The 60,948-nt window shown below is 57.0% G+C and overlaps 1 protein-coding gene across 7 annotated transcripts; it reads left to right on the top strand.

Annotated features, from left to right (window-relative positions):
• Window positions 1-2,505: 2,505 nt before the first annotated feature.
• Window positions 2,506-30,342, top strand: LOC142830822 (uncharacterized). Of its 7 annotated transcripts, XM_089780692.1 has the most exons (5): window positions 18,924-19,579; window positions 21,956-22,030; window positions 23,001-23,330; window positions 24,397-24,503; window positions 26,023-30,342. In XM_089780692.1, the coding sequence occupies exons 1-5, from the start codon at window positions 19,507-19,509 to the stop codon at window positions 26,062-26,064; spliced, it is 627 nt and encodes a 208-aa protein (XP_089636818.1). In that variant the 5' UTR covers window positions 18,924-19,506; the 3' UTR covers window positions 26,065-30,342. The 7 variants fall into 7 exon arrangements, 1 of the variants encoding a protein (XP_089636818.1); XR_016350332.1 differs by lacking the exon at window positions 18,924-19,579 and adding an exon at window positions 2,506-3,743 and having other exon boundaries at window positions 24,397-30,342; XR_016350331.1 differs by having other exon boundaries at window positions 18,924-19,406; window positions 24,397-30,342.
• Window positions 30,343-60,948: the final 30,606 nt, after the last annotated feature.

Raw genomic sequence — 60,948 nt, 5'->3', positions numbered from 1 at the left:
ACCCTATTACTCATTTCACTGATGCCTGGGAATCAATAAATGTGATTCTACCCCTCCCCCCGCCGCCGTTCCTCCCCATGAAACAACATTAAAACGCCCATTGATCTTAATGGGGCGATTAAAATGCAGACAATTCACTTCTCTTCACCCCTTGCGGTGGGGAGCCAGTGCCTTTCCCTGAGGGTCTCTTCTGTGATTCTCAACCCCACGCACATGACGACCTAGGAGATCAGTTCTACTTTCCAGGAGGAAGAATCAGGCCTGCAGGTTATCCACACAGCTCTGAGTCTGGAGCAAGCATGGTCCTTACACAGCCCAGCCCCGTGTAATTAAAGCTGCTTGACTAGCCGATTAATTATCCTGCCTTGTTTTTCTGGCTTCCCTAGGGTTGCAGGTTAAAGTTTTGCCAACAGAAAAATAGAGCCATGTGTCTCGCAGTCTCCTTCAACGTGCTGGTGCACCGGCTGCAGCGGGGGTTCTGTGCTGCACGCAAGCCGCTCCCCGGTTTTATGTTTTGCTTTTTTGGGGTCTTCGCCGCAAGTCTTCGGCAGCTCAAGCATGGGACAGAATTGTTCTCAGAGCAGCCGAGTTACTTTTCTAGCTGTTTGCTCCCGGAATAGGATCTCTTGGGTTCAGTGCAAGTGGAATCGAAATAGTCTGGTGGTTTTAATTGCTAGTAATGAAACCCCATGTGGAAAGCGCAGTGCCCGTTCAGGTTGGTCTCTTTCCAGAAACCGTGCAGGGAGCCGCTCCCCCAGGGAGTGCTTTGGGCAGGACGAGGGCCAGGTACCCCGGATGAACACATTGCACGTTAACAGCCCACCTCTGCCCTCAGGCACGGGGGTGTCGATCCAGAGAACGTCATTCGAGACTGGCTTGGCGTGAGCGTAAACGAAAGCAGGAGTCCCCCCCGTTGACTTTGGATTTACACCAATGCAACTGAAAGCAAGATCGGTCCATTCAGGCCTCTCACCTGAGGCTCTCAAGGGGCTTTGCAGAGCTGTGGTCCCTCCCATCCTGCCACGTCACACTGCCGCGTCCGTGGGACCGAGGAGTAGGGGAGATCCAGCGGCCCATGGTACCTTACTGGCAAGGCTGGGACTAGAACTCGGGTTCCCTGACTCAGGGCCTAGTCCTGTGAGGGGCGGAGCCCCCGTTTACACAGCTTCTATTGACGTCAGTCAGAAGTGAGACCGTTCAGGGCTGTCTGTCCCCGGTTCTGAGGCCCACCCGCTCTCTGGAGGGGGCTGGGTACGGGGAGACCGGAGCAGACAAGACGGAGGGTGTCTGGAAAGGAGCAGACCGAGGCGGGACATAGCAGCAGCTGTTAGTATCTAAAAGGGTGTTACAAGGTGTCACATTATTGAATGTTAAAGGTCATTGCTGCACCCATAGGGGGTGTTTGCCCCAAAAGTTGGTACAGGGGGCCATGGGCAGTGTCGAATGCGAGATTCTGTACGTGCTATTGTACGGTATCTGTGTGTGGAGTTATAAACATGGGCTCTGTGCGGATGCTGGCAGGCTCTCTGTCTGAGGCAGAGCAATGGGGAAGGAATGCTCAGCCAGTGGCTGTGCTAATTAGCAAGGAGACAATGAATCTCTAGGTGCCAGTACACACCTCAGGAATGAGAGTGATACCTGCAGACCAGCCAGGGCCGAGGGCTGCCAGCACGGGACACAGAGATAGGACCTGCAGTAACCTGCTCTGGCCAGGAAGATGCCAGAGGAGGGATATAAGTGCCATGTGCCACCCTCCATCTTGTCTTCAGCTCAGCTCTTGATCCCAGAAGTAGCCTCGCAGGGAACCACGAGCTGGAAAGAACTGGACCCATCCTGACATAGGACGTGCACCAGAGACTTTTAAGCCAGCAGTTGTAACATCTCTTCTACGAGCCTGTATCAAGACTTTGTGATTCGATGCATGTAATGTACGATACTTTAACAACCTCACTCTCCTGCTTTTCTTTCTTTTAGTAATAAAGCTTGAGGCTCTGTCTTGCTCTAGGGCAGGCTGTACACACGGCAACGTCCTCACAGACTTCTCGGTGAGAATTTCAGCTCTTTTCTTCTTCTTCAAACCTTCCAATGCGAAAGCTTCACGAGGGCCGAGAGGGGATGTTTTCAGGAAAATGTTCACTGGGGGGGGGGGGGGGGGTAAAATTTAAAATGTCATTGAAATTTTCCAACATTAGGGCTAGGCCTAGTTGCTTTGCTGGGTCCTCGGTGAACCCCTCCCCCACTCCCTTACTGGGGTGTACTTGTCCTTGAGGTCACTTGGTTGGGAAGGAGTCTTTGGTAGGATCATCAGCACAGCTGGAGGTTCCAGCTTGTAACGCGGTGCCATGTAAGTGGCATCTCCTCACTCGAGACTCACTCCCTATGTGCATCCAGTGTCAGCGCCGTTCACTCTGTGGGGTTTTTACTATACTTGTGTGACAGCGCGTTGGGGTTTTTCCGTCTCCTGCACCCCCGTAATGGCATGGATAGACTCCACCAGCCAGTAGAACAGAGGGAGTTTATTGCTCCTCCAGGATACAGCACAGCACAGATGTAATCTGGTTCCAGGGCAGGCCTAGGATGCCTCAGCCCCCCTTGAGATGGGGGAGCCTGGGCCCCTAAATCCCAGCCCGTTGCCTAGGCTGCTTCCTCCATGATACCAGCCAGAAACCTAACTCACTCACTTCCAGCCCTGCCCCCAGCCAGGGCTCCACTCCCCTTCTTCCCATTGTTCCACTCCCTGGGAGATCACTGGTCAGACAGGTTCTTAGCCCCCTTGCATAATGACTCATCCCCTGCCCTGCTGGGCCGTGCTGCAGCCAGCAGCCACTGGGGGTCACCCACAGCCCACTGCCCAGCATAGCAACCAGCAAGGTACCCCCACTAGGTCACAACTTGCTTTCAGGCAGCTGAGACCAGATCTACACTAGGGGGCATAGTTAGCCTAAGATATGCAACCCTAGCTATGAACGTAGCGTGGCTGGAGTTGATGTACCTTAGGCTGAATTTCTGCCACACACCCCTGCAGCGGGTCGATGGGAGAAACTCTCCTGTCAATTTCCCTTACTCCTCGTGCCCTGGTGGGATGCTGGAGTCAATGGAAGTACCATCAGCAGTTGATTTAGTGGGTCCTTACTAGACCCGCTCAATCAAACCCCGGGAGATCAATTTCCACAGTGCTGATCTCCTGGTAAATGGAGCAAAGCCCTAAGACCACATGAGCCCTTCCTATTCCTCTTTGTACCTCCTCCACAGAGCTCACCCGAAAGACTCCAGCAAGGACGCTGGGGCTGTGGGAGTGTGACCCAGGGCCTGGCCAGGCCCTAGAGCAAGAAAGGCCCCGTTTGTGTCGGACACACTGAGCCCCAGGGAACAAAAAATGGATTCATTTGGCATGGCCAGAATCAGTGCGAAGCAAGCACGGAGCTGCCTAGGGCACTGCATGGAGACGCAGCAGCACAACCGGGTCTGTTGGCCTTCAGGGGACGTCTCCCTGGTGAGCGTGTTGTTGTGAAACTTCCCAGGGTGTTGATGGACAGTTCGACGGCTGGAATGTCCTGCCCCCCGGAGAGTGCGCTGCCGCTGCCTGGGAGGGTGCAATGATTCCTGGAGCGCGGGAAGGCCCGGCCTTATCTGAAAAGAAAGATCAACAGGCAGGAAATCGCTCGGCTTCAGGTTTCCACGCGCTCAATTCACTGGAACGACGTGTCAGATCCGGGAGGGTCACAGGAGCCCTCGGAGACGCAGTAAGTACCGTGAAGCTGAGGTACCAGGTTACAGGGAGAAGCCGCATGAGGAGTTTCATTCTTTTGGGGGAAAGAGATGATTTCTAAAAAGAGAGGAATGTTGCAGCCCCAGAAATGTTGGCCAGCCTTAGTAATCACTACAGCCCGAGGGGACGCTTGGGGATGAGAGATACTAAAGACACATAGAACGCAGCTAAGCAGTGTTTCCCAGAAGTTATGCACTTATGGGGCCGCCCACAGCTCGGTTTGTGTTTCTCCTCAGGGTGCACAGTGGCAGATGCCTCAGTGCACAGAACAAAATGTATTCCACACATGGATGGAAAAGATCAGAGGGCGTATGCAATTAAGGGGATGTGCTGTCTGTGACGTAGTGCGGGTACCTTGCTGGTTGCTAGGCTGGGGCTGTGGGAGACCCCCACTGGCTGCTGTCTGTACCACGGCCCAGCCGAGTAGCTGATGGGTCAGGGAGGTAACCTGTTCGACCGGTTACCTCCCAGGGAAAGAAACAAGGGGAGGTGGAATGCCCCCCTGGCTGGGGGGCAGGGCTGGAAGAGAGTTAGTTTCTGTCTGGTGGTATGGAGGAGACAGCCTAGGGAAAGGGGCTGGGATTTAGGGGCCCAGGCTCCCCCATCTCAAGGGGGGCTGAGGCATCCTAGGTCTGCCCTGGAACCAGATGACATCTGTGCTGTGCTGTATCCTGTAGAGGCAATAAACTCCCTCTGTTCTACTGGCTGGTGGAGTCTGTTCGTGCCATTACGGGGGTGCAGGAGACGGGGAACCCCAACGCGCCATCACACTGCCCCCTCCCAGAGGGTTGCACGTCCCAGCGACCTCCCGGGAAGGTGGCCCGAGGAGCGTGAGCCGAGACACGCGGGTTGGTGGGCTTGATCGTGGCATGCAGAGCCCCCTTTCATGCTGCATGCGGGGTATAGCTCTGAGCTTGCTCGGCCTCGCTCCAAGGGAAGCCAGCCTCAGCAATTCAGCTCTCACCTGCTCTCGAACAGGGGAAGGTGCGACTGTGGTTGGGTTTGACAGAATCAGGACCGCAGGACCGTCTGCGTAAACAGCCCCCTCCTGCTTAGCACAGCAATCGCCCTTGGGCGTGCTGGCTCTTTCCCTTAGGCCCCCGGCTAGTCCGCAAGATGCTCCCCATTGCTGTGTTTAAGAACATTGCCCAGAGCGTTGACATGTAGTCCCCTCGAGGGGACCCCACCCCAAATACCCGTGTCTGCTACCACCCCTGACCGCTGCTCGTGTCCGGTACATGCATACCTACCTGTGCTCTTGGAAACAACTGAGCAGTCCAGAGGCATCAGAGACTGACCACAATAGAGAGACTCATGCGCTTCCCTGGGCGAAACCCAAGAGCCACTCACCCGAGGAAGTGGGTTTGCCCACGAAAGCTCATGATACTATATAGAAATATTGTTGTTAGTCTCCAAGGTGCCACAGGACTTTTTAAAATTTGTTTTAAAGTTCCAAACTCACACAGCTACCCCTCTGAGAGGTTTAAACACGCGCGCTTATCCACAGGAATGTTTGTCTAAGCATGTCAAGATTTGTGTAAGTTTCCTTTCATTTTTCTCAGTTCGTGTAGATCTCTGTAATATTCTGCGGTTGCCACATGAGATTCCTTGCCTGTGATCATAGAATCATAGACTAATAGGACTGGAAGGGACCTCAAGAGGTCATCGAGTCCAGCCCCCCGCCCTCAAGGCAGGACCAAGCTCCGTCTACACCATCCCTGACAGATGTCTATCTAACCTGTTCTTAAATATCTCCAGAGAGGGAGATTCCACCACCTCCCTTGGCAATTTATTCCAATATTTGACCACCCTGACAGTTAGGAATTTTTTCCTAATGTCCAATCTAAACCTCCCCTGCTGCACTTTCTCCACATCTTTCTTGAAATGTGGCGCCCAGAACTGGACACAGTACTCCAGCTGAGGCCTAACTAGTGCAGAGTAGAGCGGCAGGATGACTTCACGAGTTTTGCTTACAACACACCTGTTGATACAACCTAGAATCATATTTGCTTTTTTTGCAACAGCATCACACTGTTGACTCATATTCAACTTGTGGTCCACTATGACCCCTAGATCCCTTTCCGCCATGCTCCTTCCTAGACAGTCGCTTCCCATCTTGTATGTATGGAACTGATTGTTCCTTCCTAAGTGGAGCACTTTGAATTTCTCTTTATTAAACCTCATCCTGTTTACCTCCGACCATTTCTCTAACTTGCTAAGGTCATTTTGAATTATGTCCCTATCCTCCAAAGAAGTCGCAACCCCACCCAGTTTGGTATCATCTGCAAACTTAGTAAGCGTACTCTCTATCCCAATATCTACATCATTGATGAAGATATTGAACAGTACGGGTCCCAAAACAGATCCTTGAGGAACTCCACTTGTTATCCCTTTCCAGCAGGATTTAGAACCGTTAACAACAACTCTCTGACTACGGTTATCCAGCCAATTATGCACCCACCTTATCGTGGCCCTATCTAAGTTATATTTGCCTAGTTTATCAATAAGAATATCATGCGAGACCGTATCAAATGCCTTACTAAAGTCTAGGTATATGACATCCACCGCTTCTCCCTTATCCACAAGGCTCGTTATCCTATCAAAGATAAGATGTTGTGTAAAGTCTTGCTCGGGTATCAGCTGACATGATGGCAACACCGGACAAGTATTGATGTATCCCATCTCTGACACACAATGCTGGTCATGTGATCCCAGCGGCGTTTCTTTCCGAGTGTTACTAGTCCTGCACGCTTCTTTCACGCCTTCCTCTGAAAACCCTCGGTGCCTCGCCAATGCACAGGACTCCTTGGATGGGGGAAGTGTAATATTCAGAGCAGAATTCAGCAGGCAATGGCCTTTCATCTTGGCTGGGGGGTGCGGGGCGTTCTGCCAAGGATCATTGGCGGGGTCTTTCTAAATCTCAGGTTGTCCCTGCAGGCCCCCGCTGCACCCGAGGCTGCCTGCCCGGCCGCTGCTTGCATTTGGCTGTTGCTTTGGGAAAAGAGAGCAGTGGTTGGGTGTGGAAAGCATAATCAAGGGCCGAGCAAACTGCCCAGCGCTGACTCCATTACCCGGCTTGCCTTGGGTGGCCCCTGGCCCAAAGCAGCCACTGGTGAGGGGTGGGGAAGATGTCAGACGGCTGCAGCCGGGCCCAGGGATGGCGCCTAGCAGCTAACGTGTGTGGAGGCTTTTCCTAGTTCCGTGAATTGTCCAGGGGCGGCTGTCACGTTGTTGGATTGTGAGGGGAGCAGCCGGCTCACTGCTGCGCCCATGGGGGGGTGTTCGCCCCAGGAGTGGTACAAGGGGGCCATGGGAGGGGTCAAACAAAAGCTACTTTCTTCTGATTCTGTATCTGCTCTTCAGAGATCTGTGTAATGTCTGTGTGTGGAGTTAGGAATCAGTATGGAGACTGGAAGTCTCTCTGAATGTGGCTGAGCATTGGGCAGAGCCAGGCCTATGGACATGCACATTAGCGAGGCCCTGTGGGACAATGGCTCTCAGTGGGCCAAGGACACACCTCGGGAATGGTGACCGACGCTTAAGAGCTACCAGCAGGGGACACAGGGATAGGCCGCTGGCCAGGTGACCTGCTGGTTTTTTGGAACCGGACAGAACTTGTTCGGGGTAGGTGGGATTGGGTTCTAAGACCCCCCACCTGTGTATGAGGCCCGGGTCCATCTGGGGCACGGATATTGCTGGGGTGTCGAGGGGTTTTGCTCGTGTGGCTTCAGGCAGGCAGCTGAAGCGCCCTGTGGGATTGGTGTGGGGCCTGTTTGGAGAGGTCACCAGTCTGGGGGCTGTAAGGAGCCCCCGATTTGAGCAATTCGCCCTGAGCGGACGCCCTCAGCTGTGCCCAGACCTGGCCCGGTCCGTCACAGCAGCTCCAGCCTTGCTCTTTGCTATCCACGAGCCCTCGCCTGGCAGGAACAGTCTGTCAGCGTCTGCGCTCTACTCTAGCGCAAGGAGCCCTGGCTCTGGAAAGGGCCGATCGGGCGCTGCCAGAGGGACAGCGTACCCAGCAATAGGCGTGGGCCTTGTGTGTGAGCGTTGGTTGCCTGCGCCGGGTGGGCGGTTTGCCCGGTAACGCGGGTTGCGTGGTGTTGCTTCTGCTCTCTGATCAGAGGGGCGATCCCAGCCGCCGCTTTCTGGGATGGAGAGAGGCGCCCAGCCTGCTTCACGAGCCCCTTCTCCTTTAGCTGCGGTTTCCACCTGTCCCCTCGCTACGGGCAGAGCGCGAGCACCCCCGGGCATGGGTGCCACCGGCCCAAAGGGGAGTGTCATGAGAATGTGGGCGAGTTCCACCCAGCATAAGGGAAATCCCGGCCGTGGGGTCTCGGCTGCTCCACGGGTAGCCCCACGGCGGGGCGAGGAAATGGCCACGGGTGGAGCTGACCTCCAGACTCAGGCCCCTGGCAGAGGAATCCCATTGCACTGCACAGCCACCGAGCTCCATGGGGCTGGGCCGGGCAGGCAAGGCCCCAAACTAGCGCCAGGTCCCAGGGCTGGCCAGGAGCCCTTTCTTCCAGTGACAAATGCTCCCATGAGAGTGAATGTTTTTGTCAAAACCATGTGCACAAAACCATTGTGTGGGGACGGGAAAAGTCACAAACCCTGAAAAATTTCCCCTCGAAACCAAACGTGTCCAGTGTCGCGCAGAAAAGGTCTCCGTTGTCAATCAAAGCCTTCAGCATTGGCTACAAACTTTTTTTTTCATGACAAGTGTCTGCGCTCTCGGCCCCAGTTCTGAGGGGTGGGGCGAGGCCCTTTCAGCCGACAATATTGTTCCTGCTGTGGCAGATACACAAGGCCGTGGACAGCACCTTCCTGGGCTTCCTGCTCTCCACTCCGAATCCCCCCGGCTGGACTTTGCTGCTGTGCTGATCCGTGTCAGGGCCACCGGAGCGAAATGCTCCCAATATACTGCAGGGAGCAGTCTTGGCCTGGCAGCAGGGCGCAGGCAACGGCCTAATGAGTCATTTCCCTCCCTAATTGCCCTGACTCTCTGATGCAAGGAATTAGACACTATGTGTTTTGGTTGGAACAGGACGCTGTTATTAAGCAAAGTGTGTGATAATTGTGCCGGGGGAACATGAGCGTCTATCGCCCGGCACTCTAATCCATCATCGTGCGCTGCTAAATGACTGAAATTGCACCGCATTTAAGACGAAAATTACCCATAATCAAGGGCTTGTTGAACTGACGCTCAGGAGAAATGTCTGGTACCTGTCTGCTGCGTCCCCTCCCTCGCAACCCCAGCCCGCAGCCCCGCCAGGGAACGAGCGCCCACATCCCCTGGCCAGGCAAAGGCAGCCCCGCTGGCTGGAGCCGGGATACGGGCCCTGGCCTGGCTCTCCTGCACGCAGGCGGGGCGTTGTCCTTGCAAGCCGCTGGGAAGGCAAATGCTGCCTGAGTGCACAGCACAAGGCGGTGCTGGCCCAAGCCCGGGGTGTCACATTTCTCCAGCGGCATTGGTGGCCCTGCCACGTTCGAACTGCGCCACAGCTGGTCCCTGGTCCACGCGGAGAGCCGCGGGCGGGAATAGCTTTATTCGGGCCCACGTACACTGGGGAGAGGGAGACGAGCGTTGGCGCTTCCACAGAGTCGCTCGACAGCTCCTAACCCACCTTGTCTGTAATACCCCGGGGCCCACATGGCTACACAACGCTGCATCCAGCAGTAGCAGAGGGCCATTGGCTGCGGACTGGGCTAAGGGACAGGGCCAAGGCAGCACCACTACAAAGCCTGCAGACCTCCCACTACAGCGTAGGTGAGAACTGAGTTAGAGCAAGGATTTCAGAAGCCCCTTTGCCAGAGTGATCCTCCCTGCTCCCCTGTATGGATGAAGGGCAGCACCAGGACCAGAAAGGAGAGCCATAACCATTAGACCAGACTGCCTGTCAGCTTGCATCCTTATTAACGATTCCATTGTTAATTTGCTAACTTACACAGGACTCAGCTCAGCTCCAAATATGTTTATAAATGTCCCTCATCTACGTGATCCTGTCCTGGGGAGGACAGGGCTAGTAGGTCGCCAGGGCTGTTGAGGACAAAGGCGGGGCGAGCACCCTGAGCAATGCGCGGCGCTTTGAGGGGGTGGTGCTGGAGCGGTCCTTTTCCCACCCCACATAAATAGGCAGGCTAGTCTGAAAGGGTGACGAATGGCACCCATTCATGCCGCGTGCTAGCGCGACTTCCTGGCTGAAGGGGGCCGCTTTATCGCGCGCTTCCTTTGCTTATGCGGGAAACGGATGGTTTCCGAGCAACACGTACAAACCAGCTGGGATGTTGCGGGTAACCGGATTTGTATGGAACCTGTGGGCCGCCCATAAGAATCTCCCCTCTTGGTGCAGCGGCCCTCTCCTAGAACACGTCTACGCTGGCCGACGGGGAGCGCTGGCAGTGCCAGGGCCGTGCGCTGAGCGCAGCAGGGAAACGCTGTGGGGTGTCCACGCAGCCAGCCACCAGCGCAGCAGCACGGCCCCACACGCGGCACCTGCCGTGGCTCTCCGAGCGGTGCGTTCCGGCCAGCTCTCCCACCGAGCGCCGCCTCTGCCGCGGAGGTGTGTGGGAAGGGTTGGGTGTGGGGCAGCCTGGGTCCTGTCCCAACGCCCTGTAGTGAGTCACTTCGCATCCCAGCATCCCCTGTGCTTCCATCCGTATTTGGTGCCGTCTTTCCATGGCTTCTGTGCTGCACGCTCTGCCTCCTCGGGCCATGGGGTGCTTCTCCGGGGTTCTTCCTCGGTGCCTGGGGGGTCACCGGGACGTTTCACAGACAAACGCAGGCTGATTCGGAAAGGTGCACAGCCGGGGGGGTCAGGTCAGACATTAGGAAAAAGTTCTTATCTCTCAGGGTGGTTAAACGCTGGAATAAGTTGCCTAGGGAGGTTGTGGAATCTTCATCTCTGGAGATATAGAAGAGCAGGTTGGACAGACATTGTCGGGGATGGTCTAGATGGTGCTGGGTCCTGCTGTGAGGGCGGGGGGCTGGACTCGACGACCTCTCCAGGTCCCTCCCTGTTCGAGGGTCCTGTGATAACGTCTGCATCCTTCAGAGCACTGGTCTGCCCAGGAAACTGCAAGTGGGGACTTTCCACTGGAGCAGAAGATCACGAGGGGGAAGTGGAGATGCCCGTTGTGATCCTTGGAGACCCTGCCTGCCCGGCTCATGCCGCCGTGTGCTGGGAGCCTTGTTGGCAGCAAGGAGCGGTTCCCTAACAGCCTGAGCAGGCGCCGAGTGGCTGGGGCGTGTGCTCTGAGCCGTTTGAAAGCCGGCTGGCGATGTGTCGACAGGAAGCGGGACCTGGCCAACGATACCATCTCTCTGGTTATCGCTGCGCTGTATCCTCTGTATTTGTGATGGGGAGGGTGAAAGCTTCACTCAGGGCTGCACCACTGAGGCCTGGCGCCTGGAGGTGGAGTCTGAAAGGCCCAAGACCCAGCGTGGGGCTGCAAGGATCAGGGATGCCTGGAGGCGGCAGGTGGATGCTGAAAGTCAGTCCCGTTGCTGTGGGGCGGAGAGCAGGGGCTGCGTTGCTAGGGGGTCTCTCCGGTTGGTCTGTGCGATGCACTTAGTGCACGAGGGACGGTTGCGGTGGGGGGAGGGTTGCTTGCGTGCTGGTTTTCATGCCGTGGAGTAAAGATTTCTCTGGAACACACGAACTTCATTCGTTACCACCACACAGAGCACAGCTGACGTGTGGCCCTCCGCGCTCGGGGGAGGGGCGGCCGGGGGGAGACAGGCCTGTGAGCCTCCCAGATTTGTGTGTCCAGGTTTCAGATGCAGCCCTCTGAGGCACTGTGCCAAAGTGCAAAGCTGCAGCCAGTTGGGGGGATGTGGCTCTGAGTGGGCACTTGGCCCTGTGGCCCCATTGCCAAGGCTGCCTACGAGACCACCCGCACAGGCTGGATTTTCTGCAGCCCGTCTGCACCGGGGGGATCTGAAAGGGTTAATCTGCCAGAGGGCAGCTCCTCCACCTGGCATGTGCTGGACACTAGAGTGGGGACAGCGTTTTCCACCGAGACCCGGAGCCGGGCTAGAAATCGGGAGGGCAAGTCCTGCCTGGCCAATCTGATTAGCTTCTGTGATGAGGTCCCTGGCTCTGTGGACATGGGGAAGTCGGTGGATGGGATAGACCTTGACTTTAGCAAGGCCTTTGATACGGTCTCCCACAGGATTCTTGCCAGCAAGTGAAGGGCGTCTGGACTGGAGAAATGGACTGTAAGGTGGATAAAGCTGGCTAGACTGTTGAGCATACGTCACAGGGAGGTCTAGGTGGGATATTAGGACAAACTGTTTCCCTAGGAGGGTGGAGAGATTCTGGGCTGGGTTCCCAGGGGAGGGGGTGGAGTCTCCATCCCTAGAGGTGTTTCAGTCCCGGCTTGCCAAAGCCCTGGCTGGGATGGTTGAGTCGGGGCTGGTCCTGCTTTGGGCAGGGGCTGGACTCGGTGCCTCCTGAGGGCTCTGCCCGCCCTGGGGTTCGGTGGTACAAACCGCTTGCCTGTGCTAGCCCGGGTGAGGCTGCAAGAGAACACGTCCCCCTGTTCCCCGAGCCAATGCCTCAAAGCATCAGGCCCTCTGGCCGGGATGGCCTATCCAGGCGATGCCCCAGAATCTTTGCAGGATGGCCAGAGCTGCCGGGTCTGCAGGGCCGCCTGGGCTAGTGAAGTGCTGAAAGCTCCTGCCCCTTCAGAGCTCCTCCATGCCACGGAAGCCTGGCCCCCAGGAGCCCCCCGCTGACGGGCGGTTAGAGAAGCGCCTTGTGCCCACGGCTCCCGGGGAAGTCAGTCCTGACTGCTGAGCGAGAATGAGCATCCCCACCCTAGAACCAGTCGGCTCAGACAGGTCTCGTCTTTCTCCCGTGTGCAGTGGCCTCCTGTGGCGGCCCCGGGCCCCGGCCTTGTGGGGCTGCCCGGGGGACTGGGAGGGAGGAGGGTTGCCACAGAACTTCTCACCCACGTTCACACGCCCCCTCGTATCCCAGCGCCCGGCACGTTCTCTCCTCCCGAGAAACCCGGCCCACTACACCACCAGGGCCCGGTCTCTTTCCTCCTTGGCCCATGCGTTGGCAAACCAGTCCTTTGCCCCTCCCCACAGTCCACAAAGGCACGAGAGCCCCCGGCTGGCCTGGCTCAGAGCCCCCAGAGAGGTGGCGAAGCTGACAAGTCTCCTAAGCACGATGCTTCTTTCCAAAAGCGCCCTCGCTCCGTCGGATCGGCTGGGCTGGGCTGGGCACTGGAGGAGAGACGTGTGGTCAGGCTGGTCCCTTCGGCCTTCGGCTCCACGCCTCTAGGCCGGGGTTACTGTAAGATGACTGAGGCCGTACAAGGGAGAGGGAATTGCTGGGCGGCTGCGTCTGACCCGAAGGACCTCTGGCTGAGAAACGGTCGGGCTCTCCTGCCCCGGAGGCGCCTGTGCAGCGTGCCCACGGGAGAGGGAGGCGGCAGGAGGGAGCTGAGCTTGCAGGTGCATTTCATTCCAGTTCTTTAGCCGCTGCAGGCACCGGAAGAAGCTGCTCGCGTATCACAGGGCTTCTCACCAGCTCAAGTGACCGTTTCTGCTGCACTGTGCACCGGTGCCGCTGCAGGGACCCCGTGTCAGGCACACCGGCCACGGCTTGCTGGGCCTGTTTTCCTGTGGGAAATCGGGACCACGCTCCTCTGCTCGACTTGATTCCCCGGGATGCCCTAGGCCAGGGGACACACTGCAGGCCCGGCTGCCCCTTCCCAAGGCAGGAGAGGAGCTTTCCTTGGAAGGTGGGTGGCTAATGGGCCAGCTCAGGCACTGCAGAATGTGGCCCTCTGGGTCAGCTGCGCGGTGTTAGCCAGACTTACGCCCCGTGCTGCCAGCTTAGCTGGAGCGAGGCTGGAGAGACGGCCCCGCCGGTGGCCAGGGTGGGTCAGAGATGGGAGTGCTCCTGGTCTGAGGGCCGCGCTGGCCGGCTCCTTGCAGCCTCGGCGTTTCCCTGACGGGGTGAGAGCAGAACCAGCTGTCTGAGTTATCACGACGTTTGGCCGGGGGTGCCAGCCACGCCAGGGGAGCCTGCATCCACGGCACGTGGCAGTGACACTGCCACTGTCTGTTCCCTGCGGGAGGCTCTTGAGCCGCCATTCATGCTCCCGCAATAAAACCTTCCCACTCTGCAACAGCCCCCCAACATACGGCCCCACTGCCCGCAGGCCAGAGTCTTGTGAGTCCATGGCAATCCACTCTGGGTCGCCTTCCCTTCGTGCCCCCCAGTCCTCTGTTCACAGCCGGGCCTGGCCCCTGCTCAACCCGGGGAGCCAGACGTTTAGGGTACGTCTCCCCAGCAATGCTATTCCGAAATCACTTCCTCCGCGTCTACACAGCAGGCAGCTATTTCGAAATCGTGTTTCAATCCGGTCAAGCTGGAGGCCTGCTCTCTCCGGCGCCTGCACCCCCCATTGCAGGGGGAAGGGCCGTCAGCGCGAGAGTGCTCCGTTTCCAAATACGTGCTGTGCGGCCGCGCCCGCTTTCGAAATAAGCTACCCAACCGCTGCAGCTCCATGCGGGTAGCTGACCTTGAGGTAAGCCCCGCAGCGTAGACGCACCGTAGCCGCGTTTGCCCGATGCCGAGGGTCGCTAGGGAGTTGTGGCGGCCGAGATTTTCATGTCCCCTGACGGTCCGGAGCGTGAGCGACGCGTCTCCCGCTCTTTGTCACTTTAAAGACTCGGTGAAAAATAACGTCTGTGGCTTATGGCGCTCCCGCCAGATCCTGCGAGTCCGCGTTCTCCCTCGGGAGCTGACAGCGCCGAGAGCCCCCGAGCTCTGTAAGTGGAGAAGGAGCTCCAGTAATTCCTGTCTAGACGAGCTTCGGAGTCCAGGGGCCAGAGATGAAAGGGCACTTTATTAAGACAGGACGTAAATCCGCTCTGCCAACAAGTGCACACGCCTCGATTATTTCCACCTCTCTTCCTCCCGCCGCCCCTCCAGCCACATGAAAGCGCTGCCAGGACTCGGGCGACAGATCTAACCGTGCGCGACCGGGCTCTGGGCGCTTTTGTTTCCAGCGGGTCACAAGAAAGGCTCCGCGGGTCTGCACACGGCCTGACGAGCTAGATGCCTCCCGAGAGGAGCTTGTTAGTCAGAGCTGCGGGCCGGGAAGGTCCAGCTGCGATATTTGTAAAGCTGCCGCCTCTCTCCTCCCCTCCCCTCCCCTCCCCACACCGCTCCTGGTTCTGGGTTCTCTCTGGCGGGGGGTGGCGGTTGCAAAGGGTTCGAAACGACCCGCTGCACTGTGGTGTGGAGATTTCTGGGCCTTGCAAGGAGGCCAAGCGGCCGAGCAGGGGAGCGGGAAAGGAGCCGGCCCAGGCTGAGGTGGGGATGCACACCTCTGCAATTGGAAGCCACCTCTCTCTTAAGGCTTCTCAGATGCTACCGCCCCGAGTTCTGTGAAATCGGGTTGTGTTCTGGAGCCGCCTTCCCGCAGAGCCGCCTGTTTGCACCCGTGCCCCAGCGTGCGTGTGCCATCGCTGTACCAGGCTCAGCTACGGGGGAGCCCTGGGGGCTATGCAGGGTCTGAGGTTGGCTTTGTAAATAAACTAGCTGGGCCCTGGCTCGCTTGGGTGCTCGCTGTCCACCCCCCTCAGGGCGCATGGTTTGGTGTGGGGGTTCTCGCCGCCCCTGTGCCCCAGGGGGTGCGGTGAGCGGGGGCGCTGCCGTGAGCGTCGCAAACGAAACGTGCACGAGACGGGGCAGAAGGGGCGGCGGAAAAGCCTCGTTCATGTGGGAGGCCGACCGGGTGTCTACGTATCGCCGGGGACCGGCGGCAGCAGCGTCTCCTCGCTCGCTGGCGCCCCAGGGGGCCTCAGGCTAGTCCATGTCGTGTGCTCGCCGCTGTGTTACTTTGCAGCTTGTCCTCAGAGAGCACCCGAGACTCTTACCTTCTCCCGCGTGCTCCGGACAGGCGGGCACCTTCCGCCGCTCAGCTCTCCTCAGCAAGCCCTGGCTCTCACACGGGCCTGACTGAAATCGCCGCACTGCACGCCCAGGCCGAGGGCTTTCCTGAACAGGGGCCTTCCAGCTCTCTAAGGGCGCGTACGTGGCCCGCCAATGGGCAGCCGATCAGACGGCTCTGTGGGACGGAAGAATCCCCCCGGATCGCCACCCAACCAAGGCTGCGTCTAGATTGGCCAGTTTTTCCAGAAAATCAGCCGCTTTTCTGGAAAAACTTGCCAGCTGTCTACACTGGCCGCTTGAATTTCCGCAAAAGCACTGCCGGTCTCGTGTAAGAAATCAGGGCTTCCTGCGGAAATACTATGCTGCTCCCGTTCGGGCAAAAGTCTCTTTTGCACAAAACTTTTGCGCAAAAGGGCCAGTGCAGACAGCTCAGATTTGTTTTGCGCACAAAAGCCTCGATCGCGAAAATGGCGATTGGGGCTTTTGTGCGCAAAAGCGCGTCTAGATTGGCCACGGATGCTTTTCTGCAAAAAGTGCTTTTGCGGAAAAGTGTCCGTGCCAATCTAGACGCTCTTTTCCGGAAATGCTTTTAACGGAAAACTTTTCTGTTAAAAGCATTTCCGGAAAATCCTGCCAGTCTAGACACAGCCCTAGTGTTGTAAGTAGCCTCAGACTGCTCCGTTGCGGCTTCTCTCGGCTCTCAGCAGATCACAAGGCTGCTGACCTGGCTATGAAATGGGGAGGAATAGGTGGTTTGGGATGATTCCCAGGGGGTGTCTCATGAGATCACCAGGCCGTAGCAGCACTATGAGTAGGCAAATGTTACTTAAAGGAAGTTAAAGGTCATCGCTGGTGAGCTGGGCAGGTACCTCAGCAAACCGCGGTGCTCGCATGGCTGCAGTGTAAATGCGACTCACCGCAGCCTGTTGAAACGGCAAGGGATCGCTTTCCATTACGGGGTGCTTTCCTGGTCACGCTAGCAAAGCAGGGGGCTCTGTGGAGACTCCTGGGCTGTGGGCCTAGCAGCCGCCAGTCTGCAGCCTGCTAGCCTAGAGGAAGACCGGCTGCACGGGGCCTCTCTGCGCTAGGGCGCTGTCTGCTGGCTCTGGTCTGGGTGCTTGTGTGTTCAAGCCGCCCTGCCTTCGGCCTTCCCGCCAGCCCCAGGCCGCCTCGCCGCCCTTTGGGTTCGTTTCCCGCTCCCGTGTTCCCAAATGAGATGCTTAAACCCAGACCATGTATCCGAGGGGTCGCCGTGTTAGTCTGAATCTGCAGAAGCGGCAAGGAGTCCTGTGGCACCTTACAGACTAACCGACTTGTAGGAGCATAAGCAGTCGTGGGCAAAGACCCACTTGGTCAGCTACACTTCAGTCAGTCTATAAGGTGCCACAGGACTCCTCGCCGCTTTTCCAGAAAATGTAAAATTCTTCTTTGGGGAGTGTCCTGTGGGTGACCGCTGCAGAGCCGGGGGCGCCTTTGGCTGGTGGTTTGCACTAGCTGGTGCACGTGCTGCTGACAGCCAGGCCTGCCGGCTGCCGGGCTGTTTTCCCAGGCCCTTTAAATTGCCGACGGAGCGCTGTGCGGCCCGCTCTGCGGCTCTGAGGGCTGGGCGGACGCGCCACACATCAGGCAGCATGGAGGGCTGGCTGCCCCGTCCCCGTCCGTCCCACCTTCCAGGAGTCAGGTCCCCCCACCTTGCCCAGGAGCCCACGGGGCCCCCTGCTAACCTCCAACGAGCTGCCCTCGGTTCCTCGTCAAGCCTGGTGCGACCGTGTTGTGCACGCCTGGGCTGAGCTCGCTGCGTGGTTTGCTGGGTGCCGAGGGCCTGGGAGGGAGTCACTGGCTACGGAAAAGAGGCTTTTATTTCCTCCCTGGAAGACCCTGCGCAGGTCGCTGGTGGGCACTGGAGCGCGCAGCCCCAGAACTCTGCTCCCCAGGGCAGGAGCCACGGTTCTCCAAGGCGCGTTGCCCTCGGCGTGTGCTGCCGCCTGCCCTCTGAGACGCCGCAGAGGCGAAGGACCCGCGAGCGGTTCGCCAGCCTGCTACGGCCTCGGCCGTTCACGCGCAGGCTGGCTGGCTGCTGCTAGTGAAAACAGAAGGTGGGTGGGGCGTGTGCGCGCCTGGTGTGGCGCGCTGGGGGGGGGGCACGCTAGGAGCGACCTTCGCTTCCGAATGCCTCCGGGATTGTGCCCGTTCAGCGCGAGCACGGCAGGCGTGTGGTGTGAGCGGCGCGTCCCAGCCGAACCCGCAGCTCACTTGCGGAATGTTACGTGCTCGCCAGAGCGTTTGCACAGCGTGCCCAAGCCAAAAGCTGCTCCAGGAAATTACCTAGGAAATACGGTCAAGTAAACACTCCACAGCTGATCTGGATGGGAGCAGAGAAAGCAGCTCCGTCCCCTGAGCACCAGGCCGGTCTCTCAGCAGCGCTTACAAGCCCTGGCTTGCCAAGGGGCGTGCGGCCGGCCCGTTCCTCCGTTTGCTGCAGCAGTGCACGACAGTGCGGGAATCATCTGCTCTTTCATCAGTGGCTGGCCAAGACGCCGGCATCACCCGCACCCCCAAATAATCTCAGGGCTTTCCGGTTTTTGGAGACTTTCACCAGCCAGCGGGGCCGCTTGTAATTCCTTCATGTAGCCCCATCTTTCAAGTCCCCCTTGCCTTGTTCCCCCGAGCCAGCAGCCCAGGCTGGTGTGCGCCCGAGCCCCGGCAGTCTGACTGGGACTGAGCCCCGCTAGAAGTGGGCCCCTCCTGTCCTGGCCAGCTGTGCCACGACCTCTGGCTCCCCAATACTTCTCAAACATGGACATACACCTCTAATGCCGAAGGGGGGCTAACTCGGATCTCGCAAATCCCGTTTACACGGCATTTACCAAGGGGCTTACACTTGTAGACGCTGCGCTCGATTACACTCTGGAAGTGGGAGGAAGTCTCGTTGCTTCACTTATTTACGGTTGGGAGGGACAAACCCCTGCAGATGTTCTGAAGGGAGGGCTCCTACCCCCTCTGGGTCACGGGCGACGTGCCCAAGCAGACGAATGTGCAGCCGGGGGGGGGGGGGGGTAAATATTTTTGCACAAAACCATGAAAGATCTTTTTAATGGCATTTCTATCAACACTTTTTCAACGTTCTGATGAGAAACCGAAAATGGAAATGTTTGCTCATGTTTTCAATGGAAAACAAGCCCAGAAATAACCCCCAAAATGGTGGGTTTTGAATGGACATTTTTCATTGGGGAAAAAAAAAAGTTGAGAGAAAATTGTCAATCCGCTGGAGTCTGTTCCATCTGGGATTTCCAGCAGGAGGGCGGAGGCTGGCATGGAACAGCCCAGCCCCTCGCATTGCAAAGATGCTGCCACCAGCTGGTTAACACAGGAGCACATAAGAGCTGGAGCTGAGGAGATTTCATCACAGGTCACAGATCTGTTGTAAAGGTCAGATCCTGTGCCTCTGCGGGGAACGTCTCCTCTCTCTGTTTAACCTGGCTGCTGTTTCCTCCTTCTGCCATTTATTAATCTAACGGGTTAACCATTGAATCTGACTGCAATCTGATCTCCTTGCAAATCCCTCTTCTCCAGCTGGACTCTGACAGTGACCTGACAGCAAATCTGCTTTTCCTGTCTACCCTGGGAAAGGCAGAGCTGACTGCTGGGGCACGCGCCATGAAATTTACACCCGAAGCTTCCCTGTCCGGGGTGGCAGAGCGTGTTCTGGGAGTTTTAGGGTTAGTTCCAGCTGACAACAGCCATCCTCTGCATTGCATGGGCACTTGGGGGATTGCTTCTGCTTCTAGCTACAGAGATGAGACCTAGTCAGAGGGAATAATGTATTCGACAAGCATTGTCCGGTGTCTGTCTGGGACCTCAGGCTGTTCTTTGCACCCAGCACTGAAGGATCGTAAGTGGTTATTTGGCAGCAGATTTTAATTTTAGCAAACGTATTTGCTATTCCAAATGGGTGCTGTCCGACCGGTCACTGGAGCCACATGCGTAGTTTCTCCTTCCTGAGCGGAAGGCTGGGATTTTCCGAGAAAGTGGAGGCCGGAAGAAAGGGACCAAACACCTTTGTTTCCAGCTCTCCTGCGGGTGCATTTTGAAGTCACTAGAAGAACAAAACATGCCTGATTTGTATTGGCAAATGAATCCAAAGGGCGACTTGCCGTTGGTCCCCCAGTGACTCTGGCTCAGCGGGCGGTGGAACGCAGACCTCCTGCCTCCCAGTTCTGTTAGCTGGGAGCTGCTGGGGATGTTTGCAGCGGACTAGTTTCCCAAAATACCAAGCACAGTAAATGCAGGCAGCTAGATAGAGCACAACCCGCCACTGGTTGTGGGAGGGCGAACTCCTGAGGTTCGGTTTGGACAGGCACCCAGTTTGGTCTTTTCCAGAGACCTATTTGAATTGGCTTCACCTCTGGGTTCTGGACTTTGGGGCTGGACGTTTTTCGAAGACGGACTCTGTTGCGTCCATTGAGGAAAACGTTCTGTGTTGGGGGCAGGGGAGCAAACAAAGCCCATTGGAAAACAGCAAGAGACATTAAAGAGCTACCAGCTACTTCCCGAGTGGGGGGCCTGGATGGAAAGCTGGGTCTAAATCCCCAGTGGGGATAATCTGGTCCTAATCTGGAACCAAATCCAAACTCCCCTGCAGTAATGGCCGGGCGAGTGACCTATCTCGGAATACCCGGAAGCGTGGGATCCAAGTCGGAATCCCACTACTGTGATTCAGGGCCAATGTTCCTTTCCCACCCACGTGCAGAATAAATGTTATTGTGTGCACCACGGCATGTGTGGATGTGCACCACCCATGGAAACCCAGGCTGCAAGCTGTGTGAGGCTGCGGGCCCTCTGCTACTCAGCTGGGTGGCATTTGAATCTCTTCTGGGTGGGCGCCCAAATGCCCAGCTTACAGGAAACAGCTCAGGATCCATTTCTTCCCCACGAGGATCGTTAATGGCCAGCCAGGCCTGCTGACAGGGGCAGCAAAGGGGCAAGTGCCTCAGCGCCGGAGCCCCGGGCCCTTTGCATGAGCGCCAGAGCACTGTGCCGGTCGCTCCGGGGGGTGCAGAGGGGTACCTGCTCTGGCTCCACCCCTTCCAGCCGAGGCCCCTCCCCTTCCCGGGGTGCAGAGCCCGCCCTGGGGTGGCTGTCAGCCCCACTGTGCCCAGAGCGTCCCACGTGCGCCTGACTGCTCCGAACAGCCGTGCCCAGCGGCTCCCAAGCAGCGTGCACGGGCCATCCCACCCAGGGGGGCGTGCAAAGTCGCTGCCGCTCAGCCGCCGGGGGAGGAAACTTTGGTTGCTTTTGCCAGTTGAAGCGTAACCGGCCCTGGGGCCGGGAGTGTTTAATCTCCGCTGCTCCCCACCCAGCAGTTCCTGAGTAATAACTTCCCCATTCACCGGAGTCCCAGCCAGGCGGGTGCAGCCCCAGGCCTCTGTCAATATTGACTTCCCGGAAGGCTGCAGGGAGCGGGGGTGGGAGCCGTGCTGGCGAGTTACAAGTTAGCCTCTGCGCTCGAGGGTCTTTGAAGCTGTTAAATACACAGGGCGGCTGAAGTCTGGCCTTGGCGGGGGGATGCAGCTGAGCAGTCCTGGGGTTTGTCCTTTGGACGGTGGGGCCGTAACATCCGGTGCGACCCAGCCTTGTGCGAGCGGCCCGGGCAGGCCCAGTGCACGCGGGAGGCCTTCGGAACTCCCCTTTGGAAGGCTCTCGTGACCTGTGGGCCGGGGGGGGGACGACGTCTGCCTCTCGTGCGGCTTCGCACAAACCCGGCTCCTTCCCTCTCCTCCCAGCTCCACGGCGCGCACCCGCCTCGCGGCAACCCCACCCCCACCTTGCGGGCTGCATCCCGGTACCCAGAGCGGCGACGTCGCCTCTGCACGGGGGCTGTCTAGCACCGGGCCCCGGGCTGGGCTGGACTCGTCGCGCAGGGCTCCCCCATTTCTGTCCTTGTCGGAAATTCTCTGTGAGCGAGGGGCTCCCCGGGGTGTCTCTGAATGCGGCAGGGCCGTGTTCTGCATGGAATGCATGTTGTGTTCGCTCTGTGACAGCCCCCCGGTGCAGAAATCCACTGCAAGGTGTGTGTGTGTGTGTGGCTGCTGTCCCTAAAACGGAGCTCGAGTGAGACCGGAGTTGTGGGCAAGGGGGATTTCGCCCTGAGAGGCCCGTCGTCTCGCCACTAAAGTCAGTGACAAGAACGCCAGCAGCGTGAGAGCTTTGCCGCATGTCACGGTCCTAAGCCCACTCTTGAGTGACCCTGAGTATTTTATGATTTCAGGATCAAGCCATGTGAAACTGGAGGAGCTGCCGGATTGGCGGAGTTTGGATCTGAGGCCTGGCGTTGATTTAAAAGGTAGCAGGACTTTTACGATGAACCTCGGCTGAGTTTTGAGTTACTAACAAAACCTGACTCTGGGAAGGCTTTCCTTGCTTTTAGGTTGCAAAAGATTTGTTCTAGCAAAGGCTGTGAGGGGGGAGGGGGAGATTTCCCACTGTGGAAAACTGATCTTTCTGCAGGAAAAAAAACCCGTCGAATTCTCTAGCAGGGGGAGCGCTGTGTGTTAAATCCCCTGACTGCTTGAAACACTCTGCAGAAAGGGCCACACGCTTTATTTCTTGCTGTGTGCTTTCAGAGTAACTCCAGAAGGTTCCATCCTGTTGCATTCGATTGAACTTTCCCCCTGCACCTGACAGCAGTAAAACAAAGGGAAATGGTCTAAAAATAAAGAAGAAAAAATCAAAGGAAAAAGAAAACCAGTGCCATGAGGGGAACTAGGCAACGTCCCCTTGAAAGACACAGCAGATGGGGCAGGATAGACAAAGTTGCTGAATACGAACGATTGTTGTGTGGCCTTTTCCAGCCGGGCCATCTTTGATTGTACTGAGCTTTCATGGACACTCTGTAGAGGGAGGAGAAGCAGAAAATTCCTTGTTCACGTTTCGGTTGGAACCTAGACTCAGCTCAGCAAGTCTCATTTTTCTTGCAAAGCCTTTTCCTAAATCTCACTGCTCCGGCCCTGGGAGACACAGAGCCAGGTACTGGGACAGCTGCTAGAACTTCGCTGTGGTTTCCACAGCTAGAAAACCAGGGTTTTTTCCCCTGTACATGTTCACTCTCAGAACAAGTGTTTCATTTAAAATGTGTCTCTGAAGTCTCCAGTAGGATCCAGTAAATCCCAGGGAAAAATCTGTTTGGGAGGGAGGGTGACTCTGCAGTCAGGCCGTGCAGAGAACAGAACAAGTTTACTAGCAAACGCTGGGAGATTTTCCTTCCTACATTTTACTGTAAGAACGTTGAACCTGAAATTGCTGATTCTTCCCAGCGGCAGCCTGTGTCCTGCCACCCAACCTGGACAGGGCCTGTGATCGCTGCAGCCCTCCGCGGACTTCAGTGAGCCTTGGGCTTCGTCCACACGGATCAGCCTGCCGGGCCGAGATCTTAGTGGGGTCTGCTTGTCCGCACACGCACACGTGCTGCTGTCCGGGGCGGGCTCCGGGGGTGTGCCTGCCCGGCTGCGCCCGGGGCCCTACAGGCGTTTCAGAGGAGTGGGCCGTGTGCCTTTCTCAGCGGGACGGTCAAATCAAAAGTTGCAGTGGAACCATCAAACTCCTGGGGGCTGGGTTCAGCCCACTGGCCAGCGTAAAAGTGCTAGGTAAGTCCTCCAGCAGAGCTGAAGGGGGCCTAGGGCTGCCAGGGGTCCGGTGTTCACCCAGACAGTCCGGTATTTTCGGCTGCTGCCCGGTAAAAAAATTCAGAGAATATTGGACACCTAAGATGTCCTAAAATGTCCGGTATTTTCTGAATTTTTCCCGGCCAGGAGGCAAAAATGCCGGGCACCTGGAAACCCTCCAAACACTCAGCGCCCGGCCTCTCCCCCCCTCCCAGCCCCCCAACCCCAGCCCCCCATGCTTACCTAGTTCCCCAAGGCTGCCGGTACAAAGTGGCTGCCGGCCAAAAGACCTAGGGGAAGCAATGACTCCCCTGGGGCTTAGTGGTCAGCTGCTCCTATCCCTGCACTCACTCTTAAAGGGGACATGCTGTTTTAATGCTGGTGGTTTTTTTTTTATTATTATTATTTTTTTTGGCTCAACAGCTTTGGTCTCCCTCTCTTTTTTTTCCCCTTCAACACAATTTTTTCCCAGGTTTTTTTTTGGGGGGGGTGAGGGGGCGGGGGGCTTTCAACCATCTGGCAACCTTAAGGGGGCCTAAGTGATGCATTTGCCTTGTGCAGGCCTCTGCCTGGAGCTGGATTGCTCCGCAGTGGGGGCACCAAGCATGTTCTGGCGGAGGGCGAGTTCCAGCTGTGCCCCAGGCCTGTCAGCAGGGGTATAAATTCAGGGCCCTGTGCTCCTGCCATGCCCAGGGTGTCTGGGGGAGGCCTGCATGCTGGTGAAAGGGGGATACAGGGGCCTTTGTGTGAGTCAATAGTTGTCACGGTTTGGAGGTTCGGTGCTCCCTGCCGCCTACGTCCCTCAGTGCGAGTGCGCGCTCCACTGTTCCTGCCCGTCCGCCCTCTTCCCACCACCCTCCTCTCTGTTCTCTGCAGTCCCGCCCCTTCCCTAGGCATCATCCAGCACACGCAGCGCACTCCTTATGAATCGGGGCCTCTCTATATCCTGGGGTAGCACGGTGCCCTCGTGTGAGAGATCCCTGGGCAGCGTGGGTTGGGAGAGGTTTGGGTTGGAAGAGTCTCACTTTGTTTCATTTTTTTACGTAAGAACATAAGAACGGCCAGACGGGGTCAGACCAAAGGTCCATCCAGCCCAGTATCCTGTCTGCCCACAGTGGCCAAAGCCAGGTGCCCCAGAGGGAGGGAACCGAACAGGTAATGATCATGCGATCTCTCTCCTGCCATCCATCTCCACCTTCTGGCAAACAGAGTCTAGGGACATCATTCCTTACCCAGCCTGGCTAATAGCCATTAATGGACTTAACCGCTATGAATTTATCTCGTACTCTTTTAAACCCTGTTATAGTCCTAGCCTGCACAGCCTCCTCAGGCAAGGAGTTCCACAGGTTGACTGTGCGCTGTGTGCACTTTTCTCCAAGGAATTGTAAAGAAAGGGGTTTCTGTCTTCCTCAGCTCATCTGGGATTTGCTCAAAGGGTCCGTGACCCTGGAGCTCAGTTTCACATCTGTAGCCCCCCAGGGAGTTTGGGGAGTTTGTCACAGACATTTCACAGAGCAAAGGTGCTAGGATGGGGAACCCGGGAGAGGCTTGCAATGCACGGGGCTGGGAGGCAGGAGAGCTGCATGCTGTCCCTGGCTCTGCCGCGCACTCTGCGCGGTGTTGGTCAAATTGCTGGAGTTCTCTGTGCTGTTGTTTCCCCACCTGTACCATGGGGGTGATGCGCTGCAGGGGTCTTTCACAGGGACGCTGTGAGACTCCAGCCCTCCACCTCTGCAATGTGTGTGGGGACCCGGGGCTAGACGGGACTGGAGTGAAGCGTTTTATTGTTGTTCCTCTGGAAGGAGAATCCAGAGTGAGAACCACATGGAGCCGCCAAGAGAACAGGGGCGTCCGCCTTGATTTTTAAAGCAGCGGCTGCCATGAAGGTCTCACGTGCTGCAGCCCGGCTTCACTGCCAGTTGTTCTCTCAGGCAATTGCAGGGCGTTGCTTTAGGGCTGCACGGATTACCCATAGAGAGGGGCAGGCCCCACCAGCACTGACCCTGCGTCGGCTCAGCCAGGGTTTCCATGGGGTGCAGCTTCCAGCAGCCATCCTGGGAAGCAGCAGAAAGGAAATGACAAGGGGGTGAGTCACTGAGCCGGCTGGCTGGGGGTCAGGGAGCTTGCAGCGAACCGCGGCTGCGCCCTGGTCGGCCGGCGGGAGCTGGACGTGGCTGAGGCGCGCCCCGGGCAGCTCGGGGGGGAGCAGGAGAAAAGATCAGGAGCTGGGCTTTACGCTCCGGGGGCAGCTAGTGCTTGTGACAGAGGCAAGCGGAGGTTCTGACCACAGCCTGGGTCTCCCCCCGGAGCACTGGCCTGCAGGGGGCAAGAGAGGAGCTGCAGGCCGGGCAGGGGACCAAAGGGATGTGGTCAGAACAGGCTGTTGCCATGGCACCCTGGCCCAGCTGGCGACCGGAAAGCCCCGAGGGAGATTGTCAGTCCGAGGCGGGGACAGAGGGTTTTCTGGAAGCGTCTGTGTTGCTGCCATCCCCTGCCAGCCCACGGGGCAGGATTCTGGTCACGTAAACCAGGCGTCAATCTTCTGAGCGTGAGCAGGTCGCACAAGCTCTGGGGGCCGAGTCGCCCTCGGCCGTGCAGGGCCCCTGACGAGCCCTTGTGAAGCTGCTGTGGGCCTGACCTCTTGCCATTAAAGTCAATGGGAAAACTCCCACAGGCGCTAAGAGACCGAAGGGCTGAGGGCCAGAGGGCTGCCTAGGAAGACCGACGGGCGGATCGAGTGACTGACTCTCTGGAAATGCGAGAGACGAGGTGGGGGACGATGATCCGGTTCGTTGGACGTTACAAGCTTGGAGCAGCACAGAGCAACGCTTCAGGCCGGAGGAAGATCTCGGGAACAGCCCGTGGCCCTGGAGGTGGCATGCGCTCCGTGGATTTGCACAGTCGAGTTATTTAACACCAGGATCCCTTGGAAAATGGCTTTTTATGTGAAGGGGAAAAAGCTGTTTGCATGGGTTGGTTTTCAAAACCCGAAACATTTCACCATCGGAAAAATGAAGAAAAACCCCCTCTGGTGGTGGTGTTCCCATGCTACAAAATGTCAAATTTAAAGAAAAATTTCCTTTCCCGTTTTCATTTCTAGAAAAGGCCATTTTTTATCACGTTCCAGGAACTTTTTCGCCTTGCTCTATTTTAGTGCATGTTCTTCAGCGTCAATGAGTGTAAACAGCACCCGCCCCTCCCCTCCCATTTCAGTGCTGTGCCTGTGCATGGGCATGGGCATACCGGGAGGGCTTGTCTACACGCCCCATTACTCTAGAAGACGGCGGAGTGTATGTAGACAGCCGAATCGCCCTTCCTGCTTTAACCCGTGTGTGGAGGCTCTTGCTCTGGGTGAAGAATACCTTCTTCCTAATCAGCGTAGTCTCCGGTTGGATTAGATTCATTCGGAATAAAGCCCTCTTGCTCCGGAGGAAGCGCATCCACAGGGAGCAGTGGGTGTTAAAGGAGAGCGTGCCATGGGATGAGTCACTGAATGGCAGTTCCTTGGAGCCCTGCCTATTTCTAGACCTGCTCGCCCTGGCCCTGCTTGAGGTACGGGAGTGTCCTGAACTCCCCATGCTTTGCTTTGCTCTGTGCTTCTTGCTGCAGCTAGGGGCAGACGCTGCACAGCCAGACCCTGTCGGAGAGCTTGTCCAAGAGACACTTCCTCCTAGTCGTTTGTGAGCGCAAGAGGTTCATGTAAACATGTGTGAGAAGAAGAATGGCCTAGTGGTTATCCTCATGCCTGGGAGTCAGGAAACCTTACTGCCACAGACAAGCTGTGTCACTATGGCAAGTGACTTAATGCCTCAGTTTACCTACACGTGAATGGGTATAACCGTGCTTGTTTAGTTACATAAGAGCGGCCAGACGGGGTCAGAACAAAGGTCCCTCCGGCCCAGTGTCCTGTCTGCCCACAGCGGCCACTTCCAGGTGCCCCGGAGGGAGGGAAAACAACAGGGAATCGTCACGTGATCCCTCTCCTGTCACACATGCCAGTGGGAACGTACACCCTGCGCCACCCGTGCCACGTGCCCCAGTTGATGCCTAGCAGCGAGGGCCCCGGCCTGGCTCTGACCGCAGCTGGACTTGTTCTCCCCGCTCTGGGGGAAAGGGGCTGAGGCAGGGGTGTTCCTTTCCTGCGGGTGATCCCCTTGCTGGTCTGTTGCCCGCTCGGCCATGCAGCGCCAAGGAGGGCGGGCCGGAGCTCTCTGCCCAGGGCACATGGAGGGATGACTGAGCGGCACAAGCTGGGATTGTTCCTCAGGTGAGGTCAGTGTAAACAGCTGCGCTTCTCAAACGTTTTCTGCTGCCCGTGTGTGCTGGCCGGGGGCCGTGCAGCATCACCTCACCCCTGTGGCATGTGGGTGCGTCAAGCGTGAGCCAAGCAGGAAAGGACGCCAGCTGGGCGCCTTCAAGAGTGCATCCTGCAGGCAGTCTGGAAGCGCATGTCCCCTGGCTGTCAAAGCCCACAGGGGCTGGGCATGAGCCTTTCATAAATCTTACCCTTGCCTGGCGATCCGGCTGCCTCGCAGCCAGCGGGAGCGCCTTGCGGAGAAGCACTGGGGGGCTCAGATTCTCCAGGCACTGGGTACCCCAGGGCTCCGTGCCTGGCTGCTCACTGCCTGTTCCGCCGTGTTCTCCAGGCGTCATTTAGCTCCGTGGAACGTTGCGTCCCTGAAAGGCAAGCGGGTGGATTGCGCGGGGGCAGCGGGGATTTCTGACGGGGACCGTGGGGCCAAGGACCACTTGGTCGTGAGAACCAACGGCTGACCTTTGAAACGGTGACAGTGGCAGTCTTCTCTTTAAAGCAGGACCCCGGTGTGACGTAGTGGGGGTACCTTGCTGGTTGCTAGGCTGGGGCTGTGGGTGACCCCACTGGCTGCTGTCTGTACCACGGCCCAGCAGGTCAGGGGATGAGTCACTAGGCCAGGGTCTCCCAACCTGTCCGACCAGCTACCCCCCAGGGAGAGGAACAGACGAAGGTGGAATGTCGCCCCTGGCTGGGGGCAGGGCTGGAAGAGAGTTAGTTTCAGTCTGGGATCATGGAGGAAGCAGCCTAGGCAACGGGCTGGAATTTAGGGGCCCAGGCTCCCCCATCTCAAGGGGGGCTGAGGCATCCTGGGCCTGCCCTGGAACCAGATTCCATCTGTGCTGTGTTGTACCCTGGAGAAGCAATAAACTCCCTCTGCTCTACTGGCTGGTGGAGTCTGTCCGTGCCATTACGGGGGTGCAGGAGGCGAGAAAAGCCCAACGCGCCGTCACACCCGGACTTACCAAACGCACCCCTGCCTCCGCCAGACAAGTCCCTGCCTTAGAACAAATCACTAATGCAGAAACGCTGGGCTTGATGCAGAAATGCCTAGGGGAGGGGTCCGCTGGTCCATGCAGTGCAAAGGCTGTAAGAGAATCGGAATGGTCCCTGCCCGCCCTTCCCAGCCATGATACGTCTCACTGCATTTTTGACCGGTGATGGTGCAGAATGAACCCAGACTGCGGTGTCCTCCCCTGAATAGTTACATCCACCTGCCTGCGCAGGAGCATAGGAACCTCAGGCTGGCTCAGGCCCACGGCCCGTCTGTCACGTTACTGGATTTTGAGGGGAGCAGCCAGATCACTGCTGCACCCATAGGTGGAAGTGTTGGCCCCAAAAATGGTATAGAAGGGGGCCATGTGGGGTGTTGAATAGAAGCTCACTGTCTGTTGATCCTGTGTACGCTATTTATGTGATTGTATAATGTCTGTGTGTGTAGTTCGGAGTCTGTAATGTGTGTGGAAACTGAATATTTCTCTGCATGCGGTTGAGCATTGGGCAGGGCCCGGCCTATGGACATGCTAACCAGCGAGGCCCTGTGGGACAATGGCTCTCAATGGGCCAAGGACACACCTAAAGAATGAGGGTGACTCATACCTGAGGGCTACCAGCAGGGAACACAGAGGAATGAGCCATGGGCCAGGTGACCTGCTGTAGCCAAGAAGAGGCCAGGAAGGAGGGATAAATAGGCCATGTGGTGGACTCCATCTTGTTCCCAGCTCAGCACTTCATCCCAGAGGCAGCATTGCAGGGATCGAAGAGCCCGAAAGACCTGTGAACCCATCCTGATCCTAAGATGTGCAACAAGAACTTTTAAACCAGCAGCTGTAACATCTCTGCTAGAGCCTGCATCGAGAACTGGGAGATTCGATGCATGTAATGTACTATCCTTTAGCAACCTTACTCTCATGCTTTTCTTTATTGTGGTAATAAACCTTTAGATGTTAGATGCTAAAGGATTGGCCCAGCGTGATTTGTGGGTAAGATCCAGAGGGTAAATTGACCAGGGATCTGTGGCTGGTTTCTTGGAACCAGGCAGAACTTGTTCGGGGTAGGTGGGATTGGGTGCTAGGACCCCCCACCGGTGTATGAGGCCCGGGGCCATCTGGGGCACGGATATTGCTGGGGTGTCAGAGGGGTTTTGCTCGGGAGGCTTCAGGCAGGCAGCTGAAGCGCCCTGTGGGACTGGTTTGTGGCCTGTTTGGAGAGGTCACCAGTCTGGGGGCTGTAAGGAGCCCTGGATTTGAGCAATTCGCCCTGAGCGGACGCCCTCAGCTGTGCCCAGAAATGGCCCGGTCCGTCACACTGTCTCGCCAGGATCCTCTCTCTGAGGCCCTTGTACCAGCTACATCCAAGGAAGGGCGAGAGCCGGCGACAGATGTGTACTCTGCTGCCTATGAAAGTCCATCCTAGCCCCTAACCAGTGGAAGGTGATGTCAGCCCGGGAGAGTGAGGTTCTCCGCACCCTCCATGACACTTGTGATCCGACGTGAACTCTTCAAGCTCTTGCTTGCTTCCAGATGACTGGCCAGTCCATCTTGGCCAGCCTGGCGCAGTCAGAACGTGCTGTTCTCCAAGTGTTTCTTCGATTGCTCCTGCCTGTCAGACGAGGCCCCAGAAGGCCGCGGTTTGGCTTTGAAAAATCAAACCCAGAGGGGAGTCTGTAGTGAGGTGCCGTGGAGCCAGAAAGCTTGGCGGGGGGGGGGCGCGGGGTTGGGTCGTGGCTCATCTCTATACAGGGCAGCACGGCGAGCGTGCGGGATACTTTGCAACCCCAGCAAAGAGCGATTTGCATCGCGGCTCCGTTTTATCTGAACCACCGGAGTTCAGAGGGTTTGAGTAAAAGGTTCTCGTTTCCGCCCATCTCTGGTCGGCTGTTTGGAGTCGAGCAGTAACCCGAGAGCGGTCGGAGTTTGTGTGATTTAAATGACAAGTCCATATAGAGAAAGAGGCAAGACTCTGAGATAATGCAAATATCCTAAATCTGTGTCTCTACCATATCCTGAGCTACGGTTGCCAGGTGTCCGGCATTCACCCGGACAGTCCGGTATTTTCAGCTCCTGTCCAGTAAAAAAATTCAGAGAATATTGGACACCTGAGATGTCGGGTATTCTCTGAATTTTTCCCTGGCCAAGAAGCAAAAATGCCGGGCACCTGGCAACCCTACGAACACTCAGCACCCGGCCTTCTCCTCCCCAGCTCCCCTTTGGCCCCCAACACCCCGACCCCAGCCCCCCATGCTTACCTGGTTCCCCAAGGCTGCCGGCACAAAATGGCTGCTGGCCAAAAGACCTAGGGGAAGCAATGCTTTCATAGTGCTCAAGCGCTGCCCTGTTCCTATCCCTGCACTCACTCTTAAAGGGGACATGCTGTTTTAATGCTGTTTAAATTTTTTTTTCTTTCTTGTATTTTTTGCTCAACAACTTTGATCTCCCTCCCCCCCTTTTTTCCCCCTTCAACAGAATTTTTTCCCGTTTTTTTGGGGGGGGGGTCAGTATTTTTGCTTCAACCATCTGGCAACCCTATCCGAAGCCCATGTGAGCTGGGAATTTATAGCAAAGGAGCTTTTAGAATTCCCAGGCTTGTTTTTACTGTTAACAAATGACCAAGAGCCTTTTGAGCAGGCAGGATTTGAATGCCTCCTAATGCTCCTTAATGTTGTCTCTCCGATTTCCAACTGCTGCTTCCTAAACCCTAGACTTCCTTCAGCAGGGCAGACCTGAGGATGTGCAAATTAGGAACTGACATGAACAAGCCGGCCAAGATTCCCAGCCTTTTAATAAGGCTCCTTGCATGCTGAAAGAGACCTTTCATCAAAGAGTCGCAATCGCATCAATGACTTGAAAACCGGGCTCACCACTGACAAATCGAATCCATATTTTCTTTGGTTTTTTAGCCAATGGCTGGAGGTCTTGCCTCAAGTGACTTGCCTTCTTTTGAGCAGCTCGTGTAAAATGGTGTCCTTGTGATCCTGCGGAAGAGTTACACAACAGCACAGCTCTGCGAGAAGAGAAAACCCCAAGTACGCCCAAAGGAGAGATCAAAGCCAAATGGGTTCCTTCGTGGCTTTCATGTTAGGGGTTTTTTTTTTATAGTTTCTTCTACTTCTTTTCCATAATCGGAGACTTATATCCCTTTTCCTTTGTATTCAGGCTCAAGATCAAACAAGACAGACATCTGTGTGGTATTTTTTCAATAATTTTATTTGTGGTGGGAACGAAGAGGTTTGGGAGGGAAATGAAAATAATGAAGGTGGCCAAAAAAATCACATAACTTTTCCTTCATTGACGTGAATGTTTGGGCCTGTCTGTTTGGTCCAAGGAAACAATCACAGCTGATGTAGACTGGAGAGATACTGATCTGAACTCTGGGCCTGAAAACCTCAAGTATTTGTTTTTTCCTTCTCTAAAAGACGTCTCCATTTAGCTGCATGGAACGTTGTGTCCCTGTAATGCAAGCGGATGGATTGCGCGGGTGCAGCTGGGATTTCCGAATGTTACCGTGGGGGGTTCAATGCACAACTCGATCATGAGAACAAAATGCCGATGTTTGAAACTGTGAAACATTTCACCCTTCTCTTTAAAACAGGCCCACAGTTTTATCAACCCCACCCCTGCCTCCCGCCAGACAAGTCCCTGTCTTAGAATAAAATATACTGAAACAGAAGTCATGGGCTAGAAGCATGGATTACTGGACGGGGGGGTCCTCTTGTCCATGGGCTTCAGAAAATTGTAAGATGATCATAGTGATCCCTCCTGCCCTGCCCAGCCATGACATTCCCGGGTTTTATTGTTCGCTTTATTTTGGTCTGGCTCTTTTGCAAAATGGGCCCACGTGTACAGAAAGGAAATTAAAAGTGAAAACTTTGAATGCTGAGAATTGCTCAGTGAATTGCAAGTATTTCCCGCAACCCTAATGTTTATATTAGATCATTCTAATACTAGATTTATTAGCTTGGTGCTTTCTGAGCATTAGGAGCTTTTAAGGCTGACTTAAGTTGGGCACCTGAGAATCGAGGCAGCCAAAATCCATCGGGAATGTTGAAAAACTTGGCTGCTGTTTTTCGTAGAGTTGGACCAGAACCAGATGACTGAGTGGCTGGGCTGTTCAGATCCAGATGGAAGGCTTGTACATTGGCACCTCTCTGGGCCACTGAAGTGGAGATGGGGCTATACACGGTAAAGCCCTAAACACACGTGGCATGGTAGTGCCAGAACGTTCTGGCTTTTGTGGGGAAACAGGCTCCATTTACTGTTGGATCAGGTACCTCCTAGAGAGACCCCTGTTCCTTCTCCCACGAGACCCCACTCACACGAACCCACGTGGCAGAGTCTGTGGGCGCAATGCGTGTGGCCAAAAGATGAATGCCCACCCTGCGCAGTGTCGCGGAGGAGCACGATGGGAAGGGTTTCCTGTCAGGGAAATGGATGATGCGTGCAAAGGATGGCGGGAGACCTGCTGTCGTTTTGGACTAGTGCGTTCCCTGTAGAGTGCCAGCCTGTGGTTCTGCAAAGCACTCAACTGCATGTTTCACTTCAAGCTTGCGGTTAAGCACCAGGCCGAATGGGGCTTTAGGTCGCTGGCGGCGGGTTTGTCCCACCTGCCATACCTGTGTGTACGCTGCACTTAATTGTCTTGCATTTTGTCTGGTGCACAACACATGGAAAGCAAGCAACTCAGCCCTGTGTTTATAGACACACACGGATCCTTGCGCCTAGCCACTGTCCTGAGCCTGGAACGCCACCACCTAAGCGCACGGCAGCCTCCCAAAGAGCGAAGTCCTGGGAGTCCACCTTCTCTTGAGCCGGCTCCGCGGCTCCATGTCCTCGGCCCGTCCTTAATCAAGTTATCGTCTCGGCCGCTGTCCGGGCCAGCGGGGCCCGTCGCTCTTCTCAATGAGAGAAATTTGCAGACAAATTTCTAGCAGCAGGAAGTGGGAGCTCTCCTGCCTGGCTGGCTGAACGGTGCCTGTGACCTCGGCGCGGCCTCCCGCGGACAGCGCCTCCGGCGAGCGCCCCGCTGGCTCAGAAGCTGCCCTTCGACAGCCCCCCTCGCAGCACGCAGCAATGGCACGTCAGGCCGACCAGGGAAAGGATCAGTGTTTATGGTCCCTCCCGCTGTCAGCAGATGAAAGGGGCGACGGGTGCCTTTGGCTGGGTGCGGGCAGGTTTGTCCCCGACGTAAGGAGTCTCAGAGCAGCGTTCTGTTTTAATGGCGTGGCTCGTCTCCGAGTGAGGAAATTGCCTCTCCCCACGCAAAGGGCCCTCCGCCGCGGCTCGCGCTTTGGGATGCAACAAACCGCTCCGGTGAGCGGCCGCGGGGAGGTTTGAAACCAGCTTCAGTGCCCCGTGCTGGGGAACCCCCCACAGCTGCGGGGAAAGCGTTGGCCCAGGGAGGGGGTGTTACCACGCACCCCCAAAATGACAACGGTGCACGTGCAGGCCGGACAAAGAGCGAGTCTGTTTGGCGGAGAAAGGGCTGAAAGCGTCTCGGCGCTGCCCAAGCTCGGCTCCATAGATCTGATTAATTTACCTTGTGACAGTCGTGACGGCAGGGGCAGGGCAGCGCCCCGGCTGAGGGCTGACCTTTCACCTGCGGGGAACGGCTGCACAATAGGGCTCCGAGCGGTCAGAGGAGTGACCCTTCCTTTCACAGCTACCTGCTGCTTCCCACAAAGCCATTGGACACGGCTTTCAGTATGATGGAGGACACCTCCAGCCCAAAGGCCCTGTGTCCCGGCCAGGGGAGCCCCGTGGACACGCAGCCTGGGCCGGACGGGCTCCGGGGATGCGGTGGAAGGGGCAGAAGGAACCCACCTCCCCCTGCACCCCAGGGGCGTGCTGTGCCGGTCGTTGATGTGTGTTACTGTCGGTATTGGCCCAACCGCAAGGCCCCGCTCAGCGTTTCCTCGGGGTGGACGCCCGGATCTGGCCGTGCACGACCAGCTGGAGACCTGGCCTGTGGGAATCATGGGCAGGAGGGAAGGTGTCCGACTCCGTGGCAGGCTCGTGAGAGGTGTGGAGACCCCTCCTGCCACAAAACCACGCAGGATTCCCTGCATGGGCACGAGTAGGGCACGGCACCGAGGCCAGGCCAGAGGGGGTCTGGGCTGGAGGAAGGGCAGGAACGTGGCTGGTGGCTCCGTGGTTCATAGACCCCAGGGGGTTGGGACACAGGAGTCGTGGCCTGTATCCGGCTGTGAGACAGCGGCCGTGGCCAGGAGGAACTGCCCTGGGCCCTGCCTGCGGGGGGGGGCAGACGAGGCAGGGCTGTTTCTCACCCTCCCGAGGCCCTTTGGGCTCTGAGGCGGGACGCAGCAGCCCACGGAGCACAGTGCTTGGCCGGAGCCGCCAGGCCGCCCGGCAGTCACAGGGCCCCGTCCGCTGGCCCAGACGAGTCGCCCTGAGGTCAGGAAGGAAGCGCTCCTTCCAGCCGGGCGCGGCGGGTGCCTCTTGGGAATGGGCTGGCAGCCCCGGAGCAGCCCGGCACACAGCCTGCCGGGAGCGCTCTTCCTCGTTCCCTGCCACCGCGCGGTGCTCCAGGCACGCCACGCAGGAGCTGCCAGAGCCTCGCCCTGCTGGGCCTGGGGGCGTGAGCCGCTGCCGCCTCCGGAGGCAACCAAAGCGGAAGCACTTCGCTGGAGAAACTTTGCAGCTTCCTGGCGGTGGGGATTGAAAGCCTGTTCAATGAGTTAACCAGTTCAACATGAAATTGAACCTGGCTGGAGTCCTCCCTGTCCCGTCCCCCCCGAGTGCACCATGGCCGGGCTGGAGTGCCCCCCTCACACACGCACACACCACAGGCCAGGGCTGCTCTGGCCAGGCTGGTGCACCCTCTGCTCACAGCAGGCCCTGTGGGGCTGGAGCAGCCCCCTGCCTGCAGCGGGTGGGGGGAGGCTGCTCCAGCACCCGCCGGTTATTCATTCATATCCCTCGCTCCCGGCGTAACCAGCTCTCTTGCAGCTTGCGGAGTCGGTACGTGCCCCCTGGCGCTGGGACCCGAGGGCCCGAGGGCAGCCTGGAAGGGGAAACACCGCTGAAGACGGGCACTGCACCGGGAGTTCGTGGCCTACGGGAGACCCAGTCCTGCTCCCGTGGCAGCCAATGGCAGAGCCAGGGCGCGCAGCTTGGAGTTCTGTGACACACTTGCTTGTAGTTTTCCCGCCCTGTGCAAGGCCTGCTGCACTCTGGAGCCGTCAGACAGGAGGGGATCTCCCCAGCCCCCCCGGCAGGGCAAACCAGACTGCAGCCGAGTGGTGCAAAGAGCCCACGGAGGGCTGTCCCAGGCCGGGTCGCCAGCCACGCTGGGCTATGCGCGCAGCAGGGAGGGACTGCTCTCCCGACAGATCATGTCAGACACTAGAATAGGCGTTACTCTTGCCCCGATGGGCGCCAGACCCAAGCGAACGTGCAGCGCGGGGGAAGGGACGCGGGGAGTTTTATTTGTCCTGCCCAGGGCCAAATGGAAAGACTCTTTGAAGAGCGCAGCGTCTCCGTGGTTTCACAGGAAGCCACCGCAGCTCCTTGCCTCTGCCGGCCAGCTGGCCAGCTCTGTTCCGGCAGCCGGGACCTGAGACGCTGCCAGCGCACCCGGGCACCCTGCCTGCATGGGCCCAATTCTGCTTGTGGGTAAAGCCAGAGGGAATGCGCCGCATTCGGCGCCCCGGCTAATGAACGGGCAGGCTGGCCAGCCCCCTCCCTCTCCTCTCCTCTCCTCTCCTCTCCTCTCCTCTCGACAGCCAGGTGCCAGAGCTCCTTCTGCAAGTGAACACGCTGCTTCTCCGGCCGTCCTCACGCTTCCAGCTTTCCAGCGGGTGCAATGCGCCATGCCTGCCCGGAGGGGCGTCTGCATCTCACCCCATCTCTCTTGCCCCATGCCTCTCCCCGCCCAGCTGCTCAGGAACAGAGCGGCTTCCACGTCTTTTTTCGTAAGAAAACAACTGCTGCCCGGACCCGATTCCGACTCCCCCAGCGCTGTCTCCTCGGGGGAGATCTGTCCCCAGATTTTGTCACTGCCTAAATCTCGCCTTCGCCCTCTAGCTGGCTCCCCCTCCCCGCCCCAAGCCCTTCCCCTGCCCAGTTCCCCCACGCTCGGCCAGCAGTGAATGAAAAGAGCTGTAGAGATTATCCTCTTTTATAATCGCATGAGGTTCAACAAGGACTAGTTCAGCGTCCTGCCCTTGGGAGGAAGAATCCCAAGCATTGGTACAGGCTGGGGACCGACTGGCTGGGCAGCAGTTCGGCAGAAAAGGACCTGGGGGTTCCAGTGGATGAGAAGCTGGAGATGAGCCAACCGTGTGCCCTTGTAGCCAAGGACTTAGCGCACGAGGGGCACCCTCGGCGAGGGAGCGGCTGCATGAGCGACCCTCTTTCATCTCCATGGCCACAAGGCTGCCGGAGCCAAGCCGCTGTCCCGGGCAGGGCGGAGGTGCTCCCTGCGCCGGCAGCCCTAGAACGTGCGGGCGGGGCCAACGGGACCGTGGCAGCGCCAGGGTGGGCTGTGGAGGGAGCACCCGGCTCTCCCAGTCTGCTGAGTGCCATCGCCCCCCCCCCCACGGGCCCTCGGCTTCACGCGCCGGCCACGCTAGCAACGCCCTCTGGAAAACGCTGCGCGGACGGAATCTGGCGACTCTGCGTGTGGGCGACGGTTACAAAGTGCCCCGCGGGCCACGCACAGAGCCCTGATGGGCCCTGCGGCCACGGCCTGCCTGCCACGGAGCCGTGCGCGTCTGCACGGGCATAGCCCAGTCCTTGCCCAGCTGAAATCCACGGGGGCTTTGACATTGGCTTCCCTGGCAGCCAGTCTGGGCCCGCGTAGCTGCTTGTAGAGACGTGAGTGGCGAGTGTGCACGCAAGGGCGGTGTTTCCAGAGCACGGCATTGGCCTGTCTCCTGTTGCCCACAGCACTGGTATCTCCCCCAGCCTGTGCCCCCTGGACAGAGCTGCGAGGGGATGTTTGCTCCCTCCAGCCAGCCGCTCGGGACTTTAGACACTGCAGTGGTTCCAGGCTTTTGGGGTTCTCCCTGCTGCTGGTCTGCAGGTAAATAACCCAGCCCCACTGTTCCCAAGGTGGCGGCGGCGCTGCTGCCCTGCAGGCAGGTGATAACGCCGGGCAGATGGGTTTCTGCGGCATGTGGCATTTGCAGAAGGGGAGTCCAGCTTTGCATGTGATGCATGAGCTAGACAAGCAACGTGGATAATTATCCATCCTTGGCTGCGTGTTTTGGACCACGTACGGACCCCGGCTCCGCGCCTGTGGCTCACAGTGACTTGGGTGCACGCCTGCATGAGGGAGGACTGTACAGAAGAGGCCCCATGGTGACTCGTGTGCATTTATAGCTAGGTGTGCACTCCAGCCCCAAAGGGCAGGCCCCGAACGGCGCTCTATCCATTTGTAACCATCCAGCGCAGGCTCCCTCCAGGAGAGCGTTGGTTCCTTTGTCAAAGTTTGTGGCCGTCTCTTATCTCTCCCCGCACGCTGCTGCACTTGAGGCTGTGGGTTAATAGGCCGTTCAGCACTGGAAGGTGCCCTTCTTGGCTTGGGCAGGTGCAAGCTGTTTGTAAGCTTGTGGAAAGGGACATAAATCATTCCTAAGGGACGTCTGGGAACCGTCATAACTTATCGGCTTTTTTATCAACTTGAAAGGGCCCCTCAAAGAAATACCTGCGAGGCTAAAGGAATGATTTGTGAGTTAAGCAGTAACCTATTGTTTCCCCTCAAACATGCTGGCCAATGGTTCCTTGATATGCATCTGAAAATAAATAGTTAATAAAGGTGTTTTGATTGGGACATCTGTTGCAATTCTGAACATTGGGGCTTAATTACTGACTGAAGAATCAGCTCTTCAGAAGGTTTGGGGGACAGAGATTGATGGGGGTCACCAGGTTACTCAGAGTAAAATCTTAACCCTTATCTGTAAAATGCAGTGTCCAATTGATTTTCTCTGGACCGTTGCACACAGCACACGGCAGTCGAGCCAGGAGGGGCGTGGCAAAACCGTGTCCTTTTCAGCATGCTTCCAGAACGACCCATCGGGAGCCTTTGATTCCCAGAGAGCGGTGCCGCAAGCAACCCGTCCCCTCCAGAGCCCCGACGCGCAGATGGGGCAAGGGGAAGACTTTCCATTCACCAGTTTTCTGCTCCAGTGGGAGAGGGTTCGCGCTCGGCAGGGAACCCAGGCGCACGCAGCAGAGCTGGGGAGCTAACACCGCCCCGGGGGGTTCAGGCAATTGAACATTCCCGTAGCCCAGGGGCCTCCAGCCTTTTCAAGCGCAAGGTCACTTGTTGAATGTAAGTGCAACGTACGATCTACCTCAGAACCCAAATACCCAAGGCCCCGCTGCCTTCGTGCCCCTTCTCTGAGCCCCGCCCCTGCTCGCTCCGTCCTCCCTCCCTCCCGCCCCCCCATTCTCTCTCCCCCTTTCACCAGGCAGGGGCAGAGGGTTGGGGTCTGGGGCTAAGGGATTCAGAGTGTGAGGGGCTCTGAGCTGAGCCTGGGGCAGGGAGTTGGGGTGCAGGAGGGGGTTCTGGGAGGGAGTTTGGGTTCAGGAGGCTCAGGTCTGGGGCAGGCGCTTGGGGTTCATGACTGGGGCAGGGGTTCAGAGCTGGCTCCAGCTGGGCCCTGCTTACCACAGGTGGCTCCTGGGTGGGGGTGCAGTGGGGCTAAGGCAGGCTCACCCCTGCCCTGGCCCTGAACCACTCCCAAAGGCAGCCAGCACACTGCCTCCATCCCAGGCCCTGTTGTGCCCCTCGCCCATTCTGTGGAGATAGGATACAGGGTGGGAGGGGGCACCCTGACGTCAGCGCCCCCCTCCCCTGCTCTGCACAGCAAGCAGGAGGCTTCGGGGGGCAGGAGTTGCACAGCAGTGGGGGTGGGGGCAGCTGAAATGCTGCACTTGAGACCCTCTTGGCCAGAGCATCAGGATCCCCTGCCAGAGGTTCCAGATCTAGCGGTAGATCCCGATCGCCGGGCTGGTGACCTGCCATAGAAAGTCTCAGCGGGGTCGCCAGGTGAGTCTGGAACTTTAAAAACGACGAGCCATCCTGTGGCACGTTAGAGACTCACCAAAGAGAGAGAGTCGTGAGCTTTTGTGGGCAAAACCCACAGCGCCCGCTTCTGTCTGCTATAAATAACTTGTTTGCTGTTAGTCCTACTCCAGCTGCTTGCCTGAGGACGTGGGCTGTGCCCACGGAAGCTCGTGAGTCTCTGTATTTTGCTTAGGCTCTAAGGGGCCACAGGACTGCTCCTTGTTGCCACGGACATCGCGGGGTCCCCCGACGGTGGCGTTCCAGTGACGGGGGAGGGCTCAGCGTGGCCGCTCTGCGTGTGGAGCTGAGGGAGGGAAAGGGGTGTTAGCTCGCACAGGCGGGGGGCTTGTGTGTCGCAGCTCAGTGATTGTGATTTAAACACCGGGGGTGCATCTAGACTGGCAAGATTTTGCGCAAAAACTTGCCAGCTGTCTACACTGGCTGCTTGAATTTGCGCAAGAACATTGACGATCTCATGTAAGAATTCAGGGCTTCTTGCACAAATACTCTGACGCTCCCGCTCAGGGATAAGCCCTCTTGCACAAGAATACTTGCACAAGAGGCCGGTGTAGACAGGCACCTTCATTTTTTGCACAAGAAAGCCCAATGGCTAAAATAGCCATCGGAGCTTTCTTGCGCAAAAGCGCGAGTATACTGGGCACGGATGCTTTTGCACAAAAGCATCCGTGCCAATCTAGGCGCTCTTTTGCGGAAATACTTTTAACAGAAAAAATTTTCCATTAAAAGTATTTCCGCAAAATCATACCCGTCTAGATGCAGCCCGGGAGTGGCTGGGGCCAGCTGCAGGGGGCAATGGCGGACAGGTGCCAGGGCAGAGGAGGGTCGGACCTGGGCAGCGGGCGGCTCGAGAGATGAGGCGGCCCCTGACATGCAGGGAGCCCAGCTCCCTCGTTATTCTGCAGGGAAGAGACCTCGCCCCTTTTCTCAGGTGAGGCCACATGTCCTCAGTGTTCTGGCCCCATTTTCCACAGGGCCTGTGGGGTGGGGCTGTCCCCAGTTCATAGCGTGAGCGCCGACAGCCTGGGGCCTCGCTCCGGCCTGGCAGCACCTCTGGGCTGGAGCGCAAACCCCTCACTCCCCCCACACCCCTCTGGTTTGTGCTGCGTCCCCCTGCCAGAACTGCCAGTGGCTTGCAGTGCACAGCTCCCTCACACCCAGCCCGGGCTCCGTGCTGGGCGCTGGCTCTCCAGCCCACTGCCAGGGAGCGCGGGACAGAGCTCCCGGCTCGGCAGTGTCAGGCTCTGACGTCGGCAGCCAATTGCCAGTGAGGGGCTGCCGGGTTAATACCCTGCCGGGGGGTTCGGCCGGGCGGGAGTAGCTTTGGAGTGAGCGAAGCCACGTTTGTTCTTGCCTGCCAATGGAGCTTTGAGCTGGAAACTTCCGGTGCGGCTGCCCCGTCACCTGGTTCTGCGAGACCCTTTGTCACTCTTGGCAGTCACCTTCGGACTAGTCCCTGTCCACCCCTTTTCCAAGAACATTTAGGAGAAGTTTGACAGCAGTGATGCAAATGCAGATCCCTGCAGCACAACACTCACTCCTACACACCCCCGCCCATCTGTTGAGTGGAGTATCTGGCCAGCAATGTTTTCATGATGCTCTAACGAGCCTTCAATTACCTGAATAACCAGCCTTTTGTTACTCTTAATCACCCTGCCCCTCCCTCTGTGTATAACAAACTCCCTGCCCCAAAAGCAAAGCTGGGAGCAGCCCAAACTGTCGCATTTAAGAACTGGCTCAGGGCCAGGGCATGGGCTTTTAGCAGCCCCCCAACCATCAAATCCAGGGGGTCAAACTCCGGAGGGGGGCTGCTGCCCCCGATTGGAAATAGACAGGAAAATGTCTATTTAGTCACAGCCGGGTTTTCTTTGCGGTGTTGTCTGAGTAAACGTCTCTGCGCTAAGTCCATGTGCCCCTCCCCATACACTGCTTTTTAAGCTGTAGGTCAGAGATACCATTTTCTCTGGGTTTTAAGCTGTCCTTTTCTCAGTTGCTCTGTAAAACCCAGCGACCACGTCTGCTGTATCACGCATACCATGTTGTGTGGTTAATAAAATCACCCTTTTGCAGGCAGTGATTTGATTCTTGTGTCCTGGAAGGTGACAGGAGGGCTTGTCTGTCTGCCTGGCACTGCAAGTCAGCGATCAGAGACTGCCGTCTGTCTGCTCTCTTTCTCTTCAGGCTCTCGTGTGGTGGACGAGCTCGGGGTGCCCTCTGGAAGACGTTCAAGTGCTTCCTTCCTGGGTCCAAGAAGGGGGTTTTCACGTAATGGTGGCAGCTACCTCCCAAGGCCAGGGAAGCTGTGACCGGGGCAGTTTAAGCAGCAGGCCAGGTATTTGAAGGTCTCTTGCAGGCCCCCACCTTGCACTCGGAGTGGCTGAGCAGGGAGCAGCCTGACAGGGTGAGAGCGCCTCTGCTTTCCCCTGGCCTCTGTCCGACAGGCTCGGGGAGTGAGCTGCAGCTGCCTGCAGAGGGGAGGTTTCTGGGTAGGATCCCGCTGAACAGTCAGGGACTGAGTCTAACACCTTGCTCTTGTGGCCGCAGTGCAGAGGCTCCGTCTCTCGGATGGTGCAGCGGAGCACAGCCCGCTGGAGGGAGTCAGGGGAGTGCAGGAAAGGTGGGTTCCCGGCGTGTGTCTCTCTCTCCAGGGGGAGATGTGTCAGTATCTCAGAAACATGAGCATTTTCATCCTTATTGCAATGATTCATCCCCTCTGCTCTTACGGCCCATCCAAGTGCATTAGCGCCGTCCCCTCCCCCAGCCTTTCAAACGGCACCTCGCAGCCGCATTAGTAGATCGCAAATGCAGCATTAAGTCTGCAGGAAGATTGAAGAGCCACCGCCGGGTGACACATCACACCATAACACAACGGGAACGTGCTCGCTGGCTGAGATACCAGCACCCGCACTCACTTAAACCGAGATCTGTCTAAGAGCCTCATTTATTGTCACCAGTGAACGCCCATTATTCAGTCTCCCGTCAGGAGAGGAGACTAGACTAGTCCCCGTCTCCCTCTCAGCGCTCGGGATGAGTTGCACACGCCGCAGGGAAACGGTTCAGTCCCCACCAAATCCCTTTTCACCAACACGGGGGGAGGGAGGACGATTTGCTAAGAAGAGAAGTTTTCATAAAAGTTCAATTTTACAAACACTAAACGGTTCCCCCCGTTTGACCTGGCAGCAGCCCTTAGTAAAAGGGCGAGGGAGGGTCTGTCATTAGTTGGGACTGGCCCTGCCTAGAGCAGGGGGCTGGACTTGATGCCCTTCTGAGGTCTCTTCCAGCTCTATGGTTCTATGATTAGCCATGTTTCGTTAATGATTGACAATGAAATGGCTGTAGTCTCTCGTCTCTGGCATCCCGCTCTATGTGTGTGAGACTCAGACTTGTTGCTTTCTAGTCGACATGCTGCTGGGTCGCTCTACTTTGCGCACAGATAGTGAGGGGGTAGCGGCCCAGAGGTGCAGCATGAGGCGCAAGCAGAGGAAGGGAGCTGGAATCTGCATACAGGGGGTAGGATGCGCACAGTAAGGTTCCTAGGCAAGTTTTGCAAGGCCTGGAGCCAGGGTAGGAGGCCGGCCTGACAAATGTGGTTCAAGGAGGTGGCCGAGTGACCAGGCATAAGAACATAAGAACGGCCGTACTGGGTCAGACCAAAGGTCCATCTAGCCCAGTATCCTGTCTGCCGACAGTGGCCAGCACCAGGTGCCCCAGAGAGGGTGGACCAAAGACAATGATCAAGCAATTTGTCTCATGTCCTCCATCTCCAGCCTCTGACAGAGGCCAAGGACACCATTTTATCCCCTGGCTAAGAGCCTTTTAGGGACCTAACCTCCATGAAATTATCTAGCTTCTCTTTAAACAGCAGCAACGTGGCACCTGTGTGAAGCCGGACGCCTGCTGCCCAATGACTCTTGTGTATTATTCACGGATCACGGTGATGTGCTCCTATGGTGCTTTGCACAAGGAGAGAATGCATGCACGTTGAGGGGCTGTGACGGGCCTCTGCCCCACACTGGGAGTTGCTGCCACTCGGCACGTTGCAGGGTTGGGCCCTTCATCCAGAATGTCTATGTGGCCCAGGACGAAACAAAGCAGCAGCCTTCGCCTCGCTCAGCCAACCCGTCCGATGATAACAAGGCTGGTCTTTGGAGCCCGCAGGCAGCCCGCATGAGCCCCGTCTTGGTGTCTCACCTGGCGTGGGTCTCCTTCCTGCACCTCGTCGTGTGCACTAGCTCCTCTGTCAGCCCCTGGGATGTCTGCTGAGGCCCCCTGAGCCAGGAGAGGCCGCCAGCCCCTCTCAGCCTTGTGTCACGTGCCCCGCCCATGGATTGTCACAACCCACGTTCCCTTTGTGTAAGACTCGGGCTGTGCGTGTCCATGCGTCCCTTGGTCCCAAAGGGCTGCTGAGTGTGAACGAGTCCCCAGACGGCCCTGAGGGAGTTGGAGGGGGCTCAGGACCATTTTACAGACGGGGAGACCGAGGGTTCGGCGGGTGGAGAAAAACGTTTTCAGAAGCGGCCACTGATTTGCAGGACTTCCCTGCTGTATGCCCAGCTGGAGGCCCCCAAGGGAGCCCCCTGGGGGAGCTTGGGGCTCCTCTACACCTCCGAAAATCCATCCAGTGGTGTCCCAGAAGCGCCCCCTCGCTCGTACCCATTTCCGAGCCTGGCGGCCTTCGCAATGTGCCCGAGAGCCAAGTGTGACTCTGCTGTGGGAACGGCACCAGCATCGGCACCTTGCCTAGGTCACGCTTCTCCAGCCGTCCTTCCCACAGCTCTCCAGCAAAGCTGAGATCCCCTGACATCTCCCGGCCGCAGGACGGAGGGAGCCAGAGGGTCCCCAGGGCCGCAGCAACCCACCCTGTGAAGCCCATGGCCGCCTCAGTCCCAGGCCAGAGCGTCAAGGCTCTTCCGACTGCTGCCGAGCTGATGAAAGGAAGTGCAGTTGTGCGGCCCCTTGCACGCTCCACGTGCTGCTGAAGCTGCAGGGTAGACAGAATAGGAGAAGATTCACTGTGGCTGGGCTCCTTGCAGATGCCGGTTCCTGATCTCCAGTGCTGAGGGACACAGCACATTCCCCAAGCCAGGCAAAGCCTTTCCCCCGTGTTTCGCAGTGCAAACGTGCACTGTATCTGCAGCTCAACAAGGAAGTGGCTGGGTTTTGAAATCCGGTGTGCAAACAGCCCTGCGGCCTTGCTGGGAGACCAGGCGGGGGAGCAAATTGGGAAGTGTCAGAGCGTGGCGGTTTCAGACTCAGCGTGGGCAACCAGCTCTTTTGAAGTTGAGAGAACCAGCGAAAGAGAATGAGATTCACGTGGCTGATCTCCGCTTGTTTCAGTTCATCATCTCGCTTGTGGGTTTGGGCACAACTGTTTCAAATCAGCGCTGTAAGCAAAAAGCGCAGAGCTTGGTACTCAGTCCTGGTGAAATCAGCAGATTCGTTGAAGTGACTCAGACAAATCCAGAATTATCATGAAAATCAATTTGAAGGGACTTTGTTCATTGCTACCCAGCTAGTAAAAGCAACGCCCCAGCATGCAGATCTAGCCAAAACAACAAGACACTGTTCTGCAAAAAGCCGAGGAGCAAATCACTGGAGATGCCGAGAAGAGACGTAAATGTAACTTCAGCCATGTGCTATAGACATTGATCTCAGGAAGCTGGGAGAAAGTTCTGAGTTTTTGTGAGAGCCCACGAACACGTTCAGATCTCTGTGTGATGCGAAGAACACTGCAACCTTTTTCCAAGGAGTAACTGGGAAAACGTGCTCCATCACCAGCATTCGGCTCTGGTGAGTTCTGGTGGCTGTCCTGTGGATGTAGCGGGGTCTGACATGGTACCTGAACTCCCAAACCTTTCTGGTGTTTTGCTGAAGCCTGTGGATGCAGTTGAGGCGTGTCGATTCATTTTCAGGAGACGTTTGTCAGCCGTGAAGCCAAACGCGTGGATTGCTCTGAGTGCTTCTCACAACTTCACGCACAGAAAGAAGTTTCTCAAAGCTTACATTCCTAAAAACGTCTTTGAGGTCTACCAGTCTGCAGAACATTGGGTAGGATGGCGGCAGTGATATTAGCAAGACACTGGAGTTCAAAGTTGTGACAGGGGAATTTGTCGACGGAACGCTCTATTATTCAGCATAACCAAGGGAAGAAAAACTGTTTTTTCAGTAGTTAGCCACCAACAGGAACCAAATGCAACAGGCTTTTAATGTGTGCGTTTGGTTAGTGCTGAAGGTCTTTGCAGACAGTTACTGGTTGTGCTTTTGTATCCGTCATTGTTTGCATGCTTTGATTCAACTGATTCAATAGTATTACTGGGAAGGGCCCCCAGAGTTCTCGCTCCCGCACGGCTGGGCAGGAAAGAGGACGAACAGCCAGGGCGGGTGGCCGTCCTGCAGCCATGCCCGCTCTAGCAGTGCGGCTTGTACTGCCGGTTTCCCAAGCAGCCTAGAATTTGACACCCTTAGCTCTCAACTCGCTTCTGATTTCCTCTCGCACGTCACCATTTGATCCCCCTTCCTCCCTGCGAGAGGGTCCCTGGAACGCAACCTGGCTGGGGGGCTGCTGAGCCCTCCCCACCCACCAGCCTGGGACGCTGATGTCCAGCTACCAGCCTCCGACAGGCGTTGCGTTTCCACACGATCTCCCAGCTACTCATGGGCCGCCAGCAGAGGCTCCAGCCAGTTCCCACGTGCTTCCCAGTCTGAGCCCCAGGGCTGAACCATCTTGCACTGGTCAGAAACCTCCCTGGTGTAAGCGCCTCACTTAGCTCGCCAGGTCTTCCTAGGCAAAAGGAACGGCACCCGCCTTTGCAACCCGAGCAGATTTCAGACAGACTCCCTGGGGAGGGTAAACCCCTAAAATACGTGGCAGGCCCTTGCTGTGAGCGGGAAGGACAGACGGGTACTGGAAGTGGTAAGTGGGAGGCAGACAGGTCCAAGTTAGTGACCTTAAGAAATCAATGTAGAAACATGCACTCTAAGTCCTAGATGTGTAGACGAAGCAAGAGTCGGCTCGTACAGGCGTTCCTCCCCCGAGAAATGGTACCAGCACGTCACAGGCTGGAACCAAACTCCCTCAATTCAACGTCACCGTCTTCACGGCACTCCCTCCAGGTTTTGGTGAGTCTCTGAGCTGCCACAGGACTTCTCGTCGGTTTTCACGTCACACGGCGACCCCACTAAGTCGTCTTCTGCCAGCAGGGAGGGGGCGAGGTGATGACATCACTTCCCCTCCATTATTCTTCCTTCCTGCTTGCTGGATGGCTCCTTGCTGTGAGGAGGGGGCCAGGCAGACTCCATTGCGTCCCTGCCCCCTCTAAGGAGTCTCTGGCACCGTGGACGCTTTTTTGGATGGGTGCTGATGAGGCATTAACGCCACCTGGCTACTGGTGGCTCTTCCTTTGTTGTAACTGACAGGCTGGCTGTGGGTGTTTGTCACGCAGATAGCACTACCCTCTAGCCTCCTGTACAGCGACGGTGCTGGCGATCCAGCTGGGCGTTCGTGTTCCAAACATTGAGATTTTAAAAATGACTCCTCACAGGCCTTCTGTGTACCCCGCAGCTCCTCACCGTGTCCCCGTGGTGACTAGGGGAGCTCCGAGATGTTCTGGGAGGTACCGAGTGCCGTGCGCTCGCTCCCTGGAGTCGAAGGAATCCAGACGTTGGCAGCAGTAACAGAGAAGTCTCATCCGGCGTTTGCGTTCACTCCACGAGAGGGACGGATGAACCTCAGGAACTTGGGAAATTGACTTCAGTTAAAGTATCAAAACGCTGGAAGTTTCTCCAGAACTTTCCCGAGCCTTTCAAGCCTGCAAAGCCGAGCAGGATCTCTCACAAGAATAGACTTTCCTGGTCAATTTTCAGCTATCCCTGCCTTGGGAGCCACCAGGAAAGAGCAGAGGACTTTACATGGGATATTCCGATGATTGTCCTTCCAGGCCTGGCTGGAGCATTCAGAGGGTGGGCAGAGTTAACCCAAATGTGTCAACCCTCCAAAAAGGCTGGTCTGAATTTCAGGCAAAGGTTCAGGCAGGCCCCTATTTTATCTGAACCCTTCTGCACACCTCTGATTAGTAACGGTTGGACAGGCACGTAACACACCTATTCAGCTAGAAATGGGTCCAAGCTGGACAGGCCAGTGGGTGTCATATCTGGGGTTTGCCTCTGCCCTCCTAGACACAGGGATCTAGAAGCAGTATCTGGGTGTGAACTCAGCCAGAAACTAGGAGTGCTTTGATCTGGGGGTCTGAGTGCCCCATTCCCATGGGCTCTGTGGATGCTCTCACCCTAGGGCTCGGCTGGCAGCATTGCCGTTTTTGCCTTTCTAAATTCCCGTTCATTGTCCATTTCTTAGCTATCTGCACACACCTCCCTCCCCCATGTTCTTCAGGGCCGTTGTGTTGTGTGTACTGTGCTGCATTGCGGTGTACAAACGCTGCCTTGTATTGCCACACTCCAGCTTCCTCGTCAGTCCATGGCCAATCTAAACACGCGGCCCCCAGACCTGTGAGAAACTGCCCGCAGGCCCGGTCCTACAGCCACTCTCAGGCTGGCACCCCGAACGCCTGTGTGCGCTGGGCAGCCCTGGATACAAACGCCGCCCATGGAAGTGTCGCTGTCCGTTCCCACAGGCCAGCGTCAGCTCCGCGATGGACAAGAACGTTTCACATGCGGGGTTTGGAGGCAATGGAATCCCAAGGCTGCGGTCGCCATGGCGACTTCCTGAGATGTGTTCCTCTGTGCACAATGAAGCTGTGGTGAGGAGGTTAAGGGACAGTCACTCAAACAGCAGGTATCTTGACTTGGCAACCAGCATCTCTCCACTTCCTGTAGGGCAAATAAAGAGATGGGCGATATGGTGACTGGTCCGGATACATCACCCCGGCTGTGTGTCCTCTCCAGAAACACAAATCTCTCCTGCCTTGAAATGATGGTGACAGGCGTCCTCCTCAGATTGCTGGCCCCTTGGATTTATGGGATGAAGTCGTTAGCCATGTATTATGGAGAAAACCGAACGCATCAACCAAGGTAGCGCAATAGCTTCGCTGTTCAGCTAGCGCTAAGCGCCGTATTCTCCTCTCGCTGGGTCGGACAGTGCGGCGGGATCAGAAGATGGGTAAGAGGGAACCTACGCAAGAGGCGATGTTGCCCCGGCGCAGGGCCTGCGGGATAATCCCGTCGTTAGAATGGGCCTGTGGAGAAGAGTCCTAATCTCCGAGTGTCAGGCTCAGGCAGGTGCCTTTGTCTCTCTGCTAACTGGCGTTATGCCGGCGAGGGGATCTTTGAGCAACAAAGCCCTTGAGAGACGGCAGCTGGGCCAAGCCAGGCTCTGCCCTAGATCTTCTGTCTGTTAATTTGGAAGGACAATTGTCAAGCCCAAGATTGAAACCGATTCCATCCCTCCTGCCCAGAGGAAGGACGAACCCAGCAAGCCTGGGAAATTCACTCCTACATGGCGTGGGCGAAACGGGGCGAGCACTTGGTGGGAGAACTGGCAAGAAGTCACCTGACCTGGCCAGCTCTGAGACCAGGCCGCACATTCGGCGCATGCAGAGATCTGTGGGCCCAAGCCAAAACGGCTGGTTCAGAGCCCCGAGCGCCGGGGAAGCTCCAGGATGTTCAGAGTTCAGGGCTGGGGTCCCACTGTTGCAGGGACAGGGACTGGCTCTGGGCCCACATTTCCCCTTCTCTCAACGTTCCAGGTTCTGGCCCATGTACGGTGTAAACCCTGCTGCTTCGGATCTTCACGGATGAGCAGACAATGGCGTAGAGAGCAGGTGTACAAAGTCTGCGGACGATACCAAGTGGGGAGGGGTGCAAGTGCTTTGGAGGACAGGACTGAAATTCAGAATGATCCAGACAAACTGGATTTACTGTCCCTTTTTCGTCTTTGCTTCTGTAGGCCAGAGGGTACCGCTCTCCATCCTGTAGCATCTGTCATCCGCGGATAACAAGAACCTGTAAACAACTCCTCTTTGCGGGGCTGATGCCGGGAAGGCCGAGCCACTCGCATGCAGGCAGAACATCCATTGAATCCATCGCTCTGCGAGAGGGACGCTTTCGCTGCATTGTCTTCGGGGTGCTGCAGGAAGAAAGGCTACGAGTGAGTGTCCTGGCGAGGTGGTGGCTCCCATGAGATGGAACCTTTTTTCTTTTCCTTTTCTGGTGTGAGATCCTGGATGCAACTTGGAACCTGTTCTCCCTCCGGCTGGTTCTCCCAGCTGGTTCTACCAGTTAGTTCTCCCTCCAGCTAGTTGTCCCGGCTGGTTCTCCCTCTGGCTACCCTTTCCAGCTAGTTTTCCTGGCTAGTTCTCCTGGCTTAGGCAAGGTCAAGGCCTATAAACAATTACCTACAAAGGAAGCCTACAAAACTCCAGCTGAAACTGATGGGCATTTTGCCAGGGTGGAGACTTCATGATTGGACCTGAATTATTTCACCTTAGCAAGGGCGGGTTTTTTCAGCCTGATGATGAATGGCTCCAAAGTGGGGAGAAGGTAAGAGGAGAAAACTTGAATGTAATGACGTGAACGACAAACTTTATTACGGTGATTTTATAGCGGAAAATATCTCACAATCTTCATCACATAACAATGTCCCGACAGACATGATGTCATTGCGGCTTGAAAGGTGTTTGAGTTGGAAAATCTTTACAGCAGTATTAGAAGGGGGCTGTATAAATGATTAATAAGATTTATACATGTGATTTAGTATCTGAAAATAACATGCACATTATGTACAGAATACACTTGGAAGGGCTGATTGTATATATTAGGGTTACAGGTGCTATATTACTAGACATTTATAAAAATAAATATGATTAACTTTAAAAGAAAAACATGGCATGTAGAAAGAACTTCATATGTTTGTATACCTGTGTCCTGATGGATATATTAGAAAAGAAGAAAGTGGCTCGGCTGAATTTTATTTTGGATGAAATTTGATTAATTTTTTGAAAAATTAATGTTACTTGTTTTCCCTTATGCGTATTTCACCTTCCCCAAATTTTGGCTCTATCTGTCCAAATTTGAACTGTGTTTTAATTGTAGGTCTTTATCAGACATGCCCAATAGCTTCAATTGCAGTGTTTATTATTACAAATCTATGAATGCTTATCTAACACAAAATATCCAAATTTCATCCACATCTCATGGTTTTGGTCTCTGCCCAGAGGTGATGTTTTTTATAATTTCAGCAAAATCTTTTTAGCTGTTTCTGAGTTCTGTGTGTGCTTTCTTTGTAAAAATTCAAACATACCAAAAACCCATGTGTTCCTGGCAGGAATTTTGGACATGCATAACTTTACAATGCTTACACATAGTCTGTTTTGTTCTTCGCTTAGATTTTGTTCAAACATAGCTTGTTTTGGAGATCTCTTGAGTCACAAACCAAACCAAGGCCATTGATTCAGAAGCTGAAAGTTGGAGACACACACATTCAAATTTCCCTTTTTCCCCCCAGTCTATACCTTTGAAAGCTGAGGATCCCCACAGATTTGGATTTTCAGTTCTTGTGTTGATATCACATGTTGGTTTAGCAATTCCAAGATATTGCAAATTCCCTTGAAGGAAAAGCCCATGGAATGTAAAAAGTATGAAACAAATAGAGTTCTATAGAAATGACTCTAAACACCTATAGAACTTGAGACTGAGATCTCTTCTATGCACATTTTAAACCAGTATATAGGATTGTAAAGCAGATGTATAATTCTGTATCAAACCCATGTCAGCAGGCAGAAAACATTGATTCTGGTTCAGCCATTTCTTTACTACATACCATCGGGCAAGTCACCCGCCCAACTCTGGACTTGTCAATTGACACCCCATACCTGAAGCACCCTCTATTACTGGCCACTCGAAAATATTGGTCCCCGCTTGACCGAGACTCTGCTTTCAACCCAATGAATTGCTTCAGGTGAGTGGCGTGGAAGATGGAGATACTGCTGAGCTGTGGTTGTTTGGGACGTTGATGGATGAGGCGTTCCACAACTCAAAGCCCATTTTCGCCGTCACAAACAGGGCTGTGTCTCCAAAGAAGGCAGGCACCCCTGCCGTGGGATGTGTGGATGTGAATCAAAGCAGACTGCGTTTTCTGGGTTATTCGGTCAAGTCCTTGGTCAGCTGGGTGCTTGGACCATTGACGTCCTACCACGGGTCTCTGGGCTCTCGCACCACAAGCCAAAAAATGTTTAATTTTGTCCAAATCCTGATATATTATTTAGGTCGTTGTGCGTGGGAAGACCTGTGTTCCATCCAATAGAGTGGAACGCCCAAAGGAGCCCGTTGTCGTGGTGGATTTGGGGTGTGGACAGCCACGTTTGTGGCCCTGATTTGGCTGTGCTGGTAACGATCTGCATGGTGGCATTGAGTCGCCAAGTGCCGTGTGGGAACTGGGTGCCCAGACGCAGAGCAGTGTTCTGGTGCAGAGTAGACAAGGGCTCCCAGGAGGAGGTCTACAGAGCTTTTGCATTGGCTTCCTGGGTCTTCCCTGTCCATTTCCGGATGCGATTTACACGCATTTTATTTTGCTGTGGGTCTTTTTCGGGCGCTGGTGATACGTGAGGCTCCAGTTGAACGTCAAACCAAGATAGTTTGGGCTGGGATCAAGTCTTCTCTCCTGAGTGCAGACGCTCCTGTGCATTTCGGCCCTAGTCCGCCTGTCTGCGTGGAATGCTGACACCACAGCCTAGCAGAGCTTGGTTTCAGATACCGTGTAAGAAACATTCTTCCATAGCTGCAGACCGGGTGGGATTTTCCGATAGTGGAGCCTTCCCACGCCGGTGCAGCCAGAGCGCTGACATCGGCACAGCCCGTTGCCAAGTGGCGCTTGAGGACGCTCACTTGGGTAGACGTTAAACAGGGCTGCTTCTTGGGCAGAGCTCTGTGGCAGGCTGAGGTTGTGCGTGTGCCGCCGGCTGCCATGGTGAGCAGGGAAAATGTGCCCCCAAAGGGGGGTGGAAATGCCTTGGAAGAATGGGTGGGAGGCCACCGCTGGCTCTCAGGAGAGCGTCACCCCTCCCTTTCCCCACACACAGCCTCCTAGGCAGTGGGGAAGCCGATGGTGGCGGCTGCAGGTGTACGGTTTCCCCGCAGCCCTGCCGCAGTGTGTCGGCGAGGCTGAGAGTGCGCTGGCAGCCTGCTTGGTTGTTCTGCACCATTGCTCCTACCAGCGGCACAGCCCTGGCCAGAAGCAGCTCTCCGGGGCTGGTGTGATACGGCCAAGAGGGTGGGAGTTCCTGGTTGGCTTCCCAAAGGCCAGGCCAGATCTCTGTGACGGCCCTGAGGAGCGGCTGTCAGAGACCGTGCTGCCGGCCGGTTCCATCCCTCGGCTCCAGAGCTATTAAGGTACCCTGGGAAGACGCCCTCAGGCCCGGGGTTCCCTGGCGAAGGACAGTGACGGGAGGAGGACGTGGGCAGGGGGGAGCGCTCTGAGCATTCTGCTTCATGAACTCATCCCCTGCAACTTGTGCAGCCACAGAATCCTTCTCGCCGATCTCGCCTGCTGAGCCTGCCGGAGGGGACGTGTCCCGGTGCATGCAGCCCAGGCTGGGGCGAGCGCGCCAAGTCCGGAGCTTCCGCCATCTCGGGCCTGTGAGGGCCCCGTGACTTGGCAGGACAATGCGGTTTGGGCCGGGCGCTTGGTGCTCCTCTCCACGTGTGGGGTCTCCTGCGGGGCTACGTGGACGAGTCTGGTAACAGTCAAAGTCAGGGGGCTTCGGCGGCACGACTGGGGCAGGGAACCTTGGACGGTCCCATGGCGTCTGGGCGATGGAGCAACTCCTGGGATCTCCGTCCCCGGAGGGAGTATCTGTGTCTGATGCTGACGAGGAGGCGGTCACCAAGCAGGCTTCTGGGGGCATGCTATGGGGGCCCAAGCTGCTCCGGAGGAAGGGACAGAGAGCTGGGTTGCAGCTGCTGGTCCAGCGAGCAATGTAAAGCACCTCCCGGCAATACTGGGCTTCCGGCAGCCCCACCACGTGTGCAGGCTACAGACGCCCCTGCCCTGCAGTGCTACACTGTGGGCAGGCCTGCCCATGGGGCAGAAGAAGGGGCAGTTACCCAGGACTCTGACCCCTGCCACAGTCGCAGTGATCATCACTGCAACTTATTTAGGCCGCTTTTCCCTCACCGCAGCAAGGAGAGTAACGCTGGGACGTGATCTCTGGCTGCTGGTTTTCAGGGGACTCGGTGGTGACCTGGGAGTCCGGGAGAAGCGGGCGTAACAAACGTACAATGTCGCTTTTTACCGCCTCCCAGCTAGCGAGCACGTCTGCTGGGAAAAGTGAGACATGCGGGTTCGCTAATGTCAATTCCTCAGCAAGCCCCGGGGCGAACTGAGCCTGGATGGGAGTTGGGAGGGGGACCAGCGAGGGTCAGGGCAATGGGGGGATGTCACGTTACTGAATATGGGGGAAGCAGCCAGATCACTGCTGCTCTCATAGGTGGGGGTGTTGGCCCCAAAAATGGTATAAAAGGGGGGCCATGTGGGGTGTTGAATAGAAGCTCACTGTCCGCTAATCCTGTGTACGCTGTTCATGTGATTGTATAATGTCTGTGTGTGAAGTTGTAAGCATGTACTTTGTGTGGATAAGGAATATTTCTCTGCATGTGGTTGAGCAATGGGCAGGGCCCAGCCTGTGGACATGCTATTTAGCGAGGCCCTGTGGGACAATGGCACTGAATGGGCCAAGGACACACCTCGGGAATGAGGCCTGACACCTACGGGCTACCAGCAGGGAACACAGAGATAGGCCGCTGGCTAGGTGACCTGCAGCAGCCAGGAAGAGACCAGGAAGGAGGTATAAACAGGCCATGTGGTGGTCTCCATCTTGGTTCTCAGCTCAGCACTTCATCCCAGAGGCAGCACTGCAGGGATCGAAGAGCCCGGAAGACCTGTGGACCCATCCTGATCCTAGGATGTGCAACAAGGACTTTTAAACCAGCAGCTGTAACATCTCTGCTAGAGCCTGCATCGAGGGCTGGAAGATTTGATGCATGTAACGTATGATACTTTAACAACCTCACTCTCATGCTTTTCTTTCTTGTAGTAATAAACCTTTAGAGGATAGATTCTAAAGGATTGGCCCAGCGTGACTTGTGGGTAAGGTCCAGAGGGTAAATTGACCAGGGATCTGTGGCTGGTTTCTTGGGACCGGACAGAACTTGTTCGGGGTAGGTGGGATTGGGTGCTAGACCCCTCACCTGTGTATAGGCCCGGGGCCATCTGGGGCACGGATATTGCTGGGGTGTCGGAGGAGTTTTGCTCGTGAGGCTTCAGGCAGGCAGCTGAAGCGCTTTGTGTGACTGGTGTGTGGCCTGTTTGGGAAGGTCTCCAGTCTGGGGGCTAGAGAGAGCCCTGAATTTGGCAATTTGCCCTGAGCGGACGCCTCAGCTGTGCCCAAACCGGCCTGGTCTGTCACAGGGGACAGATGCAGTTGCGGGAGACACGGAGGGTCCGGAGTGTGGGGATGGGTCTGGGGCCAGGAAGGCTGCAGGATCCAGAGGCAATGGGGCGATGGAGGAGGCTGATGGATGCAGGGCTGGGGGAGGCATCGGGGCTGGAGCAATGGGGGGGGGCTGTTGCCTGTGAGAGCCCAGGTCAGTGCCTGCTGCCATACACCTGGGGCGAGGGGCTGGGACTGGGGCGAGGGGCTGGGCCACCAGTCAGGGCTGGGGGCAAAGCCAGTGGCGGTGGGTTAGTGCCATGGGGCAGAGCCCACCCTTGCAGTGCTGGGACTGGGGCCTGGAGCCCCATGGCTGAAGGCAGGGCTGGGGGGAGGTTGCACCTGAAACAGCAGGGCTGGGGCTTGATGCCCAAGTCCCCCCTGGCTGGAACCCAGCTCCCTCAGGCCCGTCACCTGATCCTGCCTCCAACTGCTCCAGGGCTGAAGCCTGAGCCCCACTGCCGTGTCCCCCTCCCCCCGGGTGATACCTTGCTCCTTCGGCCTCATGCCCACCTGTCTCCAGCAGCAGGGAGAGTGGGGGCGGGGTCAATGCTTGGCTCCTCCCCCATCACTGCCCAGGAGGTCTGTGGCCCCACAAAGCCCCAGGTGGTGGCATTGGAGACATGGGGTTGTAGACAGTGGCGCCTCTAAGGAAAGGCCTCCTGCTCCCTCCTGGGGCTCTGCAGATTTCTAACCCGTCTGCAAGCTCCGCCCAGCCTGCAGGCTCCGCCCACACTGAGAACAGGACTCTCCCTGCAGGCCCACAGGAGGCACTGACAACTCTAGTAACGTCTCCTAGAGCGACTAACTGCTGAACAGAAACGTGCTCCAGGGCCGGGGAGGGTGGTGTTTGGGAGGCAGAATTTCCCTGTCCTGACCTGACCCCTTGCAGCGTGTCCTGCTTATAACGTAGCATTTAGCTAAGGACCGAGAGCAGAAAACCAGGCTCCCGTGTCACACGGTGCTGCCTTCCGACCGCCCAGCTGAGCGGCCGCGAACTCGTGTCCCGGCGAGCGCTGCTAATGCTTTCAGGGAGGCATTTTTGGCATCTTCTGACACGTCTTAGTTATTAAAATAAAACTCAATGGAAAATGCATGTTGCCGCCTCCCCCATTGCCGGCGAGCAGATCTAATTATCCTTTTCAATAGCACTAATTGGGGCCTGTTCCTCTGCCCGGGAGGGGGTGGGTTGGCTGGCTGGGAAAGTGCTTTGACGTGCTGCCCTCTCTTCGGGGGGTACCGGAGCGCTCGGGCCTGGCGACGGAGGAGCTGGCCTTCGTCTTTGCAGATTGACCCAGCTGTGCGCTTGGCAGGATGCGGAGCCTTTGTCCGAGCCCGGCGCTTGGGGAGAAGTGGCTGAGCAGCGGGAGCCAGCTGCAGGAGACAGGAGCGGAGCGCCCTGTCGGATTCCACTGCCCACCGGGGGCCGGGCCAGCCACTCCTGGGATACCTGCTTCCCTTGGGGAGCCGCGTTCCTGGAGCCAAGCGCTCATCAGGCCTCGGCATGGAACTCGGCTAATGAGCCTCCGGGATGAAGAGGCGACGGGCCCCGGGCCCCAGCGGCTGATCTCCCAGCCCGTGCTCTGCAGGGCGCTTGGGGCTGCATGCGAAGAGCCCAGCGTCTAGCAGGCGGCAGTTTGCCAGCGGGGGCCTTTGCCGCAGCAGCGAGTCCAAGTGAGCACGGCCGGGATTCGCATCTGCTCTGCACCTTGCTCAGCTGAACCCGCGCTGCCCTGGGCTGTGGGAGGAGAGCTGCCGTCACCAAAGCCATGTTGAATGGCGCGAGTTCCCGTCCTCCCCTTCCATTTGTCAGGAAGCCCCCAGCAGCTCTGCTGGGCTGTGCCTGGGCCAGTGGCTCTCGGGGCCGGCCCGCGTTCCCTTTCCGAACTCGGCACCACGGGAACGGTCTGCCGGCCTGCAGCAATTCCCCGGCCGCCCCCCGGCGAGTCCCCAATAGCCAGTGATCCCTCCACCAGCCCTCTGAGAGCTGGGCTGCAAGTGCTCGGGGCACAGCTATCCCTTGCCGCCACCCTTAGTTACTCAGGCTCCGGAAGGACTTCGCCCGCCTGCTGCTTTCCAAGTGCAGAAGAGAGATAGTGATTAGCTCTGCTGCGTCCTGACTCCTCTTTCCCAGCCTGTCCAGTGCTGGGCTCTGCCACTGGCAGGGTTTGCGTTGTCCCTGCCAGGCGTTTAAAGCACCTTCCTGCTGCCTTCGCACGGCAAACCCTGAATGAGCAGAACCCAGGAGAGCCCCTGGCAGGGTTGGGCCCAGGTGGCCAGTGCTCGGACTTGCCTAAGACGGCAGGGAACAAATTCTTTTCTGAGTTACCCACATGTAAATCCAGAGTCGCTGCATTTGACTTCCTTGGAGTGACTCTGATTTTACACTCACGCAGCCAACAGCCGACTCCAGCCCCTCGTCTCCATCTCCAGATCGTGGTGGCAATGCCGATTAAAAACCTTAAACGTATTTACAGCCGCAGCTTTTCATCCGCAGAACTCCGCCCGGTTCCAAGGGAGTGTCCTTACCAAGGCCGTGTCCCCATCTTGGAGCAGGGGACTGGTTCGAGCACGGAGCCATAGGAAGCACTTTGTGGAGGCGTGGCTTGTTGCACTGCTTCTCGGAAACGTACTAGAGCCAGCAAAGAACAAGAGCAATTCTGGCCTTATTGACGTCAATGACAAAATTCCCATGGAGTACAGCGAGGCCAGAATTTCACCAGCGCTTCCTTCCAGGGTGGTTTAGGGAGCAGGAATTTGTGGATTCCAGTCCCAGTTGCTACATCTCTCTGTGTCCTTAGACGGGTTATTTATCGCTGCTCACTCCGAGCCTCAGTTTCCCACCTCTAGCGTAACAATGCAAGTGCTAACGTTTGCCCCTCTCTCTAGAGTATCCAGGAGCTGAATTCATTGAAACTGGAGCTAGTTAAAAGCAATTGAGACAATAATTCTTCAATGAATGTTGCTTGTCACGTTGCACAGTCTGTGACCCATATGCGGATTGCTGGCTGAATATTATTCACTGAATAAACGAACTGGCTGACAAAATTAATCCCAGGCTAATACATGTTCTGATGTTCGTCCAGCTCCGTTATTGCATGGCTCCCAAACTCGTCTCTGGGTTCGAGCTGCCCAGAGGTTTGTTGTTTGGTTCCAGCGTGTGGGGGTGGGGGGCCCATCCGGAGATCATTAAAGCCCTTTGAAGAGCTAGAACTAATTAGCCACAGTCCTTCTGTCTGTAGAATGTAGCCGAACATCGCCGGGAACAAGCTTTCTCACGCTTTCCGCTGCTGCTGGCGTCTGGCACGGCCGGACCCGCCCAGCGCATCTCTGCCCAGCGTTTCCTGTGGCCGCAGCGGGAACGTGGCGCACAAGGGGGCGGCTCTGGCTAGGAACGTCATCGCGAGGGACACCCGGTGCCCCTTCCCGAGCCATGGGGAGGGGCACCACCCGGAAGGGCGGGAGGGGGGTCTCTGCCCACGCGGGTCAGAACAGGGCAAGGTCAGTCTGGCCAGCTCAGCAGAGTGAGGAATAGCAGCCCCCAAACGGGTTCAAAACTGGCCTCTAGTTTGGGCGCCTCCATGTTTGCCTCCTAGGCCTGAACGTGTCTGGTTCCAGATGGTCCCTCTCCTCCCACCTAGAGACCTTCCTGCAGCTGGAGGGAGCTCGCGTGGGAGCAGGGAGGGGGCCACAGGCGGGATCGTTTTCCGTTTCTGTTGCCTCCGCCTTCTCAGATTGTCTTTGTTCCAACCAGGTGTCCAGGCAAGTCCGGGCGGAGCCAGGCGGCCCCTCCCCTGGGTTACGGGTCTCCCCCCCGGGGGCTGGTCTGACTGAAAACGGCGGGTGGCGAGATTGCCGGGTGGGGGGGCTACAGCATTCTGGCACAGGAGGCTGATTGCCTTGCGAGGCCTCACATCCCTGTTGTCAGAGCCGTCCAGAGCCCGGAGCCTGCGCTCCAAGTTCCTAACCAGCCGCAGGAAAATCCGTTCCCAATGGAAGGCGGCTGGGCGTGGCCAGAGGTGGGGTCTGGAGGGCGCTTGCTTTGGAGGGGGGTTGTTCTGGGGGTTTTCTTTAGGAAAACACAACGCCCAGGTGAAAAGAAAAGAGGCTGGAGAGACGTCAGAGCAGCCTGCTCCCGGCCCCTCCCCACAACGAGCATGGAGCGAGCTAAGGTGAGCAGCAGAGTGGGAAGTCGATGGGCAAGATCGCGGGTCCTTCTCCTCGGCACGACGGGCTATGCAGGTGCTGCAGGGCAGCACAGAAGTGTCTGGCACTTCGCTTTTTCCCTCCGGCCTGGGCCAGAATCGTAGAACTGTCGCGGCAGGGGTGAGCGTTTACCTGCACAGGTTTCCCATTGGTTCCCACGGGAACGTGTCTGCCCCGGCCGCGGGAAAGCGCCCGAGGTGCAAAGCTGGAGGCTGACGTCGCATCCCCTTCCGGGGGCTGTGCAATTGAGGGGACAGGCGAGCCCCTCGGGTCCAGGCAGGGACGTCCTGTGGGAGCCGGGGCCTGTTTCCAGCCTGGCACAGAACCCAGAGCAGTTTCGGGAGACAGGGCCCACCTGCTCACGCGCAGCTCAGGCGGGTTCCCCCTCTCTGTCCCGCAGCCCTGCTCCTGGGGTGGCTTCGCCGCAGGCTCTGCGCTATGACGGTTATTTGAGCTGATTCTAGCTTCACACGGCAGCGCCCACAGCGCGTCTCCGCTGAGACTGTCGGCGGTTACACGGTTACCGTTTTAACCGGCGTTTTACACCCCTCGTCGTCACCACGTGACAGTTACTGGGGGGACGGATCTCAGCAGCCCGCTCCGGCGTGGCCGTTACCCCAGCACCCCTGGCTGGCAGTCTCAGCGGAGGGCACTGGACCAGAAATGTGTGTCTCATTGCTTGGGGGGAGGGGTCATTCTTTCTGACTCCCCCAGGCTCCCTCCAGGGGAGCAATTCAGACGTTAACCAGGGCAGGGTGTGTCCTTGGGCATGAGCCACAGCACGGCAGGCTGCCAGCCACGGACCGCTCCCCGGAGCTAACTGCAAGGGTGACGATTGCTGCCGGGAAGGGACCTCGGGAGAGTATCACGGCCAGTCCCCTGCCCTCCCGGCAGGACCAGGCACTCTCTAGCCCATCCCTGCAGGTGCCTGTCCACCCTGCTCTCAGATCCTCGTGGCCCCATGGAACTCAGGACTCTCCGACCATGGAGCGACAGTCCCTGAGCTGCGAGCTCACAGCGGAGGCCCCCACGCTGCCCAGACTCGGCGGGCTCTGGCGCATCCCCGTGGCTGTGGAGCAGCTCACGTCTCTGCAAGCTGCCCCACAGGGCCCTGCTCCAGCACGTTTCGTGGGCCTCCCGGCTGAGGGACGCTCTGAGGAGGGATCGGAGGGCGCGGTAGCAACTCTCCCAAGCACCAGAGGCTAGAGCCTGGAACAGGAATATGACTGAGGTGCCCAGAAGCCCCGGTCCTGCTGGGGGCCCATTGCCCCCACTAGGTGCTGTACAAATGCAAAGGGACACCCAGCTCCTTCCTCCCCAAGAGAGCTCCCAGGCTAAGCCAAAGCAGCAGCTCAGAGATTTCTCTGGCCAGTGAGAGCAGGGCCGCCAGGGTGGGCACTGTGCGCTCCAGCCACGCCGTGGGAACGAGTCGTGGGAACGCTCCCGGCCAGTAACAGCAGGGCCGCCAGGGTGGGCACCGTGCGCTCCAGCCACACCGTGGGAACAGGTTACAGGAACACTCTCGGCCGGTGAGAGCAGGGGCGCCAGGGCGGGCACCATGTGCTCCAGCCACGCCGCGGGAACGAGTCGTGGG

This window comes from Pelodiscus sinensis, chromosome 10 (genome assembly GCF_052426305.1).
Source record: "Pelodiscus sinensis isolate ZL-2025 chromosome 10, ASM5242630v1, whole genome shotgun sequence".
Lineage (NCBI taxonomy): Eukaryota > Metazoa > Chordata > Testudines > Trionychidae > Pelodiscus > Pelodiscus sinensis.
The sequence above is the reverse complement of the archived record's forward strand: the minus strand, read 5'-3'. Positions and strand labels throughout refer to the sequence as shown.

What these genes read in the sequence shown, in the direction of transcription:
- LOC142830822 (XM_089780692.1), top strand. Translation starts at nt 19,507, where the DNA reads ATGTATTCGACAAGCATTGTCCGGTGTCTGTCTGGGACCTCAGGCTGT. An exon ending in GCACCCAGCACTGAAGGATC is followed by an intron (nt 19,580 to 21,955) that starts GTAAGTGGTTAT and finishes TTATGATTTCAG; the next exon opens with GATCAAGCCATGTGAAACTG. An exon ending in AGAGGGAGGGAACCGAACAG is followed by an intron (nt 24,504 to 26,022) that starts GTAATGATCATG and finishes AAACTCCCACAG; the next exon opens with GCGCTAAGAGACCGAAGGGC.